General features: G+C 43.9%; 3 protein-coding genes and 1 pseudogene across 3 annotated transcripts; all 4 read left to right on the forward strand.

The window, feature by feature from the left end:
• The first annotated feature begins 8,075 nt into the window (after positions 1 to 8,075).
• Positions 8,076 to 11,132, forward strand: CBR1 (carbonyl reductase 1). The gene is made up of 3 exons (XM_065942446.1): positions 8,076 to 8,458; positions 8,977 to 9,084; positions 10,473 to 11,132. The coding sequence occupies exons 1-3, from the start codon at positions 8,170 to 8,172 to the stop codon at positions 10,907 to 10,909; spliced, it is 834 nt and encodes a 277-aa protein (XP_065798518.1). The 5' UTR covers positions 8,076 to 8,169; the 3' UTR covers positions 10,910 to 11,132.
• Positions 11,133 to 11,835: 703 nt separating this feature from the next.
• Positions 11,836 to 25,824, forward strand: LOC136173307 (carbonyl reductase [NADPH] 1-like). The gene is made up of 3 exons (XM_065942836.1): positions 11,836 to 12,271; positions 12,771 to 12,878; positions 23,975 to 25,824. The coding sequence occupies exons 1-3, from the start codon at positions 11,986 to 11,988 to the stop codon at positions 24,436 to 24,438; spliced, it is 858 nt and encodes a 285-aa protein (XP_065798908.1). The 5' UTR covers positions 11,836 to 11,985; the 3' UTR covers positions 24,439 to 25,824.
• A 1,274-nt stretch (positions 25,825 to 27,098) lies between these two features.
• Positions 27,099 to 44,856, forward strand: LOC136172935 (carbonyl reductase [NADPH] 1-like; annotated as a pseudogene).
• Positions 44,857 to 45,277: 421 nt separating this feature from the next.
• LOC136173275 (carbonyl reductase [NADPH] 1-like) lies at positions 45,278 to 47,375 on the forward strand. Its single transcript, XM_065942780.1, has 3 exons — positions 45,278 to 45,723; positions 46,394 to 46,501; positions 46,699 to 47,375. Exons 1-3 carry the CDS (start codon positions 45,438 to 45,440, stop codon positions 47,166 to 47,168), a joined length of 864 nt encoding a protein of 287 aa, XP_065798852.1. The 5' UTR covers positions 45,278 to 45,437; the 3' UTR covers positions 47,169 to 47,375.
• Positions 47,376 to 71,324: the final 23,949 nt, after the last annotated feature.

The raw sequence follows: 71,324 nt of genomic DNA on the forward strand, positions 1-71,324 counted from the left end.
CCAAAGTATTGGAGTTTCAGCTTCAGCATCGGTCCTTAAAATGAATATTCAGGACTGATTTCCTTTAGGATGCACTGGTTGGATCTCCCTGCAGTCCAAGTGACTCTCAAGAGCCTTCTCCAACACCACAGTTAAGGCGCATCAATTCTTTGGTGCTCAGCTTTCCTTGTGGTCTGTCACATCCATACATGACTACTGGAAAAACCCTAGCTATTGGTTTATATGGACTAGACAGACTTTTGTCCAAAGTAATGTCTTTGCTTTTTATTATGCTGTCTAGGTTGGTCATAACTTTTCTTCCAAGGAGCAAGCGTCTTTTAACTTCATGACTGCAGTCACCATCTGCAGTGATTTTTGGAGCCCAAGAAAAGAAAGTATGTCACTGTTTCTGTTGTTTCCCCATCTATTTGCCATGAAGTTATGGGACTGGATGCCATGATCTTAGTTTTTTTAATGTTGAGTTTTAAGCCAGCTTTTTCACTCCTCTTTCTCTTTCATCAAGAGGCTCTTCAGTTCTTCTTCACTTTCTGCCACAAGGGTGGTGTCATCTGCATATCTGAGATTATTGGTATTTCTCCTGGCAATCTTGAGTCCAACTTGTGCTTCATCCAGCCTGGCATTTCCATGATGTACTCTGCATATAAGTTAAATATGCAGGGTGACAGTATACAACCTTGACTACTCCTTTCCCAATTTGGAACCAGTCTGAGGTTCCATGTCCAGTTTTAACTGTTGCTTCTTGACCTGCATACATATTTCTTAGGAGGCAGGTAAGGTCGTCTGGTATTCCCATCTCTTTAAGAATTTTCCAGTTTGTTGTGAGCCACACAGTCAAAGGCTTTGACAGTCAATAAAGCAGAAGTAGATGTTTTTCTGGAATTCTCTTGCTTTTTCTATGATCCAATAGATGTTGGCAATTTGATCTCTGGTTCCTTTGCCTTTTCTAAATTCACCTTAAACATCTGGAAGTTCTTGGTTCACATACTGTTGAAACCTAGCTTGAAGAATTTTGAGCATTACTTTGCTAGCATGTGAGATAGGTGCAGTTGTGCGGTAGTTTGAACATTCTTTGGCATTGCCCTTCTTTGAGACTGAAATGAAACTGAACTTTTCTAGTCCTGTGGCCACTGCCAAGTTTTCCAAATTTGCTGGCATATTGAGTGCAGCGCTTCCACAGCATCATCTTTTAGAATTTGAAATAGCTCAACTGGAATTCCATTACCTCACTAACTTTGTTCATAGTGATGCCTCCTAAGACCCACTTGACTTCACATTCCAGGATGTCTGGCTTGAGGTGAGTGATCACATTGTCATGGTTATCTGGGTCATGAAGATCTTTTTTATATAGTTCTGTGTGTTCTTGCCACCTCTTCTTAATATCTTCTGCTTCTGTTAGGTCCATACCATTTCGGTCCTTTATTGTGCCCATCTTTGCGTGAAATGTTCCCTTGGTATCTCTCATTTTCTTGAAGAGATCTCTAGTCTTCCCCATTCTACTGTTTTCCTCTATTTCTTTGCATTGATCACTGAGAAGGCTTTCTTATCTCTCCTCTACTCTTTATTATTTGGAACCCTGCATTCAATGGGTATATCTTTCCTTTTCTCATTTGCCTTCAGTTTCTCCTCTTTTCTCAGCTATTTATAAGGCTTCCTCAGACAACCATTTTGCCTTTTTGCATTTCTTTTTCTTGGGGATGGTTTTGATCACTGCCTCCTGTACAATGTCATGAACCTCTGTCCATAGTTCTTCAGGCACTCTGTCCATCAGATCTAATCCTTTGAATCTATTTGTCACTTTCACTGTATAATCATTAAGGGATTTGATTTAGGTCATACCTGAATGGTCTAGTGGTTTTCCCTACTTTCTTCAATTTAAGTCTGAATTTTGCAATGCGTTCATGATCTGAGCCCCACCCACCCCACCCTCTTTATCATCTAGCCTCCAAAAGAGCCCAGTATGGAAAAGAGAGGAAGAAACTTTATAGTGGAGAAACTTGGCCAATGTTTCATTGGCTGAGTAATAAGGAATAATAGCAGTGATAAGTCATGTTGATTGCAGGTTTCCCATCTATAGGAAGGGTACTTGACCTCTGTGATATTACCCTCCAAAACCTTAGTTCACTAACAGAAGAACAAACTGGTTCTATGTTGGGTGTGTTCCTTTAAGGCTGTTTGTATTGTTGCCTGTGCTTAGTCATGCTGGCTCTGCACTTCTGTGTTGTTGAACAGAGAAAGAACTTTGTCCATAGCCTGAAATACACATAATAGCCCTTTCCCAAGGCCCTGTCTCCCAGGCTTGACTTTTAAAGGCGTAACACGTTTCCTTTATGTAGAGATAAAATTGCTGAATTTGTTAAAGGTTATGCACAACTGCAAAAACAAAGGATTATCTCCCCCCTCCAAGTCCGGGCAAGTACCAAGAGATCTGCAACAATCAGATACATCCCCTCCCCTTTTAGTATAAAAGAAGCCTGAATTCTAACTCGAGTAAGATGGTTCCCTAGGACTCTAGGCCTCCATCTTCTCCGCCTGCTGACTTTCCAAATAGTCACTATTCATTGCACCAAAACCTCACTTCTCAATTTATTGATTTGTAGTGTCCCCAGCAGTATGAACTTGGACTCAGTTCTTCCTTAATAATAACATCAGAAAACCCCCTCCCCCCAAAAAAAACTGTCTGGCCAATACAGCCAGTGCTCCATATCCATGAGTTCCCTATCTGTGGATTCAACCACCTGTGGATCCAAAATATTAGAGAAAAATAAAGCAGAAAGTTTCAAAAAGCAAAACTTGAATTTGTTATACACTTGTAACACTTACATAGCATTTACATTGTATTAAATATTATAAGTAATCTAGAGATAATTTAAAGTATATGGGAGAATGTGCCTAGGCAAATACTAGACCACTTTATATGACAGACTTGAACATCCTAGGATGTCAGCCTCCAAAGCGGTGTCTTGGATACCAATGGGTGACTATACTCCTAAAAGCTGTAAAAGGTCATGAAAAACAAGTAAGCTCTCTAAGAATCAGTCACAAACCAGAGGAAGCTAAGGAGACATGACAGTTAAATGTAATGTGGCATTCTGAAGAGAATCTTGGAATAGAAAGGGATTATCAGAGGAAAAAACTAGTGAAATCCACAAAAACACAGAACTTAGTTAATACTGCTGTTACGGTGTTATTTCTTGTTGTTGTTCTTCAGTCACTAAATCGTGTCCTGCTGTGACCTCTTGGACTTCCCTATCCTTCACTATCTCCCAGAGTTTGCTCAAACTCATGTCCATTGCATCTGTGATGCCATCCAACCATCTCATCCTCTTGCCCTCTTCTCCTTCTGCCCTCAATCTTTCCCAGCATCAGGGTCTTTTCCAGTGAGTCAACTTTTCACATCCAGTGGCCAAAGTATTGGAGTTTAGCCTCAGCATCAGTCCTTCCAATGAATATTCGTGGTTGATTTCCTTTAGGATTGACTGGTTTGATCTACTTGCTATACAAGGGACTCTCCAGAGTCTTCTCCAGCACCACAATTTGAAAGCCTCAATTCTTCAGCACTAAGCCTTCTTTAGGTACAACTCTCACATCCATACATGACTACTGGAAAAACCATAGCTTTGACTATGTGAAATGAAAATATCTCTTGCCATATTAATAAATAAGAAATGTCACAGCCATCAGTGACTTCTGGCCTCCAAATGTGAATGAGGGCTCCCAAAACGGATTCAGCAGTTGCTGCCACCGCGAACGGTGATTGCTGAGGAGCTGGGGCAATGCAAGAAACAAGGTGAAGTAGGAAACAAGATTGGCCTCAGAGAGCTGAGGTGCATATGAAAGGAATAAATTTAGTGAGCCCAGAGGCTTGCATCTTCCCACACGTAGAACGCTAAATTCCCTGACACCTGATCTTGATGTTTCGACTGCCTGCTCCCTTTGTTGCAAACTTGTATATAGCCTAACTTCCCCTCCTGCCCCCTTGGAGCATTTTTCTCAGAGCTATTGAGATGCTGTCTCCCAGGCTCAGAGTCTTAAATATTCCCACCAAATAACTCTTCCTTCAGGTTGTGACTATATTTTTCAGTCAACAACTATACGGACCTTTGTCAGCAAAGTGATTGTCTCTGCTTAGTTACAATAAATGTACAGTCACAGCATTACCAAACTGATCCTGGTTGCACACACACGCAGCAAAGCCAATTTGCTGACACTTTGTTGTGGTGAAGGAAAGTACAGCATGTATTATTGCAAGATCCAGCAAGTAGCAGGGGTGGCTCAGGCACAAAAGACTTGAACTCCTGTGTGGTTTTCAGGGGAGGGTTTTTAAAGGCAACATTTGAGAGTGAGAGCTCCAGCGTTCATGACTTGCTTCTGACTGGTGGGTGGTGAGGTAACACGGTGGTGTTTCAGGAATCTCAATCATCTGCTTTGTGGTTCCAACCAGTCTAGGTTCTTGTGCTTGCGCTCAGCATGTAGTCGCAGTCCTCCACCCAAGGGGGTAGGTTTGGGGTCTTTGTTCTCAAAGAGGAACTCAAAGATACCTGTCAAGTTGTGTGTATATCCCTTGGGGAGAACTGGGACTCTTTTATCACTGAACTATTGGTATGGGTATGTAACTACTTTCCCTTTGCTTCTGCATCCCCTCACTTCCCTAATTAGTAACTGCTTGTGCCTGCTCTTTGGTTAAAGCGTCTGCCTCCAATGCGGGAGACACGGGTTCGATCCCTGGGTTGGGAAGATCCCCTGGAGAAGGAAATGGCAACCCACTCCAGTATTCTTGCCTGGAGAATCCCATGGATGGAGGAGCCTGGTAGGCTACAATCCATGGGGTCGCACAGAGTCGGACACGACTGAGTGACTTCACTTCACTTCACTTCTTTGTGCCTGCTCTTTGGAATTCAGGGAAGACCTAGGAGACTAAAACTTTTTTCTACAAACAAGAAACTGAGGACATGGAGCAGGTTTTTTACCTGGGAGTGCCTCACAGGGTCCTGCTCAGTTCAGTAGTAAGATCTTAATAATAGGAAATTTGATGTGACATATATGGGAATTCTCTACTATATTTGCAACTTTTCAGTAAATGTATTCTAAAATTTAAAGTTTATTGAAAAGAAAAGTGGGGAACTGGAAATAGATGGTTCTAGATTTGGACCCATGAGTCAATGATGTCATTAAAAATCAAAGTTCTTCCTAATTTTCCACAGTACCATCCTAAGGGAGTTAGCTGTTTACCTCTTAGTTTGTTTCCTCATAATCTCAAGATAGTTGCTGAAGCTCCAGGCATCACATTCTCTCACATAAATGCATTCAAGACAGAAGAAAAGGGGCAGATGAAACTGGTATTTTCCTTTTATGAGGGAGAAAAATAATGTGTACTCCCATCTTCTAGATGGGAATTGGTAGATTCTCGTCTTGACCAAACTCTAGGTAGACTACACTCAGCCCTCTTCTCAGTTATGCCTCACCTGGGCCTATAAAATTTACTGGCTAGGCACTAATGATTCCATCCACTCCCCTCTCCCTGCATGAAAAGACTTAAACACTAACATAGTTTCTAATAGCTCAAGGCTGCATGCCTAGGATGACCTTAGTGCCTCACCCCACTTAAGGAGCTCCAGGCTGCCAAAAGGATTTACTATTTGTTCTAGCCAACACCTGACAAATAGGTCCCTTACTACCCTTTCTTACAGCATTTACTAAAAGAGGACTTAAAATTTGTGAGTTCTTTCTCTGTCCACTTGAGATATAGAGGTATCTCCTGTAACTCAGGACTGAGTCTTTGTCAGGGACCTAAACCATTCCTTTGAAATGTAATCAGCAGAAAGGATAGGACCTGTGTCTCCCAGTCTCTTTGTAGCCCTGATGGGCATTTACACTTACCAGGCCTTTGTAATTTTCCCCTAACTCTACACAGGGCCTTCCATTGCCCCTGCCTACTCCCTCAACTTCTCTTTAAAACATCCAGTCACCTCTGTACAAATCCAAGTTGAGTTCAGTTCAAGTCCATAGGGTCACAAAGAGTCGCACTCAACTGAAGCAACTTAGCATGCATGCATGTATGCAATAATACAACACTGATTAAAATCTGTCCTTACCACTTTAGGGAATGCAAGTTGGTGCAGCCGCTATGGAAACATGGGGGAAATACCGTATTTCACAAATTTATGCACAGTTAAAGTTAATTTAACTATCAGGTTTATGGTCAATGACCTATATCCAGTACTTCTGGGTTACCTTGGTGGATTTCTTCACTCCAAGGCTCTAATTGGAAGGCCCTTAGGAAATTGAAAGAGGTTATGAAGAAGGAATTCACAGCACCTGGGCTCAATCTTAAGCCTGTTCATGCTAATCATGCTTGGCCACCTCTCCAATGGACTCTGAACTCTGTGCTTAGTCCCTATGGAAACTACAACAGAAGGATAAGACCCCCTCTGGACAGGGGAATCTTGAAGATCATATCCAGGTTACTCATCGCCTAAGAGAAAACATAATCTAATCACTCCTGCCTCCAGACAGGTCATAAATTTTTTCTGTATCTATCGGAATGTAACCTCGGGCTTATCGATTATTAACTGGTTGGAATGTAACCTCAGGCTTATTGATTATTAACTGGTTGGAATGTAACCACGGGCTTATTGATTATTAAATGTTTGAACACATAACACAAGAATGATGGGGTTATTGTGGTTGTATTTACCCTTCCTCTGTTTATGTAAGTCTCAAGGAATTTGGGGTGGTGGGTTCAGACACGTACACATGGGGTATAAAAGATTTTCACAAATGCTGGTCAGGGTCCTTGGCTAAGGGGAGACTCTGCCTTGGGCCCACCGGTGTAATAAACTGCACTCCGCTATCCACGTTGTCCTTCTGAGTGAATTTGTTTCCTGGAACGCGTGGCTACAATAGTTAGACTTCTCTTTGGGCAACAACTGAGATTGCTAGAGGGGACGCCATCACTTGGTCAGTTAATAATACCTGCTCTGATCCTGGCCATAAATATAATTTTTTCTTTCAGAGTCATGCAGGCTCAATCAGAACAACTAACTGAATCTCACTCAAAAATCATAACCTTCCTCAGTTATGGGATGGACTCATGTGGTTAACCCCAAGCTATGGTCACTGAAGTTTAAAGGCTCCTTTATGTTGTGATTGTGACATTGTACTATAACTTTGTGAAAACACTACCATTGAGGAAACTGGGTAAAGTATAAGGAATTTCTGTTATTATCTCTTACTACTGTTCGTGAATCTACAATCATCTCAATAAAGTTTTGTCAAAAAGCAGAGGTCTTTCCCTGATTATTAGTTTTGCTTTTTGCAACTGATTGGAAAAATTCCTTGAAGTTGTAATATAATTGGAAACTATCTAAAGCATAGATGTTCAAAGGAAGTTTCTGCTGTGATGGAAAGTGATATCTGCACTTCCTGGTACAGCAGTCACTAACGCATGTGACTACTCAGCACTTGCAATGTTGTTAGTGGAACTAACAGACTGAATTTTAATTGTATTATTTTGATTAAAATTACATTTAAGTGGTCACTAGCTTCTGGCTATCATAAGAGTGTGGACAAAGAATGTTACCTACCATTTCAGTAAACAGAGGATACTGAGGCCATCAAGTCATTAGCCACTGCAACCCACCCCAACAGTGCACCCAGAAAAGAATTCACAGCAGAGGAAAACAGGATACTGGCCCTAGATAGAGTTCAGTTCAGTCGCTCAGTCGAATCCGACTCTTTGCGACCTCATGGACGGCAGCACGCCAGGCCTCCCAGTCCATCACAAACTCCCATCACAAACTCATGCCCATTGAGTCGGTGATGCCATCCAAACATGAGGATGGGGCTCAGTTTTAAAGTAAGTGAGCGTTTAACATAGAGAACACGACCAATCAGAATGATCTCTGCTTCCAGGCCGCAAGTCGCCAGCAGCAACTTTTCAGCAGGACTGTTCTGAAAACTCCGCAGAGGGTCCCTCTACAGGCCCTTCACCGCTGGGAACGCCGGGTGGAGGCCAGCCCCTTGGGGCGGAGCCTGCGTCTGCGCCTGCGCGCTCAGCCCAGGCGCTCCGGGGTGGGTCCTGCCTGTGATCGCTCCGCGCAGTGCATCTCGCGCAGACGCCGAGACGCGCAGCTCCCTACTGAAGGCATTTCAACACCCTGCACACCGGCCATGTCGTCCTCCACCCGCGTGGCGCTGGTCACCGGGGCCAACAAGGGCATCGGCCTCGCCATCGTGCGTGACCTGTGCCGGGAGTTCCCGGGGGACGTGGTGCTCACGGCGCGGGACGAGGCGCGGGGTCGGGCGGCCATGCAGCAGCTGCAGGCGGAGGGCCTGAGCCCCCGTTTCCACCAGCTGGACATCGACGACCTGCAGAGCATCCGCGCCGTGCGCGACTTCCTGCGCAAGGAGTACGGGGGGCTCGACGTGCTGGTCAACAACGCGGGCATCGCCTTCAAGAGTAAGAAGTGGCTGGGTGCTCCAGGAGAGGCGGTCACCCCCTCTGAGCAACTCTGTCCAGGAGGGACCAAATCTGTCGGGGAATCGCTGTAGAGGGGCTTCTCCCGCCTGTGGGGTCCAGAATCACTCGCCAGAGAAGGAGAAGGGAAGGGGGACGGAGTGCGGCTAGAGGAATTGGGAGGAATTGGATGCTCTCTAGACGGAGAGAACTTTCTGTTTCTTTGGCTCAGAATCCTGGGCACCTTTTCCAGGCTGTTGCACAGCCCCTTTCTGATACACAGAGGTCCCATGTGTGCACCCTTTGTAAAGCGCCCTGCCAGTGGTGCGTTCTTACAAAATCACACTTCATTATCAAACCGGGAAGTTCACCCTGGTACAATACTGAATATACTGTGCACAAAATTCAACAGATTTTTACCTTCACTAGTTTTACACAAAGTTCAAGAGATTTATCTTCTTATGGAATGTTATACCGCACGAGAACCGTTTACTAACTCCACTTTCCTTTTCTCCTGAAAGCTGCTGATACCACACCATTTCACATTCAAGCAGAGGTGACTATGAAAACAAACTTCTTTGGCACCAGAGATGTGTGCACAGAGCTCCTGCCTCTAATAAAGCCCCACGGTGAGTCCGATTGGAGCCCAGACTGCAGTGCTTCTGGCAAGATCCGGGCCCACCTGGCTCTAGTCTCATCTACAGGCCCCCTACCACTCCTGCTCAGCTTCGCTGGCCTGCACCGTGTCTCCACCCAGCCGGGTGTCCTGCACCTGAGGTTCCTCCACACACTGCCCAGGTCCTTGGTGCTGTCTGTCCACCTGCTTTTTGCACAGCTGGCTCTTTCTTCTCTTTCCCCTCTTAGCTCAGAGGTTTCCTCCTCCAAGAGGCCCTTGACTTGCTCTGTGCCCATCACAGGGGGAGTTCCCTCAGGAGTCCTTCCCAGACCTTCTCTCCCCTATCCCCCTCTTACGCAGGCTAGTGGAGCCTGCACCACCACCAGTTCAATAATCCCATCCCCCCCACCTCACACCAAAGACTCGTGCTTTCCCCAAAACATCTTGGTCACCAATCCTGTCATCCACCCACCAGAAGCCTGGAGGTCACCCTGCCCGCTTATTGTCATTATCAGGTCCTAAATTCATCCAGCTGAGTTTCTCCCCAGCCGTCTGCCCCATCCCAGCTCTACAAACAGGCCCTCAGCTGTTGTGTCTAAACACTTGTAAACCCTCCGAAGGAACCCCCTGCCCTTATTGAATCCTTTTCTTTCTCGGCAAGGTCACTGCCCCTCCCAAAACTCCTGCAAGTGTGAAGTTCAAGTCCTTAGTGTGGCTAATAGAGATCTCTAATCTGATAACTGAGCTATCAGGGAAGGAAGTCCTAACCTCCTAGGTACACTTGCCAGGAACTGAACCTCTGCAGCAGGTAGCTGAGGAAGATGATGAGAACGCTGATGTCGTCCCCATCTTGGGAAGATACCATAGCCCCTTGGCAGGGAGGGAGCCCTGTGTCTCGAATGCACCATCGCAGAGTGAAGTTTCCATTGTTATGGTCAGAAAGGAGGAAAGGAAGGAGCAGTCATGGTTGAAATAGATTATCTCTGTTCTCACCTGAGTTGTTGGAGATAGTCTGGGAAAAAAGTTTCATTTGCTCTCTGCCCTCGGGACCATTTCCAGAGTCTTTAAACAGTTGAGTTTTGAAAATAATTTTCACAAGTCATTCTGGGTAGTAGATTCACAGACTTTTTCCTTTGGTCATGACTTATTTATTGAGTTTGAGTGAAATATTTCATTCCTGTAATTTTAAAAATAATAGATGTAGTGTAATTTTTTAAAACATCAGAATAATACTTATATTACTTATATATCTGTTACTTATAATAATAAAACAAAGATAACCCAATGATACATTCTCTTCTTTCCCTAATGTCCTCTTTCATGAGGTCAGTCCTGTCCCCAATTGGGTATTCATCCTTCTCGTGCTTACCTTCTGATGTACTGATTTGTGTTGTATTTTAGGCAGAGTGGTGAATGTATCCAGCTTTGTCAGTGTCAACTCACTAAAGAAATGCAGCCCTGAACTGCAGCAGAAGTTTCGAAGTGAGACCATCACAGAGGAGGAGCTGGTGGGGCTCATGAACAAGTTTGTGGAAGACACAAAGAGCGGGGTGCACAGGAAGGGGGGCTGGCCTGATACCGCATATGGAGTGACGAAAATCGGCGTCACGGTCCTGTCCAGAATCCATGCCAGGAAACTGAGTGAGCAGAGAGGAGGGGACAAGATCCTCCTGAACGCCTGCTGCCCAGGGTGGGTGAGAACAGACATGGCAGGACCCAAAGCCCCCAAAAGCCCAGAAGAAGGAGCAGAGACCCCCGTGTACTTGGCCCTTTTGCCCTCGGATGCAGAGGGGCCTCATGGAGAGTTTGTTTCCGAGAAAAAAGTGGTGCAATGGTGAGCTCCACCCATGGGTCCATTTATATTGCTATCCCTGACTCTCCAGACACTGACAAAATTATCCCTATGCAGACAAAAAGAAAAAAGAATCAAAGTATCCAGATCAATTTCTCACTGGGAGAGGGCTGCTAATATTGAAAAGAGTTTTGTGATTTCTTCTGTGATCCCAGGGGAGGAAAATTGGGATGGATGACAAATAATAAAAATAATTCTTTATAAATGTTCATTTGTGTCAACTCTTCAATGGTGAGTCTGCTCCATTATTCGTAATAGTTGGACCTAGTTTGGTGGACATGTGGGTGTCTAGTATTAGTTCTACTTTTCTATTTAAAATTTTTCAGGATAAAGATCTAGAACCAGAGAGTCCCAGCTCTGCCCCCTTCCTGCATGATTTTGAGCAAAAATCCAACAAGATACTACTACCTAACACAGGGATACCAACTCAGTGTTAGCGGCAGCCTGGGAGGGAGGGGAGACGGGAGAACCGATAGATGTATATGTGTGGCTGAGTGCCTCTGCTGTCCACCTGAGACAGTTGTGACAATTCACAACATTCTCAATCAGCTATGAAAGTGTCTTCACCCAGTCTTGTCTAGCTCTTTGCCATTCCATGGACTGTGACCCACCGGGCTCCTCTGTCCATGGGGTTTCCCAGGCAAGAATACTGAAGTCAGGTGCCATTTATTTCACTAGGGAATCCTCCTAGACGCAGGGATCAAACCCGGGTCTGCAGCACTGCAGGCAGATTCTATGCTGTCTCAGCCACCAGGGAAACCCTGTTCTCCAATATAAAATAAAAAGTTTAAAGAAAGAGGGCTGTGTCCTCTTTTTTGGCTCAAGGTACAGTCCCAGGAAGGAGGTGGAGCCAGGAGTGGTGTTTATTAACCTTATGGAACATTTGATCCCTCCTTAAGCGGGGAGAATAATGCTGGGCCTCCTCAACTAGTCACTGCACTGGAGCCTAGGACACAGATCTTTGCCTTCCAGGACTGTGACAGGTCTCCACGTGCCACGCTGCGCCACCCCGTCGGTCTCCAGCCTTGTCAGCTCTACTCCAAGGGGCCCTGCCCACCGGCCATGTCCTCCATCCGCGTGGCGCTGGTCACTGGGGCCAACAAGGGCCTCGGTTTTGCCATCACGCGTGACCTGTGTCGGCGGTTCCCGGGGGACGTGGTGCTCACGGCGCGGGACGAGGCGCGGGGTCGGGCGGCCGTGCAGCAGCTGCAGGCGGAGGGCCTGAGCCCCCGTTTCCACCAGCTGGACATCGACGACCTGCAGAGCATCCGCGCCGTGCGCGACTTCTTGTGCGAGGAGTACGGGGGGCTCGACGTGCTGGTCAACAACGCGGGCATCGCCTTCCCGTGTAAGTGGGTGGGAGCTGGGAGGGCGGGGCGGGCTCCTGCCTGAACCTCCGCTGTGGGATCTAGAACCCCCTCCCTAGGGATGGAGCACAGGCCAGAGGTCACAGGGAGAGCAGGTCCTCCGAGATTAAAAGCTTTGCCAGCAAGAAGGCCTTGCAATAACTTTGATCAGGCTAAAGGACAATGCCCAGATTTTCGTAGTATTGATTTCACTGAACTTTGGATGAGTTGGGTGAATTTTTAACTTCTGAAACCAATTTAAAATTGCAGAGTGGTACACAGGAGGTCATATGGGCTTTTTTCACTCAGCCTCCCCTGATGACGCCATCTTACATAAGTTTATAGCATTATCAAACCGCAAAACACTCATTGGTGCAATACCGTTCACTAACACCAGACAATCCTGGACGAACAGATTTCATGGAAAAAATACTGTATCAAGTAAGCATTTTTACCATATGGCTTGTGTTTCTTAGCCCTATTCTTTTTCTATCCTAAAAGTTGGTGATCCCACACTGATTGCAATTCAGGCAGAAGTGACCATGAAAACAAACTTCCTTGGTACCCGAGATGTGTGCACAGAGCTCCTGCCTCTGGTAAAAAGCCGAGGTGAGTATGATGAGCCCAAACTGCAGGGTTTCTGGCAAGATCTGAGCCTACCTGCATCCAGTCTAATCTCCAGACTTCCTACCTCTCCTTCTCAGCTGCACAGACTTCCACCTGTGTGTTCACTCGGCAGGATGCCCTGTGGCCTCTGGTCCCTCTGCACACAGCCCGAGTGGTTGGTGCTCTCTGTCCATCTGCACTTTGCACATTTGGCTCTTTCTTCTCTTTCCCATCTTAGTTCAAAGGTCTCCTCCAAGAGGCCCTTCACGTGCTCCATGCCCATCACAGGGGGTGTCCTCTCAGGACTCTTTCCCAGACCTTCTCTCCCCCGTGCCCCTCTCAGAGTGACCTGATTTGGGTTTGTGGTGCTCATACTACCACATTCATTAGACCCCTGAAGACTTTTCCGCTTCCAGTCACCAGGGTGTTTCTTCCTATGGTACTGACATGGTAGATTACCAATACTGGTTTCTAGATGCTAAATCAAGTATACATACTTTGGTCTTTAAAGTTCAGGAAGTCCCCAGACCATCCTCAAGTTCAATAATTAACTGTAAGGACCAAGAACTCGGCAAAAAGCTATTATATTCAAAGGGACATGATTTTAGAAAAGTGGACAGTTACTCAGTTAAGCAGTGGTAAAGGTCTCATGGCCCAGGGTCAAGGAAAGCCCAGTATGGAGCTGTGGCTTGACATCTCCCCGCAGATCCTGGAGGCAGCACATATTTCTCCCCCAAATAGCCTGTGTCAGACACAAGGGGTGTTACCAACCAGTGGGCTCATGCCAACCTTGATGTCCAGGGTTCTTGGTGAGGGGTGGTCAGGCAGGCATGGCCCACTGCCCTCGTGGCTGGCCCTGCTCTCCAGCCCCTCCAGAGGTCCAGCTGATACCAAGTAGGCCACGGCCCCCACCATACTCACACATGAACATGGATTAGGTAACCTGACTCTCAAACAAGTCATTGAGGACAGTCTTCTCAGACAAGGACTTTCAGGCTTCAGTATTATGTCCCAGATGTCCTGGAATAGGGCTGAAGCTTCCTCTGGCCAACTTAGCCCTTTACTTATAGAGAACACCCTCTGGATCTTCACTAAGGCCCTTACCTCAAAAGGATCATTGAGCATCTAAATTTAGCGTAGAATTTTTTTAACAGATATAGAAAGAGTACAGAAATACATCTCTCATTGGGAGCAGCCAGAGTGGGGTTGGAGTAGTTTAGAGGAACAGATATTCCAGCTTCTAGAGCCACTACTTCCATTTTCATGTGTTTCTATTTATACTAATTTGTTTTTAATTTTTATCGGAAGATAGTTGCTTTGCAATATTGTGGTGGTTTCTGCCATACAAGAATATGAATCAGCCACAGGTATACATATGTCCCCTCTCTCCAGAACCTTCTCCCACCTCCCACCCCATCCACCCCTCTAGGTTGTCACAGAGCACTGGGGTGATCTCCCTGAGTCACACAGCACATTCCGCCTGGCTCCCTATTTTACATATGGCAGTGGGTATGTTTCTGTGATACTCTCTCAATTCCCCCCACCCTCTTCCCTCACTGTATTCACAAGTCTGTTCTCTCCATCTGTGTCTCCACTGCTACCCTGCAAATACATTCATCAGTACCATCTTTCTACTTCCCATACACCTGCATTAATATGCAATATTTATCTTTTTCTTTCTGACTTACTTCACTCTGTATAGTAGGCTCTAGGTTCCTCCACCTTGTTGATACTTACTCGATTCTCATCTTGATCAACTGCTGCTTGTACCTTCAGTTCAGTTCAGTCATTCAGTCGTGTCTGATTCTTTGTGATCCCATGGACTACAGCATGCCAGGCCTCCCTGTCCATCACCAACTCCCAGAGTCTACCCAAACCCGTGTCCATTGAGTCGGTGATGCCATGCAACCATCTCATCCTCTGTCATCCCCTTCTTCTCCTGCCCTCAATCTTTCCCAGCATCAGGGTCTTTTCAGATGAATCAGCTCTTTGCATCAGGAGGCCAAAGCATTGGAGTTTCAGCTTCAGCATCAGTCCTTCCAATGAACACTCGGGACTTAACTCCTTTAGGATCTCCTTGCCGTACAAGGGACTCTCAAGGGTCTTCTCCAACAACACAGTTCAAAAGCATCAATTCTTCGGTGCTCAGCTCTTTATTTAGCATAAAACTGCAGTCTACTTAGTATTGTTACAAGAGAAAAAGAGGCAAAAAAAAAATTCTTTTAGTTTGAAACGGGAAACCACCAAACAGGACATAGTGAGGATGGTTCCACTGACAGGCACTCAGGAAGAGACTATTGTGGAGAAAAGGCTGGTGCAAAGTAAGGAAATTGTGGACTGACTTCAGCTTCTGGCCCAGGTGACTCTTTGTGACTATTGGTCCTTAGGTTCCCATTTTGTCACCTTGAGGCATTTTCAGGCTTCTGGTTTGGTTTGCTTACAGAGGCCACCAAGGAATTAGAGCCAGCTCAGCCTAATGACCTTCGTGTTTAACTCATTTACATTATGGAAACTGGCTCATGGTTAGCTATGCCGAGTTCTTCATCAACTAGCTATTTTCCATTAGTATTACACCCTGCAGAGATTTTTACCTCCATCTCCCGTCACACTTGATCATCAGTATAAGTATCTTCCTATGGCTCCTTTACATGTGAGAGTTGAATATTACCAGCAAGGTCAGTGATAACCCATATCACAGGACAGTAAGTAGAACATGTGACCTGAAAACTAAGACTCAAGAGATGCTGGCACCTGGTTACAGAAACACTCAGTGATTAACGATTGGTTCAATCCATCACCATGTCTTATAAAAATATCCTACAGAGATCCCAGGGCTTCTGCTTGACTTTCAGTTCAGTCCATTTGTTCAGCAGTGTCCAACTGTTTGTAAACCCTTGGACTGCAGCATGCCAGGCCTCCCTGTCCATCACCAACTCCCAGAGTTTACTCAAACTCATGTCCATTGAGTCGGTGAAACCATCCAATCATCTCATCATCTGTTATCCCCTTCTCCTCCCACCTTCAATCTTTCCCAGCATCAGGGTCTTTTCAGATGAGTCAGTTCTTCACATCAAAGTATTGGAGCTTCAGCATCAGTCGTTCCAATGAATATTCAGAACTGATTTCCTTTGGCTGGACTGGTTGGATCTTCTTGCAGTCCAAGGGACTCTCAAGAGTCTTCTCCAACACCAGTTTATTTTTTTTTTTTCAAGATAAACGTATATTGTTCTTCTGTTCCCAATTATAGTCTGTTTCATTAACTTGCAAGGGAGTGACACAGATCCATTGATAATCAGTGTGGTAAGACAGAGCTAATTTTACTGCTAATGCTTGTAATTCAGTTTCTATGTGCATTACAGCTTCTTCCAAAGCATCTACTTCCATCTCTAGTTTTCTATCTATGATTTTTTGAATAGCTAAAGTCAGTGACACATTTCTTGAGATGTTATTAACAAATTGAGCTGTATGCACTTTTTGGGTAAGAGCTACTGCTGCCACTGTAATGGAGGCAATCGCGGCTATCAAGGCAGAGATTGCCAAAATAAGTAAACCTGCAAAACACTTAGCTCTCATAAGATCTTGTAATTGTTGAGATCACAGCTAAACCATAATTGTCATACCAATGAATAGTAACATTAACAGGAACCATAAGATATGGGGGTGTTGCAAAACCACAAACAAGCAAACATTAAATCAGGGGCTGAGGCAAGAGGATAGCATACATTGTTTACAAGTAACTATGGTTGGACCTCGAGTATAATCAGCAAATATCTGTGCATCATTAGAATTATTAGTGAAAAGGAAAACACAGGTTGAGGGCAAGCAGCTAATGTAGAGAAGGTACTAGCATTTTTATGTCTAATTAATGTGATCTCGGAGGTGGCGGCAAGCGCTTTCCATATTTCAGGCTGCCAATATGTCTGGTTGTTTAAAGGAAAAGATAACATGGCAGGGACAAACTGATTGTGATGCCATCTGTTGGCAGCCAGTGGCCAGGGGACAGTCTTTTTTGACCAATTAGTGTATTTTGTAGTATATTTATTAGATTCTTTAGGGTGATACCTTGGGTTTGAGTTGCTCTCGTCTTGTATAAACTAATTACTGTTTCCTGGTATTTGGTAGCTGATTTGAGAATCATAAGTACATGATTTCTATATAGGATAGCCTAATTTTTCATCTATGGCTTTCCATATCATCTGACGGGGCAGTATCATTACATTTGGGATATTTCTTTGGAACTTGGAGAAAAGTTGAATAGTATGGATCAAGAATTCCAGGCAATCAAGCTTGAAGGACCCAAACTAGTCGTTTTGAATTTTGTTTGGTAACTTTTAGTGGCAACTCAGTCTTAATTGCCTTTTTAGAAGCCCCAATGTATTCTTCCTTTAGGGGCATGATTAGATTTCTATTATATGGGAAATTAAAAGATAAAGAGAGACCATCAGTGAGTCCCCAGAAAGTGTAATTGAGATTGATAGGATAATTATCATAAAAATATGAAGTGTACCATCCCCCCAAAGGATGGGGTCGAGGTGTGTGGATCTGCATGGGGCTATTGATCCAAGTAACGACCTGGAATGGAGGGGGGTTAGGGAAGTAGGCCCAATATACTCCAGGTGTGGCTGAGGAGGTATTTACCTGACAAGCAAGCAGAGCAAGGATAGCTATGAAAACCTTTTCAGGAGTAGAAGCATGTCCTGTCGACGCAGCTGTATCTTGAGCTGGGTGACAGATGGTCATGACTTGTCCCCAGGTTGGGAGAGCAGCCTGTCGAGTGGCTTGTGTTGTGTGTTTTCTACAGGATACGGGGATGGATCGTGCCTGGTCTCTCAAGGATAGCCCTGAATCTGCTGAGTGGTAGGTTCATGTGGATATTCATCCAGAGTCTCTGGTGTTGTCTGTGCTTGATTTCTTTGGAGTTTCCATGCTGGAGGAGGGGGAGGCCTCCTTTTTCCTTTTTGGCTGAGAAAACAGAGGCATCGGGTTCTCGGGGATCTGAGACATGCTGGATCAGTCTGTCAGAAATCTAAATGGTTGACTCTGCATCCAGAATCCAGAGTTCTCTGCCAAGAGGAGGTGATCAAGTCTCCAATCCTCAGCTCAAGCCGAAGCCCTTCGACCAGATTCCTGCGTCCAGGATCAGGGAACGGGATCCAGCCCCAGCGGAGTCCAGGTGTTCCCTTCAGATGAGCAGCATCGGCGAAGAAAAGAAAGTGAGTCGAGTCTTGGTTGAGTGCAGAATGAAGACTACTTTATTCTTTGACACCAGTGCTTCCAACACCAGTTTAAAACCATCAATTCTTTGGCACTCAGCTTTCTTTATAGTTCAACTCTCATATCCATGCTTGACTTTGGCAGGTCCGAAAGCAGGAGTGACCTTGACTGCAGGTAACTTCACTCTATCAGGCATCTGGGATAAGTGAGCTAAGAGAGGATATCACCTCCTGCTCTCAGCATAATATTGATTTCTCTTATTGCATAACCTATTTAAACATCCTCATTTCCATTCCCCCTACTCCCCATTTTTCATCAACTTTTACCCATACTTTCTCATCTTTTAAAGGGATGTTAAGTTCAGTCACTGCTCATGCTGACTGCCCTCAGCAATACTAGCCTAACAAGCACCTCCCCTTAGTCCACTCCCATCACACAGGTAGGGTTACACAGGCCCAGACTGGTGGACTCTCAGCCTCTGACTAGACAATACAGCTGCAGTTGCTGTTCCTCCAAATTGGTCAGATAGGTGAAGACACAGTCCATTTCATCAGGCCCTTTGGAATTCTGACAAAAAAGCTAAATTTATAGTTAACTTTCTTGCTTGCCAATTATCCCCTGACTTCTATATCATAAATTGCAGCCTGGTCCCAGAACTACAGTATGGCCAGAAAAACGAAAGTTGAAATGAAGTAGGGAAAAGACTGTAGAGTCACCCTGGCATCCTCCACACCTCTTCTTCCCCAGAGGAGAAAGGAGTCTATCTGGGGGCTTCTTCCAAGGCTTCCATCGTGCTGACTGTGGGCATAAACCCACGAATGTCTGTGAGCCAACATTTGAGACAACCAGAGTTTCATATCTGGTCCCAATTCTGTATCAAACCTCTATTCTGAGGGTGAAAGTGTGCTCCCTAGCCTCAGGAATATGCCTCATCAGTCCAAATCATGCAGTGTCTTCTGCTCCAATACCATAATACAACTTGGGCACAAGGATCTACTGCCGGATGCACGGAGCCGTGCCCACAGACAGCATCTCACCTCATCAGGACATTTTCTACCTTCCCAGGGCTACTACCAGCAACTCGCCTGCTCTGTGCTGACCCTTTGGCTCAAAGAATATGACTCATGCCATGCAAAGACTTTTTCTCTCATGCTGTCAGATACAGCAGGAATGGGAGAGGCATGGATGAACAAGGATCCCATCTCTGCATTCCTGCAGCACCCTATTTGCACTCATCTCATGGGGCCAGGCCCCAGTTCGATTCCTGGGTTGGGAAGATCCACTTGAGAAGGGATAGGCTACCCACTCCAGTATTCTTGGGCTTCCCTTGTGAATCAGCTGTTAAAGAATCCACCTGCAATGCAGGAGACCTGGGTTCGATCCCTAGGTTGGAAAGATACCCTGGAGAAGGGGAAGGTTACCCACTCCAGTATTCTGGCCTGGAGAATTCCATGGACAGTATAGAGTCCATGCAGTTGCAAACAGTCAGACACGACTGAGCAACTTTCACTTTCACGGGGCCAGTTAGCACTTCAAATAAGCACACCTGAAAATGCTCAGTGGTTCCAATTGCCTTCCAATTTTGGAAGTGGTTCTTCTGATGAGCCTTAAGTAGTTGTACTTTAATTCCTCCTAACTTCTCATTTGACTCCCAGAGTGTCATGCTCATGTGACCATCCATTAAATAGTCCAGTTTCTGCTGCCCGCCTCTGTCATCGTACAGCCAGGACTTGAGTCACCACTCCCAAGCTGACATAAACCTGAACCCAAAGAAACGAGCATCAGTTCAGCCCTCTGAACTGAGTTGATTTCACCGTCCTTCAACCTGATGCTCTCTGGTCAACTTGGAACCGACATCCACAAACCCATCAGCACTTTGCTGGTCAACAGAGCCCTGGCCTAGAGCCCTGCCCAAGTGACCTAAGGTCCTCAGCTGGTTCCAGAGGAGACCTTTGAGAAAAAGCTGCTGTCTGCTCCTGAGTGCAATAAGGACTCCAACGTTTGGAGCTATTTCCTCGATGTACCGTTTTCATTTTCTTATGGAAATCTGGCACTGCCCTCCCCATTATAGCATGTCTTTCTCTTTAGTTACCCTAGGATCATGGTTAGGGCAGGTTACAAGACTGTATAATATCCTTCACTCATAGTGAGGTGAAGTGGAAGTCGCTCAATTGTGTCCAACTCTTTGCAACCCCATGGACTATACAGTCCATGTAATTCTCCAGACCAGAATACTGGAGTAAGTGGCCATTCTCTATTCCAGGGGATCTTCCCAACCCAGGGATTGAACTCAGGTCTCCCACATTGCAGACAGATACTTCACTCACAGATGCAGTCTTAATTCATCTCATAGGAAACTGGTAACTGGCTCTTCAGGGGGAACTGAGTCCAACATCTCAGCAAATTGTGTATTCATTATTCTCATACATCAGTTCAGTTCAGTTCAGTCACTCAGTCATGTCCGACTCTGTGACCCCATGAATTGCAGCACGCCAGGCCTCCCTATACATCACCAACTCCCGGAGTTGACTCAAACTCATGCCCATCGAGTCGGTGATGCCATCCAGCCACCTCATCCTCCGTTGCTCCCTTCTCCTCCTGCCCCCAATCCCTCCCAGCATCAGGGTCTTTTCCAATGAGTCAACTCTTCACATGAGGTGACCAAAGTACTGGAGTTTCAGCTTCAGCATCAGTCCTTCCAATGAACACCCAGGACTGATCTCCTTTAGGATGGACTGCTTGGATCTCCTTGCAGTCCAAGGGACTCTCAAGAGTCTTCTCCAACACCACAACTCAAAAGCATCAATTTTTTGATGCTCAGCTTTCTTCACAGTCCAACTCTCACATCCATACATGACCACTGGAAAAACCATAGCCTTGACCAGATGGACCTTTGCTGGCAAAGTAATGTCTCTGCTTTTTAATATGCTGTCTATGTTGGTTATAATTTTCCTTCCAAGGAGTAAGCATCTTTTAATTTCATGGCTGCAATCACCATCCACAGTGATTTTGGAGCCCAAAAAATAAAGTTTGACACTCTTTCCACTGTCTCCCCATCTATTTCCCATGAGGTGATGGGACCAGATGCCATGATCTTAGTTTTCTGAATGTTGAGCTTTACGCCAATTTTTTCCCTCTCCTCTTTCACTTTCATCAAGAGGTTTTTAGTTCCTCTTCACTCTCTGCCATAAGAGTGGTGTCATCTGCATATCTGAGGTTATCGATATTTCTCCCAGCAATCTTGATTCCAGCTTGTGCTTCATCCAGCCCAGCATCTCTCGTGATGTACTCTGCATACAAGTTAAATAAGCAGGGTGACAATATACAGCTTTGATGTACTCCTTTTCCTATTTGGGACAAGTCTGTTGTTCCATGTCCAGTTCTAACTGTTCCTTCTTGACCTGCATAGAGGTTTCTCAAGAGGCAGGTCAGGTGGTCTGGTATTCCCATCTCTTTCAGAATTTTTCACAGTTTGTTGTGATCCACACAGTCAAAGGCTTTGGCATAGTCAATAAAGCAGAAGTAGATGTTTTTCTGGAACTCTCTTGCTTTTTCGATGATCCAGAGGATATTGGCAATTTGATCTCTGGTTCCTCTGCCTTTTCTAAAACCAGCTTGAACATCAGGAAGTTCTCGGTTCATGTATTGCAGAAGCCTGGCTTGGAGAATTTTGAGCATTACTTTAGTAGTGTGAGAGATGAGTGCAATTGTGTGGCAGTTTGAGCATTCTTTGGGATTGCCTTTCTTTGGGATTGTAATGAAAACTGACCTTTTCCAGTCCTGTGGCCACTGCTGAGTTTTCCAAATTTGCTGGCTTATTGAGTGAAGCACTTTTACAGCATCATCTTTCAGGATTTGAAATAGCTCAACTGGAATTCCATCACATCCACTAGCTTTGTTCATAGTGATGCTTTCTAAGGCCCATTTGACTTCACATTCCAGGATGTCTGGCTTTAGGTCAGTGATTACACCACTGTGATTATCTGGGTCGTGAAGATCTTTTTTGTACAGTTCTTCTGTGTATTCTTGCCACCTCTTCTTAATATCTTCTGCTTCTGTTAGGTCCATACCATTTCTGTCCTTTATCGAACCCATCTTTGCCTGAAATGTTCCCTTGATATCTCTAATTTTCTTGAAGAGATCTCTAGTCTTTCCCATTCTGTTGTTTTCCTCTATTTCTTTGCATTGATTGCTGAGGAAGGCTTTCTTATCTCTCCTGGCTATTCTTTGGAACTCTGCATTCAAATGGGAATATCTTTCCTTTTCTCCTTTGCTTTTCACTTCACTTCTTTTTACAGCTATTTGTAAGGCCTCCTCAGACAACCATTTTGCCTTTCTTTTCCATGGGGATGGTCTTGATCCCTGTCTCCTGTACAATGTCATGAACCTCCGTCCACAGTTCATCAGGCTGTCTGTCTATCAGATCTAGTCCCTTAAATCTGTTTGTCACTTCCACTGTATAGTCATAGGGATTTGATTTAGGTCATACCTGAATGGTCTAGTGGTTTTCCCCACTTTCTTCAATTTAAGTCTGAATTTGGTAATAAGGAGTTCATGATCTGAGCCACAGTCAGCCCCCGGTCTTGTTTTTGCTGACTGTATAGAGCTTCTCCATCTTTGGCTGCAAAGAATGTAATCAATCTGATTTCGGTGTTGACCATCTGGTGATGTCCATGTGTAGAGTCTTCTCTTGTGTTGTTGGAAGAGGGTGTTTACTATGACCAGTGCATTCCCTTGGCAAAACTCTATTAGCCTTTGCTCTGCTTCATTCCATACTCCAAGGCCAAATGTGCCTGTTTCTCCAGGGGTTTCTTGACTTCTTACTTTTGCATTCCAGTCACCTATAATGAAAAGGACATCTTTTTTGGGTGTTAGTTCTAAAAGGTCTTGTAAATCTTCATAGAAACATTCAACTTCAGCTTCTTCAGCATTACTGGTCGGGACATAGGCTTGGATTACCATGCTATTGAATGGTTTTCCTTGGAAACGAACAGAGATCATTCTGTCGTTTTTGAGATTGCAGCCAAGTACTGCATTTCCGACTCTCTTGTTGACCATGATGGCTACTCCATTTCTTCTAAGGGATTCCTGCCCACAGTAGTAGATATAATGGTCATCTGAGTTAAATTCACCCATTCCAGTCCATTTTAGTTCGCTGATTCCTAGAATGTCGACACTCACTCTTGCCATCTCCTGTTTGACCACTTCCAATTTCCCTTGATTCATGGACCTAACATCCCAGGTTCCTATGCAACATTGCTCTTTACAGCATCAAACCTTGCTTCTATCACCAGTCACATCCACAACTGGGTGTTGTTTTTGCTTTGGCTCCATCCCTTCATTCTTTCTGGAGTTATTTCTCCACTGATCTCCATTAGCATATTGGGCACCTACCGACCTGGGGAGTTCCTCTTTCAGTATCCTATCAGTTTGTCTTCTCATACTGTTCATGGGGTTCTCAAGGTAAGAATACTGAAGTGGTTTGCCATTCCCTTCCCCAGTGGACCACATTCTGTCAGACCTCTCCACCATGACCCATCGTCTTGGGTGGCCCCACATGGCATGGCTTAGTTTCATTGAGTTAGACAAGGCTGTGGTCCTGTGATCAGACTGGCTAGTTTTCTGTGATTATGGTTTTAGTGTGTCTGCCCTCTGATGCTCTCTCGCAGCACCTACCGTCTAACTTGGGTTTCTCTTACCTCGGACGTGGGGTATCTCTTCACGGCTGCTCCAGTAAAGTGCAGCCGCTGCTCCTTACCTTGGATGAGGGGTTATCTTCTCACAGCCACCTCGGTGTACTGGGAAAGCAGCGGACCGCATACACCCGCCTCCAGGCCCCTCCCAGAGCCATACCTTCCCAAGTAATGGTTTGTGTTGCATTTTAGGCAGAGTGGTGAATATGTCTAGTGGATGGGGCTTCAAAGCTCTTGAAAGCTGCAGCCCTGAACTGCAACAGAAATTGAGAAGTGAGACCATCACGGAGGAGGAGCTGGTGGGGCTCATGAACAAGTTTGTGGAAGACACAAAGAACGGGGTGCACAGGAAGGAGGGCTGGCCGGATGATAACATATATGGAGTGACGAAAATCGGTGTCACGGCCCTGTCCAGAATCCAAGCCAGGAAGCTGAGTGAGCAAAGAGGAGGAGACAAGATCCTCCTGAATGCCTGCTGCCCAGGGTGGGTGAGAACCGACATGGGGGGACCCAAAGCCTACAAAAGCCTAGAAGAAGGAATAGAGACCCCTGTGTACTTGGCCCTTCTGCCCTCGGATGCCGAGGGGCCTCATGGACAGTTTGTCCATGAGAAAAAAGTTGCAAAATGGCAATTCATGCCGCAGTTCTTCCCATAGGCCCCACTTTGTTACCTGTCCTGTTTAGACTAAGAAAACAGTGTTCAAAATATCTCCCCATGAAAAAATCAAACATGCCTACCTCTATGTAAATTTCAAAGCCACTTTGAAATGGCTACTATTCTGTGAGATCTTTTGTGATTTCTTATGTGATCCCAAGGAATAAAAGAAGAATGGATGACAAATAATGAACAAACATCAACAGATGAATACATGATTCTTTATAAATATCCGTTTGTTCCAACTGATTATATGTCAAACCAGCTCAGAAGTCTAGTAGACCAAAATGTAGGTCAAGGAAAGGGAGAGTACGACTTGGGGAAAGAATTATCACCAATAGGGCCAGATGGGAAATACTTTTAGTTTTCAGGTTCAAGTGGTCTCTGTGAGAACTGTTCACCTCCTCTCTTTCACCATGAAAGTACCCAGAGACAATATAGAAGCCGACGAGCATGGCCATACTGGGTCTGCCAGATTTAGCTGACCAGCCTCTGGTATAACATGGACCACATCATGAGGGGAAAACATCTGCTCTGGTGTCTGTAAATGCCAAACTCATTGGGGAAAAAAGAAAATTTTACATGTGAAATGTGAGGGGGCGCTGGTATGAAAGATAACATGCTATAAGAATCTGAGACAATGAGGGAAATGGAGAATGTATGGGTACGATGGGAATGAGAGATCATAGTCAAATCTCTTCAAGGTGAATGTGTCATTTTTGTGGGATGAGGTGTCAGGAGGTCTGCAACATTAGCATGCTTCTGCAAACTATACACAGCAGTGGAACACATAACTAAAGTGACATAGTCATCACAGTTGAACCTAGCTGGGAGGATGCCTGGCGCCCACTTTACTGTGCTTTCAACTTTCTGTTTAAAATCTTTGAACCAGAACAGTTGCCTCCGCCCTTTCCTGTGTGAACCTGAGCAAAATCCCGCGTCTACTGTATCCCCTAAATCGTAAAATGAAGAGAACTGTTATGGGATTGCTGTAAATTATCCAGATATCGGTGATAGTGCTGAAAACACACTGGAGGGGTCAAGTGTCTCATGTCATGAGTCCCTGTAAGAGGGGCCCAGCTGCACCCAGGGCATTGACGAGAAGCTTCCTGCTGCCCAGAACCACGTCTGGCTCCCCAAGGCCCCAAGGGCTGTCCACCACATCCCCAATGCACAGAAGCTCCATGTTGCACAGACGCCCCTACTGTCATGGTTACCTGTCACTTTCCACCTCTGATTGTCAACCCTGGGGAAGCAACATCCCCTGAAGGCAAAGACAGGGCCTTCCTGAAGAGTCAGGTTGACTTCACAACTGTAGGACTTGAACTAGTCTGTTATTTTCCTCCTCCCCCTGCACCCCACACCATATGACAGCAGAGGATTATCAATGTCTAGATCAACAGTCAGCATCACACCTGCTAGTTTGGAAATGGACAGTGGAATCGCAACGATCATGCACCCTTAGTTTCAGAAAAATAAAGCCCATGTGATTAACCAGTTGTTAACTGTGACCTAAAACAAATCAAAAGGTATGCACTTTCAACAAACCTAAAGATATGTAACTTTTAAATACAACATTCCAATTATGACCCTGCACACAGTAAGAGGTTCATAAACAACCCTTCAATATGGGATACACTGAATTCCAGAGTCAGATAGTCTGCCCATACAGAAAGTCTAATCACAGGACCTATTGTCAAAAGTTGAGTTTCTATCAAGAGAGCAGGCAGAGCTATGTCCTTAGAGGTGGTTGTATTGTTGTTCAGTCACTCAGTCATGTCCAACTCTTTGCAACCCCATGGACTGCAGCACGCCAGGCTTCCCTGTCCTTCACCATCTCCCGGAGCTTGCTCAAACTCATATCCACTAAGTTGGTGATGCCATCCAACTATCTCATCCTCTGTTGCCCCCTTCTCCTCGTGCCTTCAGTCTTTCCCAGCATCAGGGTCTTTTCCAATGAGTTGGCTCTTTGCATCAGGTGACCAAAGTATTGGAGCTACAGCTTCAGCATCAGTCCTTCCAATGAATATTCAGGGTTGATTTCCTTTAGGATGGACTGGTTTGGTCTCCTTGTTGTCCAAGGGACTCTCAAGCACTACAGTTCGAAACAATTACCCTATGTGATTTCATTGCATCTTAGGAAGAAGTAACCATACCGATTCTGTGGGTTTGATGGACCCAGCACAAGACAATAACCGCACTCCTTCCTCTTTTTGGAGACCTACACATGCACGCATGCAGCACCTCTAATGACTTGTATTTCTCTGCCAGGATTTCCTAGTCCCCTAATGTCCCTTCACCAAGCAGTTTTGTTTGGAGGAAGCTCACCACTCCACCCTGCAAACCACAGTGTATCTCAGAGGTGGGATCAAGAGAGGGCTGTGTCCTGGTTTGGCTCAGGATGCTGCAGTAGGGAGGGGTGCAGTCAGGAGTGGTTATTAGGAACCTTCTGGAACATCTGGCCCCTCCTAGGAGGGAGGGAAAGGGGCAGGGCCTCCTTCTCAACTAGTCACAGCACTGGACCCGGAACCCCTGGCTTTTCTGCCTGTGATGGGCCTCCATGTCCCACTCTGCCCGACTAGGGGAGGCCTCCAGCCTGGTGAGCTCTACTAACTGGAAAGGGCCCCCGTGCACCCTGCCATGTCCATGGCCAATACCCCCATGGCGCTGGTCGCCGAAGCCAACAAGGGCATCGGCCTTGCCATCATGCGTGACCTGTGTTGGCAGTTCCTGACATGCTACCTGACATGCTGTCTCCTGGGCTGCAGTCCTCGTTTTGCCCCAATTAAAACTTAACTCGCAGCTCTCACATTGTGCATCTTTTTTAGTTGACAGTTTCAAACACATCTTTATTCATCAAAATAGGAACCAATATGATGAATACATTTTTGCCAATGAGAAATAAGTTTGTTTATTCCTGTAGCATAATTCCATGCTTCAGGATTCAGTGAACTCTCGGAAAGCATTTTCTGCCTCTTCTGGTTGTAGAAGCATTTCCTCTGTGATATTTTAGCCATGTACCTGAAGTACATTAAAGTGAAAAGAAATTGGTGAAGTTAGTGTTCACATATTTTATTTAACCCACCACAACCAGAACATCATCTCTGTAATATGCAATGAGGATGGAAATTAGTGAGATAATTTGTAATTTGTTGTAGTGAGTCTTCACTTTTTTTTAATTTCTTTTTGGTTGTGCTGTGTGTTCCTTGCTGCGCAGGCTTCCTCCAGCTGCAGCACTCGGGTTTCTCGCTGCGGCGACTTCCCTTGCTACAGAACACAGGCTCCTGAGCACAGGCTCAGTAGTGGTAGTCCGCGGACTTAGTTGCCCCTCAGCATGTGGGATCTTCCCGGAGCAGGGATCAAACCCATGACCCCTTCATTGGCAGGCAGATTCTCAACCACTGGACCACAAAGGAAGTCCAGTCTTGAAATTTTAAGAGTTACAGCACATCACAGTTTAGACTGCTTACATGTCAAGTGCTTGGTGACCACCAAACTAGGCAGCATGGTTTTTTGGTTTTTGTTTTCAAAATGATGATGCAGTCTTTCCTCAAGCATGTGAAGATGTTACTGTACTAATTGTAATTCTCCTTCAGGATTCAATTTATAAGACTGACTAGTGATTGCTAGTATACAATTTCTCATTTTTTTTTCAAAAGTTGAATTTTTGCCTTAAATGCGCAAACTTTTAAAACATAACTCAGTTGGTAAAGAATCCGCCTGCAATGCAGGAGACTCCAGTTCCCCTGGAGAAGCAAAATGCTACCCACTCCAGTACTCTGGCCTGGAGAATTCCATCGACTATATAGTCCATGGGGTGGCAAAGAGTCGGACACGACTGAGTAACTTTCACTTTCATACACACACATACACACATTGTAAACCAAAATCTCAGAAACAAAGACCTGAAATAAGGAAAGATTCATTAATATTTGGGGTTTGTTAGGACTGCATCCAGGAGATATAGATTCAAGAAGTACTTGAATTGTGTGTCACTAGACTACAAAATAGAAGGAAGCTTATAAAGGCAAAAAAAAAAAAAGTAAGGTCACAGTTACATAAGTTGTTTGCCAAGAATTACGATTGGAGCTGGCAAAAATCTAAGGGTTCCCTCCCCTCATTAAACAAGGATTGGTTGAGTTCTGCAATGGTTACAAAGATGCAAGTGGGAACCTGAGAAAACTAGGTTGAAGGCAACAGGTGTTCCCTTGGATTTGACACAGTTCAGAAAGATTCAGTTCAGTTCTTACTGATACAGGGACATGTCTGAGTCCAGATCCTCAATGGCTGCCCAACCCCATTATGTTTGTGTGAACTATGATGATTCCATGAGGACTCAAATCTGTCATCTACACACAGATATAAAATGTATTTTCAAGACTTCCCTGGTGGCCCAGTGGTTAAGACTTCAAGCTGCCAATGAAGGGAACATGAGTTCCATCCTTGGTTGGTGAAGTTCCACATGGCACGCACCCAAAAAATGTATTTTCATATGGTCTGTGCCATATTGTTTAAGTTCATGCACGAAAATATTAAAAATATATATAAGACCAGAGTTGACCTAATCTTTACCTGATGATTGACATCGTATTATGTTGGGACTGTCAGTCTGGGGAGTCAGACGACTTTCCAACTCATAGTAGCCAGCCAGTCAAGCCAAGACGGTCCCTTGACCCCTGCCGCCTATTCAAACCTTTTGCAGTCTCCTCCCACATTAGACCAGAACTGGCCTGTGTGACCAATAGCCATGGCAGAGTAGTGGTATGTGATTTATGAAACTAGGTCATAAAAAACTCTATTTGCCTTCTGTCTTTCTCACTGTCCCCTGGATCACCCACTCTGGAGGAAGCCAACACTTACATCTTGAGGATGCCCTAAGAGCCTACAGAAAGGTCCACTTGGCTAAGAACTGAAGCCTCCAACCAAGAGCCACACGAGCCAATAACCTTGGAAGGGATCTTCCAGCTGCCGTCAAGCCTTTAGAAGATGCACCCCAACTGACATCTTCACTACAACCTCACGAGCCTTGAGCCAGAACTGCCCAGCTAAGCCATTACCAAATTCCTCATCTATGGAAACTGAGAAAGCAAATGTTTCTTGATTTAATCACTAAGTTTGACTAATTTGTAATGGAACAAAAAGTTGCCAATATACAGCTTTAATTTTAAAATTAAAATTGGCAATGGGGAATCTATATCTGTAAAATTTTCTTTAGATATAAATTACTTAAGGTATTGAAGACTTCTATAGCTTCACAAATTTGGTATTACAGAATATATATTTTCAGTTCAGTTCAGTTCAGTTCAGTCGCTCAATTGTGTCTGACTCTTTGCGACCCCATGAATCGCAGCATGCCAGGCCTCCCTGTCCATCACCAACTCCCAGAGTCCACCCAAACCCATGTCCATTGAGTCGGTGATGCCATCCAACCATCTCATCCTCTGTCATCCCCTTCTCCTCCTGCCCTCAATCTTTCCAGCAACAGGGTCTTTTCAAATGAATCAACTCTTCACATCAGGTGGTCAAAGTATTGGAGTTTCAGCTTCAACATCAGTCCTTCCAATGAACACCAAGGACTGATCTCCTTTAGGGTGGACTGGCTGGATCTCCTTGCAGTCCAAGGGACTCTCAAAAGTATATGTTTTACACTAACCATTTCTTAGCACTTTAAAACAAAAATTTTATATTAAGTATTGATGAACAAAATAGAATACTGAAATGTTTTACTTAGTAAAACTTCTGAACACTGAAATGTTTTACCTAGTTAAAATTCTGAAATTTTGACAATAGTTCTAATTAGTTATAATTTTTTAAAGTGACTTCTAAAGCCATATTCTGTCAATTTCATTATGTTCAATTAATACCTATAGAAATAAATATTTCTGCAAACTAAAAGTTCAATATAAAATACCATCAAAAATCAGACTTGCTAAATGTGAAGTTCAAAAGCCAGTGAGATACTACAGAACAAATAAACCTTAAAACACAATGTGGAAGAAATCAGTAAGTCACAAAGAGCACATATCTTATCACTCCATCCATATGAAGTGTTCCTTATAGGCATAACAACAAACAGAAATTAGATTAGTGGTTGCCTAGGGCTGGGGGGAAAGGATGCAACTACTAATAGGTATGGGATATCTGCAGGGGGTTGGGGGGGTGGCAGGCAGGGTCATGAAACTGTTCTAAAACTGTGGTGATGGTTGCACAATTACGTGAACATATTAAAACCATTGAAATGTATGCTTTAAATGGGTGCATTATTTAGTATTATCTCATAATAAAGGGAAGGTTCAAAGAATAAGAGTTGCTAAATAGCAGGGGATAAATACATCTTTTGACAGCAGCATAAAGATTCTTCCCAAGGAATATAATGTCTCTGGAAACTGCTTAAAAAAGTCTTCTCTTTGACAGACCACTGATAACTGGGAGTACCCATCACCAGCTGAATAGAGAGGAGCAGAAAACAGTGAGAAAGCTGTAAAAGAACATTGGTGTGGCTACCAAGACGCTTTCAAGTCTGCTTTCAAAAGGGATACCTCAAGTTTACTCCACTATAGAAAGCCTCCTGTAATAATAAATTGAGTTGCAGTATTAACTGCTGGTCAAGAATCCACCTACAATGCAGGAGACACAAGAGACATGGGTTCAGTCTCTGGGTCAGGAAGATCCCCTGGAGGAGGGCATGGCAGCCTACTTCAGTGTTCCTACCTGGAGAATCCCATGGACAGAGGAGCATGGCTGGCTACAGTCCAAACTGTCTCAAAGAGTTGGACACAACTAGGCATCTCAGCATACATACATTAAATGCTGAGAGCAGGAACTCAATAAAGATTATCTACCATTTTTTTAAAAGCCAGGAAGGGAGGGAAGGGAAAGAAAGCTAACAATCCAATCAAGTTTCTTTAGAGACACTTAATAATACCAGATAACAAAAAACATAATAGTTATCATATATAATTTCTATGATGATAGAAAACATGTAAGATCAAATTATAGAAAAAGAAAACCAAACGTTATATATGTAGGCAAGAATCCTTATTTGTGAATCAAAATCACAACTAGGTGTTGAACAAGCAACAACAGGAGGATGCTAAAGTGAAGTGAAGTGAAATTTACTCAGTCGTGTCTGACTCTTTGCCACCCCATGGACTATACAGTCTATGGAATTCTCCAGGCCAGAATACTGGAGTGGGTAGCCTTTCCCTTCTCCAGGGGATCTTCCCAACCCAGGGATCAAACCCAGGTCTCCCGCACTGCAGGTGGATTCTTTACCAGCTGAGCCAGCAGGGAAGCCTAGGAGGATGCTGGAACCTACCAAAAAAAAAAGGGCGGGGGGATGCCCCATATCCAAAGACAAAGAAGAAGCCGCAGCAAGATGGAAGGAGGGGAACAATTACGATAAAATCAAGTCCCATACCCGCTAGGTAGGCAATCCACAAACTGAAGAACAATAATACCAAAGAGATTCTCCCACTGTTGTGAAGGTTCTGAACCCATATCAGGTTTCCCAGCCTGGGGATCCAATAAAGGGACTGGAAATCCCCTGAGAATCTGGTCTTGAAGACCACAGGATTTGATTACAAGACTTTCACAGGACTGGGGGAAACAGAGATTCCAGTCTTGGAGGGCACAACAAAATATTGCCTGAACCAAGACTCAGAGGAAAAGAGCAGTGACCCCACAGGAGAGTGAACCAAAACTACCTGTGGAGTTTTGTCTCCTGTGGAGGCATGGTGCAGCAGTGGTTCACCACAGGGATGGGGGTGCCAGTCTGGGATGATCCCCTTTGGCATAAACCCTCTTGGCAGTCACCATTGACGATACAGCCTGTAAACCTGAGGTCTGGGTCACCTCAGGCCAAAAAAACTACCAGGAAGGGACCACAATCCCACCTCAGTTCAGTTGCTCAGTCGTGTCCGACTCTTTGTGACCCCATGGACTGCAGCAAGCCAGGCTTCCCTGCCCATCACCAAACTCGGAGCATGCTCAAACTCATATCCATTGAGTCGGTGATGCCATCCAGCCATCTCATCCTCTGTCATCCCCTTCTCCTCCTGCCTTCAATCTTTCCCAGCATCAGGGTCTTTTTCAGTGAGTCAGTTCTTCGCATGAGGTGGCCAAAGTATTGGAGCTTCAGCTTCAGCATCAGTCCTACCAATGAATATTCAAGACTGGTTTCCTTTAGGATGGACTGGTTGGATTTCCTTGCAGTCCAAGGGACTCTCAAGAGTCTTCTCCAACACCACAGTTCAAAAGCATCAATTCTTCGGTGCTCAGTTTTCTCTATAGTCCAACTCTCACATCCATACATGACTACTGGAAAAACCATAGCCTTGACTAGATGGACCTTTGTTGGCAAAGTAATGTCTCTGTTTTTTAATATGCTGTCTAGGTTGCTCATCTTTTCTTCCAAGGAGCAAGTGTCCTTTAATTTCATGGCTGCAGTCACCATCTGCAGTGATTTTGGAGCCCAAAAAAATAGTCTCTCACTGTTTACATTGTTTGCCTATCTATTTGCCATGAAGTGATGGGACCCGATGCCATGATCTTTGTTTTCTGAATGTTGAGCTTTAAGCCAATTTTTTCCCTCTCCTCTTTCACTTTCAATAAGAGGCTCTTTAGTTCCTCTTTGCTTTTTGCAATATGGGTGGTGTCATCTGTGTATATGAGATTATTGGTTTCTCCCAGCAACCTTGATTACAGCTTGTGCTTCAACCAGCCCAGCATTTCACTTGATGTACTCTGCATATAAGTTAAATAAGCAAGATGACAATATACGACCTTGATGTACTCCTTTCCCCATTTGGAACCAGTCTGTTATTCCATGTCTAGTTCTAACTGTTGCTTCTTGACCTGAATACAGATTTCTCAGGAGGCAGGTCAGGTGGTCTGGAATTCTCATCTCTTTAAGAATTTTCCACAGTTTGTTGTGATCCACATAAAGGCTTTGGCATAGTCAATAAAGCAGAAGTAGATGTTTTTCTGGAATTCTCTTGCTTTTTTGATGATCCAGTGGATGTTGGCAATTTAATCTCTGGTTCCTCTGCCTTTTCTACATCCAGCTTGAACATCTGGAAGTTTATGATTCACACACTGTTGAAGCCTGGCTTGGAGAACTTTGAGCATTACTTTACTAGCATGTGAGATGAGTGCAATTGTGTGGTAGTTTGAACATTCTTTGGCATTGCCTTTCTCTGGGATTGGAATGAAAACTGACCTCTTTCAGTCCTGTGTCCACTGGTGAGTTTTCCAAATTTGCTGACATATTGAGTGCAGCACTTTCACAGCATCATCTTTTAGGATTTGAAATAGCTCAACTGAAATTCCATCACCTCCACTAACTTTGTTCATAGGGATGCTTCCAAGGGCCAATTGACTTCACATTCCAAGATGTCTGGCTCTAGGTGAGTGATCACACCATTGCGGCTATCTGCATCATAAAGATCTTTTTTGTATAGTTCTTCTGTGGATCTTGCCACCTCTTCTTAATATCTTCTGCTTCTGTTAGGTCCATACCATTTCTGTTCTTTATTGAGCCCATCTTTGCATGAAATGTTCCCTTAGTATCTCTAATTTTCTTGAAGAGATCGCTAGTCTTCCCCATTCTATTGCTTTCCTCTTTTTGTTTGCATTGATCACTGAGAAGGCTTTCTTATCTCTCCTTGCTATTCTTTGGAACTCTGCATTCAGATGGGTATATCTTTCCTTTTCTCCTTTGCCTTTCGATTCTCTTCTTTTCTCAGCTATTCGTAAGACCTCCTTAGACAACCATTTTGCATTTCTTTTTCTTGGGAATGGTTTTGATCACTGCCTCCTGTATAATGTCATGAACCTCCATCTATAGTTCTTCAGGCACTCTATCAGATCTAATCCCTTGAATCTATTTGTCACTTTCACTTTATAATTGTTAAGGGATTTGATTTAGGTCATACCTGAATGGTCTCAGTGGTTTTCCCTACTTTCTTCAATTTAAGTCTTAATTTGGCAATAAGGAGTTCATGATCTGAGCCACAGTCAGTTCCCAGTCTTGTTTTTGCTGACTGTATAGAACTTCTCCATCTTTGGCTGCAAAAAATATAATCAATCTGATTTTGGTATTGACCATCTGGTGATGTCAATGTATAGAGTCTTCTCTGTTGTTAGAAGAGGATGTTTGCTATAACCAGTGCATTCTCTTGGCAAAACTCTTTTAGCCTTTGACCTGCTTTGTTTTAAACTCCAAAGGCAAATTTGCCTGTTAATTCAGGTATCTCTTGACTTCCTACTTTTGCATTCCAGTCTCCTATAATGAAAAGGACATGTTTTTTGGGTGTTCCTATTACTATTTTCTTAATTGCTTTGGGTTTATTTTTGGTAGGTAGGTCTTATCCTTCTCTTGTTTCCTGGCTAGAGAAGTTCCTTTAGCATTTGTTGTAAAGCTGGTTTGGTGGTGCTGAATTCTCTTAACTTTTGCTTGTCTGGAAACTTTTGATTTCTCCTTCAAATGCGAAGGAGAGTCTTGCTGAGTATTCTTGGTTGTAAGTTCTTCCCTTTCATCACTTTAAATGTATCATGCCATTCCCTTCTGGCTTTTGCAGAGTTTCTATTGAGAAATCAGTTGATAGCCTGGTGAGAGTTCCCTTGTATGTTATTTGTCATTTTTCTCTTGCTGCTTTTAATATTTAATCTCTGTCTTTAATTTTTGTCAGTTTGATTACTATTGTCTCAGGGTGTTCCTCGTTCCGGGACACTACTTCCTAGACTTGGTTGACCATTTGCTTTCTTGTGTTCAGTAAGTTTTCAGCTGTTAGCTCTTCAAATATTTTCTCAGGTCCTTTCTCTCTCTCTTCTCCTTCTGGGACCCCTATGATGTGAATGTTGATGTGTTTAATGTTGTTTCAGAGGTCTCTTAGGCTGTCTTCATTTCTTTTCATTCTTGCCTCTATCTTTTGTTCTGAGGCAGTGGGATTTCCACCATTCCGTCCTCTAGGTCATTTATCCATTCTTCTGCCTCTGTTATTCTGCCTTTGATTCCTTCCAGTGTATTAATTCATTTCTGTTTGTTAGTTCTGTAATTCTTCTAAGTCTTTAGTAAACATTCCTTGCATATTCTCAATCTTTGCCTCCATTCTTGGCAGCTCAGCCAAGTTGTGCTTGGGAAAAGTTGAGTCATGATGAGATCGCAGCTCTGCATAAATCTGAATGAAACTCACTAAGTAAACATACTTGGATTAAAGGCACTGAAATTATACTAAAGAAGGTGGGTGGGAGAGCTCTGTTTGTCCACCCCATACACACTTTGAAGATTGATTCATTTTCAGTTGACCTTTGTGAGCACAGATTTCACTGAGAACAAAGAAGACATATATGTATCCTCCTTTGTTGCAGGAAGGGGGACCCCTTCCAGGGCCTGAAACTGGGCTCTTGTCTAACACTCAGAAATGAATTGTCCGAGACACATGTGCTGACAAAACAAGAGATTTTATTGGGAAAGGGCCCCGGGTGGACAGCAGTAGGGTCAGGGAACCCAGGAGAACTGCTCTGCCACGTGGCCCACAGTCTCGGGTTTTATGGTGATGGGATTGGTTTCCGGGTGGTCTTTGGCCAATCATTCTAATTCACAGTCTTTCCTGGCGCGCACTCATCACTCAGTCAAGATGGATGCTAGCGGGAGGGATTCTGGAAAGTGGACGGACACGCAGTCTTCTTTCGACCTTTCCCGAACTCTTCCAGTTGGTGGTGGCTTATTAGTTCCCTATTCCTTATCAGGATCTCCTGTCATAAAACAACTCATGCAAATAGTTACTATGGTTCCTGGCCAGGGTGAGCAGTTTCAATCAGCGTACTTCCCCTAACACTTGGACAAACCTAAAATTACCCACTTAGCACCCAAAGGAGTTATGCAAGATAAATTAAACACATGAGGCAAGAGGCTTGGCACACAAGGAGAGTTTCATAAACACTCTCGCCCACGTGGGGGCGCACTGGGATCCCACGGAGCTGAGTACCCTCCCACACTTGCAAACCTGCTCTTGGGACCTTTTGTCTCTCATTCCCTCTCTTGAGTTTCTCTGAAGAAAGGAAGTGAATCTAGGTCCTGAGAAGCAGGTACCAGATCGAAATCATTTCACTGTATTCAAGAAAAAAGCAAGCATCCTCATTTTGCAGTGGATGACCGGCGCATGCCCAAGAAAATTGTCAGCACTTGTTTTTCTCCTTTGGGGTTTCTCCTACACTAGTTTCTTCATTCAAACTGCAGTAAATCTTCAGACCCTTTCGACTCACCACCGTCTGGTTTTGCTCTGGGGAACCCCCTCTCCACCCCCGCAGACCACTACTCGGCTCAGTTGTGGCTCAGAGGTGGGATCAACAGTGGGCGCAACGCGGGGAGGAGTACGCTCGCGGTGCGGTGTTTCAAAACCTTCAGAAACAGACTGCCCCTCTTAAGAAGGGAAAACTGGGAACTGGAACCTGTTTCTCTACAAGTCACAGCGCTGGAGCCTGGAACCCAGTTCTTGCTGGCTTCTTTGACTGCGGACCGGTCTCCGTAGGTCGCGCCGCCGGTGACTTTGGGACAGTTGCGCTCTCCACTCAAGCACCTGGAGCGCCCCTGCCATCGGCTTTGTCATCCAACACCTGCATGACGCTGCGCTGCGCGTAATGCTGGTCACCGGGGCCCAGTAGGGCATCGCCTTCAAAGCTTTAAGAATCTGAGAATATGCGCTCTAGCCAGAGGGAACTTCGTGTTTCTCTGGCTCAGAATCCTGGGCCCCTTTTCCAGGTAGTCCCACAGCCTCTTTCTGATTGAACTTTGGGCAACCCGATTATTTTGTAATACAATCTTACATAAACCACAAATGGCAAAAGGATCCAGAGGTCCCAAATCTTCACCCTTGGTGCAGCCTCCCCAGTGTTGCTGTCTTATTACAAAACTATAAGGCATTATCAAAGTGGGAAATTCACACTGGCATAATACTACCAATTTTACTATTGTTTACATCTTCTCATGGAATACCACCACATGAGTACTATTTATTCACACCACTTTCCTTTTCTCCTGAAAGCTAGCTGATACCACACCATTTCATATTCAAGCAGAGGTGACTATGAAAACAAACTTCTTTGGCACCAGAGATGTGTGCACAGAGCTCCTGCCTCTAATAAAGCCACAAGGTGAGTCCGATTGGAGCCCAGACTGCAGTGCTTCTGGCAAGATCCGGGCCCACCTGGCTCTGGTCTCATCTACAGGCCCCCTACCACTCCTGCTCAGCTTCGCTGGCCTGCACCGTGTCTCCACCCAGCCGGGTGTCCTGCACCTGAGGTTCCTCCACACACTGCCCAGGTCCTTGGTGCTGTCTGTCCACCTGTTTTTTGCACAGCTGGCTCTTTCTTCTCTTTCCCCTCTTAGCTCAGAGGTTTCCTCCTCCAAGAGGCCCTTGATTTGCTCTGTGCCCATCACAGGGGGAGTTCCCTCAGGAGTCCTTCCCAGACCTTCTCTCCCCTGTCCCCCTCTTACGCAGGCTAGTGGAGCCTGCACCACCACCAGTTCATTAGCACACCACCCCACCACCCCCTACCACAATCTGTCAACTGCCAAGAAAATTCCCAGAGTTCCAGGCACACATTCTGTCTGCTTACCTTTCCGTCCTCTCCAGATCCGCCCCCCTTCCTCCCCTGAATCCCCCCATCTAAAACAAATATTTCCAAAGACTCACACTTTCCCGAGTCATCTTGGTCACTGATCCCCTCATCCACCCACCAGGCACCTGGAGGTCACCTTGCCTGCCCACATATTGTCATTTAGCAGGTCCTAAGAGTTGTGTGATTGTTTCTTCCCAACCTTCTCCCCCATCCCAGCTCTACAAACAGGCCTTCAGCTGTGATTTCTAGACAACTGTAAACCCTTCTAAGGGAACCCCTGCCCTTCCCGAGTCTCTTCTTTTCTGAGCAAGCTCACTGCCCCTCCCAAAAATCCTGAAGTGAAGTTCAAGCCCTTAGCATGGCTAGTAGAGATCTCTGTAATCCGATAACTGCCTTCCAGGGTGCTCAATGTTCTGGACAAAGCAAACTCATACTCCTTTGGGTTAAACTACTGTAATATTTACACTGAAGTAAGGGGCCACACCCATTAAACAGACCCTTTTGGAAAGATTAAGAGTGTGCCTAGAGATTAGTAGACATGTTTACAATTTACACTCTGCTTCTGCCCTGTTTCCCTGTCTGGTCCTCCTGGAAAGTTCTACCACTTCTAAGACTCGGCTCACTAGGAGCTCAGAAGCCCACTCCTTAGGGTGCCATGTGACTCTCCAGCCGTCCCAACACTTGAGGGCAGCTGTGGAGTTCCCAGTCAGCTGTACGTGCTCTCTGCCTGCCTCTTGGACCTGTGCTGATGACTTCTGTGTGGCTACTCTTCTTATTAACTGGGCAGTTCCTTGCTGTGTTTGGGCTTTTTCCAGAAGGAGTAATGAATAATCTCCGGGTTTGCTAAGGCAGCCTCTGTTTAACACTTTATCTTGCCTCACGAAAGCTTAGAGTACACGGGAAATTTAAGTACAGTATATTCTCAGATGAATGCAAGGTTTACATGCCTTTTGACATGGGAGAAGTCTTCCGTATCAAGTTTTGTTGGGAAAAGCTATAGTGGATCATCTTATCATGACTTAATCCAGGGTGTGATTCTGCTTGAAGGGTGTGTGGTCCAGGGAGAGGGCTCCAGGTGACTGGCTCCAACCCCTGGGGACTGGGTCAGTGGATGGGGCTGGCATGGAACACATTGGGAAGAGGAAGCAGGCACTTTCAGGAATTTATTACCTGGAGAGAACTTTGAATCTCCTGGTCAAGCTTCCTAGGTTGGTATTGTCACCATTGAGGTAGACTAGTAAATACTGAATAAAAAAGAGGCTGTCATTTGATTATCGATTATAACCAACCTAGAAGTTAATAGCTTTTCTTGCTACTGTGCAGATGGAAGACATGTGAAAAAGTAAGAAGGCACAGCATAAATTGGGCTTCCCAGGTGGCACTTGTGTTAAAGAACCAGCAGGACACATAAAAGTCATGGATTTGATCCCTGGGACAGGAAGAGCCCCTGGAGAAGGGCATGGCAACTCACTCCAGTATTCTTGCCTGGAGAATCCCATGGACAACGGAGCCTGGCAGGCTACAGAACATAGGGTCACACAGAGTTGGACATTACTGAAGCAACTTAACACACACACGCACAGCATAAATTGCTCCACAGATTGATTTCGATTCAAGTTAATTCAGGGTCTTTTGAAGGGTACTTTTTGTGGTCTGTTCTGAACTAAAAAGGGCTCTTATCCTTAACCTTCTCCAGCAAACTTGCTGACGCAAATGATTTAGTCAAAGCTACCAGTCTCTTCCTAATTGCTTTTTAGCACAGCTTTCACTTTTTTTTTTTTACTCAAAGAAGGAAGAAAATGAGCATTGGACAAAAAGTACAGTAGTACAGTATAAGAGTATGAAGCCATTTATGTACATTTTAAGTGAATATAAAAATAATACCATTAAGTGTTCAGAAATAAAAGTAATGGTTTAGGTTTCATCACCCTCCCACCCCTCTTCCTAATCTTCTCCCTTTCCTCATGAATAGACCCAGTATTTGATATCATAGTTGTTGTTCAGTCACTCAGTCCTGTCCGACTCTTTGTGACTCCACGAACTGCAGCACATCAGGCTTCTCTATCCTTCACCATCTCCCGGAGTCTGCTCAAACTCATGTCCATTGAGTCCGTGATGCCATCCAACCATCTCATCCTCTGTCATACCCTTCTGATATCATAGTGGTCCCTGCTTTTTTTCATTCTGAGCTCTCAGCCATTAGCCAGGCTGTAATAGGACTATGTTCAACATCTGAGTTATTTCTAGTTTTTGGAAGTTATTAACAGAGCTGCAATAAACATCTGTGCATGGGTTTTCATGTAACAATAAAACATCATTCACCTAAGATAGATATCCTAAATGTCCATTTTTTTCAACTCCATTTGTTAAAAAGACTTTTTAAAATAGAATTGGCCATAAAATTATGGGCAATTGATATTTTACAGAGGTTTGCCTCTCTCTTGATTGTGTACCACGTCAAGATTATTCTAGCATCATAATAATTCTTGAATGTTTCTCTTTTCCAAAAATATTTTGGCTATTCTAGTTCTTTTGCAATTGCACATAAATTTTAGAATGTTCACCTGTATGTACAAAAAAAACTTACTGAGATTTTGATTTAAATTGCATTAAATCATACAGCAATATGAGACCAATTGACATTTTACCTGAGTCTATCAACTCATGAATGCAATGTGTCCCTCCGTTTAGGTCTTTTTTTTTACCACCATCCACAGGATGCTCCAGGCGAGAATACTGAAGTAGGTTGCCATGCCCTCCTCCAGGGGATCTTCCCCACTCATGGATCAAACCCAAGACTCTAATGTCCCCTGCTTTGGCAGGCAGGTTCTTTACCACTAGGGCTACCTGGGAAGCCCCCACACTCTGATTCAAATGAAATCACATCCTTTTGGAGGAACTTCAGACCTCTTGGTTTTTATGTCCTATTTTTCCCCTTTCTTGTGCTAAACCACTAAATCACAGGTCTGAAGGTGGGGGCAGGGATGGTGACACTTCTGAAAGGTTGCTGCTGTGAGCCATGTGTTATGTCTGGATTCATGACCTTCCCAGGAAAGGGTTTCAATTCAGGGTCAGAGACGAGGCTTGACACCCGGAGCTTCTTAGGTAGCAAAGTCTTATTAAAGCATAATAGAGATAGTGAAAGCTTCTGGCATAAACTCAGAAGGGGAAGGAAAGCGTGCTCTCTTGCTAGTTTTTCACAAGTTGTTTTGTCTCTTAGCAAGCTATTAATCAGATAAGAGATGCCTCAAGGCTGTGGGAGTTTCACCAGGCCCCTAACCCACAGTATGCAGTTTAGAGATAGGATGGCACGAGGTGTGTTATCCCCACCCACATAGACGGCACCATTTGAAGAAAGGCAAATTCCAAAGCAAATACATAGTTTGATTAACACAGCTTAAGAAACATGTCCATAAGAAAAACACATTGGTTACCTCAAGGCAGAACCAGGTGTCCTCAACAAAGATGCCTCTTTTAATTCTGTGTAGAGAAGGAAAAAAAAAACATCTGTCACTTGCAGTTTGTTTCCTCTTGCCACTTGGGGACTTCTGGCATTTCTACCTGCTCAGTTCAGTTCAGTTGCTCAGTCCTGTCCCACTCTCTGCGACCCCATGGGCTGCAGCACGCCAGGCCTCCCTGTCCATCACCATCTCCCAGAGTTTACTCAAACTCACATCCATTAAGTCGGTGATGCCATCCAACCATCTCATCCTCTGTCGTCCCCTTCTCCTCCTGCCTTCAATCTTTTCCAGCATCAGGGTCTTTTCAAATGAGTCAGTTTGTCGCATCAGGTGGCCAAAGTATTGAAGTTTCAGTTTCAACATCAGTCCTTCCAATGAATACTCAGGACTGATTTCTTTTGAATGGACTGGTTGGATCTCCTTGCAGCCCAAGGGACTCTCAAGAGTCTTCTCCAACACCACAGTTCAAAAGCATCAATTCTTCTGAGCTCAGCTTTCTTTATAGTCCAACTCTCACATCCATACATGACTACCGGAAACACCATAGCCTTGACTAGACTTTTGTTGACAAAATAATGTCTCTGCTTTTTAATATTCTGTCTAGGTTGCTCATAACTTTTCTTCCAAGGAGTAACCATCTTTTAATTTCATGACTACAATCACCATCTGCAGTGATTTTGGAGCCCAAGAAAATAAAGTCTGACAGTTTCCTCAGTGGGGCTTCCCTCATAGCTCAGTTGGTAAATCATCTGCCTGAAATGCAGGAGACCTGGGTTCGATTCCTGGGTCAGGAAAATCCCCTGGAGAAGGAAATGGCAACCCACTCCAGTATTCTTGCCTGGAGAATCCCATGGACAGAGGAGCCTGACAGGCTACAGTCCATGGGATCGAAAGAGTCGGACACGACTTAGCGACTAAACCACCACTGTTTCCCCATCTATTTGCCATGAAGTGATGGGACTGGATGCCATGATCTTAGTTTTCTGAATGTTGAGCTTTAAGCCAACTTTTTCACTCTCCTCTTTCACTTTCACCAAGAGGCTCTTTATTTCTTCTTCACTTTCTGCCATAAGGGTGGTGTCATCTGCATATTTGAGGTTATTGATATTTCTCCTGGCAATCTTGATTCCAGCTTGTGCTTCATCCAGCCCAGCATTTCTCATGATGTATTTGCATAGAAATTAAATACGAAGGGTGACAATATACAGCCTTGATGTACTCCTTTCCCAATTGGAACCAGTCTGATGTTCCATGTCCAGGTCTAACTGTTGCTTCCTGACCTGCATACAGATTTCTCAAGAGGCAGGTCAGGTGGTCTGGTATTCTCATCTCTTGAAGAATTTCCCAAAGTTTGTTGTGATCCATACAGTCAAAGGCTTTGGCATAGTCAATAAAGCAGAAATAGATGTTTTTCTGGAACTCTCTTGCTTTTTTGATGATCCAGCAGATGTTGGCAATTTGATCTCTGGTTCCTCTGCCTTTTCTAAATCCAGCTTGAACATCTGAGGTTCACTGTTCATGTATTGCTAAAGTCTGGCTTGGAGAATTTTGAGCATTACTTTACTAGCATGTGAGATGAGTGCAATTGTGTGGTAGTTTGAACATTCTTTGGCATTGCCTTTCTTTGGAATTGGAATGAAAACTGACCTTTTCCAGTCCTGTGGCCACTGCTGAGTTTTCCAAATTTGCTGGCATATTGAGTGCAGCACTTTCACAGCATCATCTATTAGGATTTGAAATAGCTCAACTGGAATTCCATCACATCCACTAGCTTTGCTCATAGTGATGCTTTCTAAGGCCCACTTGACTTCACATTCCAGAATGTTTGACTCTAGGTGAGTGATCATATCATCATGATTATCTGGATTGTGAAGATCTCTTTTGTACAGTTCTTCTGTGTATTCTTGCCACTTCTTCTTAATATCTTCTGCTTCTGTTAGGTCCATACTGTTTCTTTCCTTTAGCATTACCCTCCTACCTGTTACCCTCTCACTTCTCTTTCAATGACACTCCTGTGTTAGGAGCTGGGAGGGGGGCTCTGTAGCCCCTGGTCTTCCCAGTATGTTACTTCCCTTTGCATGCTACTTCTGCCTCACAAACAAGAGCAGTCTAGGTTCCAGCATCCTCAGGATGTGCAGCCCAAGGTAGAGCCTTGGTCCCACAAGTGAGGGCTGGGTTGGAAAAGGAAGTCCTAACCTCCTAGGTACACTTGCCAGGAACTGAACCTCTGCAACAGGTAGCTGAGGAACAAGATGAGAAATGCTGATGTCATCCCCATTTTGGGAAGATACCACAGCCCCTTGGCAGGGAGGGAGCCCTGTGTCTCAGATGCACTATTGCAGAGTGAAGTTTCCATTGTTATGGTCAGAAAGGAGGAAAGGAAGGAGCGGTCATGGTTGAAATAGATTCTCTCTGTTCTCACCTTGAGTAACTGTAGATAGTCTGGGGAAAAAAAAAATGTTTCTTCATTTGCTATACACCCTCAGCACCATTTCCAGAGACTTTAACTAGTTCAGTTCTGAAAATAATTTTCACAAGTCGTGCTGGGTAATAGGTTCACAGACTTCTTCCTCTGGTCATTACTTATTTATTGACTTTGAGTGATATAGTTCATTCCTGTAAATTCTAAAATAATTAGATGTAGCTTAATTTTTAAAAACATTAGAAATAGCATGTTGTTATTATAATAATAAAACAGATAAAACTCATTGAGGAACCCCCTCCCAAAATACATTCTCTTCCTTCCCTAATGTCCTCTTTCAAGGGGTCAGTCCTGTCCCCAATTAGGTATTCATCCTTCTCGTGCTCGCCTTTCTGTGTACTGATTTGTGTTGTATTTTAGGCAGAGTGGTGAACGTATCCAGCTTTGTCAGTGTCAACTCTCTAAAGAAATGCAGCCCTGAACTGCAGCAGAAGTTTCAAAGTGAGACCATCACGGAGGAGGAGCTGGTGGGGCTCATGAACAAGTGTGTGGAAGACATAAAGAGCAGGGTGCACAGGAAGAAGGGCGGTCCGGATAATATAAATGAAGTGACACATCAGCGTCATGGTCCTGTCTGGAATTCAAGCCAGGAAACTGAGTAGGCAGAAAGGAGGAGATAAGATCCTCCTGAACGCCTGCTGCCCAGGGTGGGTGAGAACTGACAAGGGTGGGGGCAAACACAAAGCCTTAAGAACCCCAAAAGAAGGAGCAGAGACCCCTTGACTCTTTTGCCCTCGGATGCCAAGGGGCTTCACAGTCAGTTTGTTTTCGAGAGAAAAGTTGTGTGTGCGCTCACTCACAGCTGTACCCATAGGTCTGATTATGTTCCTATCCCAGGTTCACCAGACACTGAACACTGTCACAAATATCCCTACACAGACAAAAGAAAGAAAAAAGAATCAAAGTATCCCTATCAAAGTATCTGGGAGGTGGCTGCTAATTTTGTAAAGAGTTTTTGCCACCTTGTGGAAGGTAGCACAGGAGGCTTCTCTGTCCACAGGATTCCCCAGGCAAGAACACTGGATGGGTAGCCACTTCCCTCTCCAGGGGATCTTCCGAAGCCCGGGATCAACCCGGGTTTCCAGCACTGCAGGCAGATTCTTTACCATTTGAGCCACCAGGGAAGCCCTATGCTCCAACATAAAATAAAAAGTTTAAAGAAAAAAACTGGGTTGTGCCCTGGCGTGACTGAGAAGACAGTACGAGGAAGGAGGTGGAGCCAGGAGTGGTGTTTATTAACTTTATGGAGCGTCTGATCCCTCCTTAAGCGGGGAGAAGAAGGCTGGGCCTCCTTCTCAACTAGTCACTGCACTGGAGCCTAGGACACAGATCTTTGCCTTCCAGGACTGTGACAGGTCTCCACGTCCCAAGCCGCGCCACCCCGTCGGTCTCCAACCTTGTCAGCTCTACTCCGAGGGGCCCTGCCCACCGGCCATGTCCTCCATCCGCGTGGCGCTGGTCACTGGGGCCAACAAGGGCCTCGGTTTTGCCATCACGCGTGACCTGTGTCGGCGGTTCCCGGGGGACGTGGTGCTCACGGCGCGGGACGAGGCGCGGGGTCGGGCGGCCGTGCAGCAGCTGCAGGCGGAGGGCCTGAGCCCCCGTTTCCACCAGCTGGACATCGACGACCTGCAGAGCATCCGCGCCGTGCGCGACTTCCTGCGCGAGGAGTACGGGGGGCTCGACGTGCTGGTCAACAACGCGGGCATCGCCTTCCCGTGTAAGTGGGTGGGAGCTGGGAGGGGCGGGGCGGGGCTCCTGCCTGAACCTCCGCTGTGGGATCTAGAACCCCCTCCCTAGGGATGGAGCACAGGCCAGAGGTCACAGGGAGAGCAGGTCCTCCGAGATTAAAAGCTTTTCCAGCAAGAAGGCCTTGCAATAGCTTTGATATCAGTGTTAAGGATAACGCCCAGGATTTTTGCAGTATTGATTTCATTGAACTTAGGACCAGTTGGGTATATCATTAACTTGCTTTGAAACCAGTGAAAAATTGTGGTACAGTGAGAGATTGCGTGAGCTGTCTTCATTCAGCCTCCCCTGATGATGCCATCTTACATAAATACACGGCTTTATCAAACTGTAACCAACTTCCTTCCTGGAGAAGGAAACGGCAATCCACTCCAGTATTCTTGCCTGGAAAATTCCATGGGCAGAGGAGCCTGGAGGGCTGCAGTTCATGGGGTCGCAAAGAGTCAGACAGGACTAAGTGACTGAGCACACATCAAACCGCAAAATTCCCACTGTTACAATACTGCTCACTAACTCCACCCACCTCTTAGACTAAAACAGATTTCACAGGAAAAAATACTGTATCAAGTAAGCATTTTTACCGTATGGCTTATATTTATTAATCCTGGTTCATTTGTGTGTTTGTTTTTCTACCCTAAAAGTTAGTGACTCCATGCCAGTTCTAATTAAAGCAGAAATGATCATGAAAACAAATTTTTTTGGGACCCGTGATATATGCACAGAACTCCTGCCTCTAATGAAACCCCAAGGTGAGTCTGCCTGAGCCCATACTGCAGTGTTTCTGACAAGATCTAGGCCCACCTGCCTCTGATCCCCAGACCCCCTGCATCTCATTGGAAACCGGTAACTGGCTCTCCAGTGGGAATCGAGACCAACATCTCAGCGAATTGGGTATTCATTATTATCATATATACCTTCCCAGATAATGGTTTGTGTTGCATTTTAGGTAGAGTGGTGAATATGTCTAGTGGATGGGGCTTCAAAGCTCTTGAAAGCTGCAGCCCTGAACTGCAGCAGAAATTGAGAAGTGAAACCATCACGGAGGAGGAGCTGGTGGGGCTCATGAACAAGTTTGTGGAAGACACAAAGAACGGGGTGCACAGGAAGGAGGGCTGGCCGGATGATAACATATATGGAGTGACGAAAATCGGCGTCACGGCCCTGTCCAGAATCCAAGCCAGGAAGCTGAGTGAGCAAAGAGGAGGAGACAAGATCCTCCTGAATGCCTGCTGCCCAGGGTGGGTGAGAACCGACATGGGGGGACCCAAAGCCTACAAAAGCCTAGAAGAAGGAATAGAGACCCCTGTGTACTTGGCCCTTCTGCCCTCGGATGCCGAGGGGCCTCATGGACAGTTTGTCCATGAGAAAAAAGTTGTAAAATGGCAATTCATGCCGCAGTTCTACCCAAAGATCTAAGCCCCACTTTGTTACCTGTCCTGATTAGACTAAGAAAACAGTGTTCGAAATATCTCCCCATGAAAAAAATCAAAACATGCCTACTTCTATGTAAATTTCAAAACCACTTTGAAATGGCTACTATTCTGTGAGATCTTTTGTGATTTCTTATGTGATCCCAAGGAATAAAAGAAGAATGGATGACAAATAATGAATAAACATCAGTAGATAAATGCATGGTTCTTTATAAATGTCTGTTTGTTCTAACTGTTTATATGTCAAACCAGCTCAGAAGTCTAATAGACCAAGATGTAGGTCAAGGAAAGTGAGAGTACAACTTGGGGAAAGAATTATCATCAATAGGGCCAGATAGGAAATACTTTTAGTTTTCAGGTTCAAGTGGTCTCTGTGAGAACTGTTCACCTCCTCTCTTTCACCATGAAAATAGCCAGAGACAATATAGAAGCTGACAAGCATAGCCATATTGGGTCTACCAGCTTTAGCTGACCAGCCTCCAGTGTAACATGGACCACATCATGAGGGGAAAACATCTTCTCTGGTGCCTGTAAATCCCAAACTCATTGGGAAAAAAAAAACAATTGTACATGTGAAATGTGAGAGGGCGCTGGTATGAAAGATAACATCCTACAAGAATCTGAGACAATGGGGAAAATTGACAATGGATGGGTATGATGGATATGAGAGATCACTGTGAAATCTCTTCAGGGTAAATGTGTCATTTTTGTGGGAAGAGGTGTCAGGAGATCTGCAACATTAGCGTGCTTCTGCAAACTATACACAGAAGTGGAACACATAACTAGAGTAACATATTCATCACAGTTGAACCTAGTTGGGAGGACACCTGGGTATCCACTTTATTATGCTTTCAATTTTCTACTTAAAATGTTTCAAGATAATCTTGAACCAAAAAAGCCTGGCTCTGCACCTTTCCTGTGTGATCTTGAGCAAAATCCCACATGAGCTGTATCCCCTCAAATTGTAAAATGAGGAGAACTGTCATAGGATTGCGATACTGTAAAGGTTAATTATCTGGATATAGGTGACAGTGCTGAAAATACATTGGAAGTGCCAAGTATCCTATATCGTGAGTCCCTGAAAGAGGGGCCCAGCTGCACCCAGGGCAACTTCCTGTTTGCCAGCACCATATCTGGCTCCCCAAGGCTCCGAAGACTGTCCACCATATCCCCTCTTCACAGAAGCTCCATGTCGTACAGATGCCCCTACTGTCATGGTTACCTGTCACTTTCCACCTCTGATTGTCTGCCCTGGGGACGCAACAGCCCCTGAAGGCAAAGACAGGGCCCTTTCTGAAGAGTCAGGTTGACTTCACAACTGTAGGCCTTCAACTAGTCTGTTATTTTCCTCCTTCCCCTGCATCCCACACTATATGACAACAGAGGATTATCAATGTCTAGATCAACAGTCAGCATCACACCTGCTAGTTTGGAAATGGACAGGGGAATCACAATCATCATGCATCCTTAGTTCCAGAAAAATAAAGCCCATGTGATTAACCAGTTGTTAACTGTGACCTAAGACAAATCAAAACATAGGACAAAAAACCTAAGGATATGTAACTTTCCAACAAACCTAAGGATATGTAACTTTTAAGTACAACATTCCTGTCAATGGCTCTGAACACAGTAAAAGTTTCATAAACAACCCTTCCATATGGGACACATTTAATTCCACAGTCAGGTAGCCTGCCCACACTGAAAGTCTAATCACAGGACCAAAGTCTTTAACAAGCTGAGTTTCTATCAAGAGAGCAGGCAGAGCTATGTCCTCAGAAGTAGTTGTTGTTCTTTTTCAGTTGCTCGGTCGTGTCCAACTCTTTGCGACCCCATGGGCTGCAGCACGCCAGGCTTCCCTGTCCTTCACCATCTCCTGGAGCTTGCTCAGACTCATGTCCACTGAGTCAATGATGCCATCCAACCATCTCATCCTCTGTTGCCCACTTCTCCTCTTGCCTTCAGTCTTTCCTAGCATCAGGGTCTTTTCCAATGAGTCAGTTCTTCACATCAGGTGGCCAAAGTATTGGAGCTACAGCTTCAGCATCAGTCCTTCCAAAGAATATTCAGGGTTGATTTCCTTAAGATGGACTGGTTGGATCTCCTTGTTGTCCAAAGAACTCTCAAGAGTCTTCTCCAACACCACAGTTCAAAGCAGTTACCCTAAGTAATTTCACTGCATCTTAGGAAGAAGCAACCATTTCAATTCTGCAGGTTTGATGGACCCAGCACAAGACAATAACTGCACTCCTTCCTCTTTTTGGAGACCTACACATGCACGCATGAAGCACCTCTAATGATTTTTATTCCTCTGCCAGGAATCCCTAGTCCCCTGTCCCTTCACCAAGCAGTTTTGTTTGGAGGAAGCTCACCACTCCACCCTGCAAACCACAGTGTATCTCAGAGGTGGGATCAAGAGACGGCTGTGTCCTGATTTGGCTCAGGATGCTGCAGCAGGGAGGGGTGCAGTCAGGAGTGGTCATTAGGAACCTTCTGGAACATCTGGCCCCTCCTAGGAGGGAGGGAAAGGGGCAGGGCCTCCTTCTCAACTAGTCAGAGCACTGGACCCTGGAACACAGTCTTGACTTTTCGGGCTGTAACAGACCACCCCCCCATCCCATACTGTCCCACCACTGCTGGCCCCCAGCCTGGTCAGCTCTACTTGAAAAGGCCCTGCACACCCCGTGCCTGGCCATGTCCAATAGCTTCAGTTCATCACCACATCCTATGACCATATCCCATAGATATTCCCAGGACTTCTGCTTGACCTTGTCAAATTTCAAGCAGGAGTGGTCTTGACAGCATGTAGCTTCACCTTACAGGCATCTGGGACAAGTGAGCTAAGAGAGGATGTCACCGCCTGCCCTCAGACCCTCCAGGCACCAGTAAATCTGGACGCTGACATCCCCATTGGAGCATTTCTTTCTCTGCTATCATCCTAGACATCATGGCTATGACAAGCTACCAGGCTGTTTCGTGTATTTCTATTGTATAAGCAGTCTTAACTAATCTCACAGCAACTGGTAATTGGCCATCAAATGGAAGTTTGAGGTCCAACACCCCAGCAAATTGGGTATTCATGTTTGTGCTCACCCTTCTAGGCAATGATTTGTGTTGTGTTTTAGCAGAGTGGTGCATGTGTCAAGCAGAATGCGCTTTGCAGCTTTTAAAACCTGCACACCAAAAACTGCAGCAGAAACTGAGGAGTGAGACCATCTCGGAGGAAGAGCTAGTGGGGCTCATGAACAAGTTTGTGGAAGACACAAAGAATGGGGTGCACAGGAAGGAGGGCTGGCCCAATACCGCATATGGAGTGACAAAAATCGGAGTCATAGTCCTGTCCAGAATCCAGACCAGGAAACTGAGTGAGCAGAGAGGAGGGAACAAGATCCTCCTGAATGCCTGCTGCCCAGGGTGGATGAGAACCAACACAGCAGGCCCCAAGGCCCCCAAAAGCCCAGAAGAAGAAGCAGAGACCCTCGTGTACTTGGTCCTTTTGCCCTTGGATGCACAGGGGCCTCATGGAGAGTTTGTTTCTGAGAAAAAAGTTGTGCAATGGTGAGCTCACTCACAGCTCCACCCATGTGTCCATTTATATTGCTATCCCAGATTCACCAGACACTTACACTATCACAAATATCCCTATGCAAACAAAAGAAAGAAAAAAGAATCAAAGTATCCCTTTCAAGTTCTCACTGGGAAATGGCTGCTAATTTTGTGAAGCCTTTTGCGATGTCTTCTGTGATCTCAGGGGAGGAAAAGTGGGATGGATGATAAATAATAAAGAGAAATCAATAAATGAATAAACAGTTCTTTATAAATGTCCATTTGTGCAGATTGTTTATATGCTGAACCAGTTCAGAAGTTTTTTGGGTTTTTTTTAATATTTATTCATTTGGTGGCACCCGGTCTTCGTTACAACATGTGGGATCTTCTTTGCCACGTGCAAGATCTTTAGCTGTGGCACATGTACTCTTTGGTCGGGGCATGTGGGATCTAGTTTCCTAACCAAGGATCGAACCTGGGCCCCCCTGCATTGGGAGTGTGGAGTCTTAGCCACTGGACTACCAGGGAGACCCCCACCTTCCCTGGTGTAATATATTACATGTAATATATCAAACGGTAGGTCAAGAGAAAAGAGAGTAAAACTCAGATGTACAACCTTTATAGACAGGGTCGGTAGGAAATATTTTCAGCTTTTCAGGTTGAAATGGCCTCTGTGGGAACTGCTCAGAGCCACCCTTATACTATGAAGGTAGCCAGAGACAATATATAAGTCAACGGCCGTGGCCACATTGGGCCTGCCAGCCATTCTCTCAATTTTTCTGTTAGAAATTTTACAAGACAAACACCTGAAAACAGAGAGTTCAGGCTCTACCACCTTCCTGCATGACTTTGAGCCAAATGTGTCCTTCAACTGTAAAATGGGGGTAATGGGATAGGAGTGCTGCACAGATTAATTTTCTGGATATAGGTGACAGTGCTGAAAAGAAGTTAGAAGCACCAGGTGTCCTATATCATGAGTCCCTGTAAGAGGGGCCCGGCTGCACCCGGGGTGATGACGAGAAGCTTCGTGCTGCCCAGAACCACACCCGGCTCCCCCAAGGCCCCAGGGATTGCCCACCACACTCCTTCCCCTCACAAAGCACTCCATGTTGTATAGATGCCTCTACAGTCACGTTTACTTGTCACTTCCCATGTATGATTTTCAACCCCGGGAAAGTGGAAAGTGACAGCCCCTGAAAGCAAGTGTGGAACCCTTATCTGAAGAGTAAGGTCTGCTTTACAATTGTTACCCCTCAACTAAGCTGTTACTTTGCTCCCTGTGATTATGTTTTTCTAAACATACACCAGAGGACCATCAATGCCTAAATCAACATCACAGCATCTTCTCAGCTAGTTTTGAAGTATACACTGGAATCACAAAGATCTTTTCTTTCTTAATTATGTAAAATAATACTATATACACCACTTAATAACTATGATACAGGACAATACCAGAACAAAGGCACTTTTAGCAATCCTAAGGATGAGGGAACCATTAAATCATAAGTTCTGGTGAAGTTAATGACTTTGCACTCAATAGAAGCTTCATAAACAACTGTCCCGCCTGAAAGCATACCGGGAATGGCACACAGTTAGGAACCCTCCCTACTCTGAAAGTCTAATCATAGGGTCATTTTTTTCTAACTCTGTCACGAGTCTTTTAAATGAGCAACAAGAGCTATGTCTTCAGAAGCAATTACACTAAGTAATTTCATTCCATCTTAGGAAATAGCAACCATTGCCATTCTGCCATGGATAATGGTCCCAGCAGATAATAATTACTACTTCCTTTTTAATCTGTTCAGGGCTCTTTTTTTTTTTTTCTTCCATGCAAGAAAATGGTTTTTGCTTATCTACCAGGAATCCCTAATCACCACCCCACCCTCCACCCCGACCCTTCAATAGCAGTTTTCCTTGGAGGAAGCAAACTTCTTTGCCTTTGTAAACCACTGTGTTTCTCAGAGATGGTATTAAAGGAGGGCTATGTCTGGACTTGGCTCACAGAGCAGCATCAGGAATGGGGTGGACCCAGTAACTGATCATTAGAAGCCTTCTGGTACATTTGGCCTTTCCTTGCAGGGAAAGAAGGAGGTAGCAGATGGGGTCTGGAGTAATCATAACCAGGGAAAAGAACCTACTGTAGGACACAGGTGACCCAATTCCAGGGTAGAGCCCGGGTGAGGTGCCAATAGCCATTGTTGGCACTTATTCAAGCAGCAAACCAATGCATCCCAGAACTCTGATGGCAGTCACTCACAATACAAGAATCTCTGTGGGTCCCAACTGCCCTGCTCTGTGGCTCCATAAAAGTGCAGGGGGTCAGGCGGAAGGTCTAGTGTCAGGGATGACATGTGAGGGACAAAGTGAACTTGCAGCCCAGGCTGAGTCTGAGCAGAGTGAAGTTAACACTCACAGGCACCTGCACGGGCAGCACCATGGAGATAGCCAGGGGCCTCTGTCTGCAGTCCACATGACACAAGAACCCATAGGCCCCGTGGGCTTCAGCACCTCGGCTCTCTGAGCAAGGATTCCGGTGTGGGGAGAAGGGAATACACACACTTAAAGGGATGAGAACCAGCTAGGGCCAGACCCTCAAGGCTTCTGTCGCAGGAACTTGGGATCAGCCCCTGCTCCCAGTAGTGCAGTGATGGTCATGGAGCAGAGTGGAAGGCCCACCTCACTCCAGCTGTACCTCTAGAATGTTCATCTCCAGCCACACTCAATACCAAAGTGAGAGACGCCAGCATACGCTGAAGAAAAATGTGACTTATGTCCACCTAATTCCAGCCCTCCCATTTAAGGCATTGGGCGCACATAGCCTACACAGGGATACTCCCACATAAGAACATTACTTCAAGACTATAGTACATAACTGTATACCTGATTGACAGAGGCAGAGAACATTAACCAAAGTGAAAAAGGCAGAAGAAATACTCTCAACTAAAACAGCAAGAAAAACCCCAGAAAAAAATAATGAAGCATAAATAAACAATTTTCCAGATAGAGAGTTCAAGGCATTGGTTATAAAAATGTTAACTGAATTAGGGAAAGAAAAGATCTACTGAAAAAAATGTCACATGCAGATAGAAAATATAAGGGCTTCCCTAGTGGCTCAGATGGTAAAGAATCTGCCTGCAATGCAGGAGACCCAAGTTTGGTATATAAAAAGACCCAATCAGAAATGAATTATTCAATAGCTGAAATAAAAATACAGTAAAGGAATGATTAGAAGACTATGTGATACAGAAGAAAATATAACTTATCTGGAAGACAGAATAATGGAAATCACCCAATCAGAACAGTAACAAGAGACACAAATTTTAGGGAATTCCCTAGCAGTCCAATGGTTAGGATTCCACACATCCACTGCAGAGGGCATGGGTTTGATTCTGCATGCCTCAAAGTACAGTCAAAAGAGAAAGAAGAAGAAAGAAACACAAATTTTTAAAAATGAAAACAGTTTAAGAGGTTTTTGAGGTAACATTAAGCATACAAACATTTACATTATAAGGATCCCAGAAGGAAAAGAGACAAAGAAGGGGATGGCAACTGTTTTTGATGAAGTTATTGTTGAAAATATCTTGAATTTGAGGAAGGAAACAGACATCCACTTACAGGAAGTACAGAGGGCTCCATGTAAGATAAACGACACCATACCAAAACATATCAGAATTAAGAGAGCACTAGTAAAGATAAGAAAATTCTAAAGTCAGCAAGAGAATAAAAAGAGTTTTATACAAGAGAACCTCCATAGGGCTATCAGCTGATTTCTCAGTAGAAATATTGCAGGTCATAAGGGAGTAGCATGACATATTCAAAGTGCTAAAAGTGGAAAAATCCGCAACCTAGGATACCCAGAAAGGTTATCACTTAGAGTAGGAGAGATAAAGAACTTCTCAGATAAGCAAAAACTAAGGAAGTTCATCAAGAGTAAACCCACTCTTTAAGAAATGTTGAAGGGACTTCCCTACATGGAATGGAAGTATGAATATTTAGGAAAGAAAAAATCCCACTAGAAAAGGCAAATACATAGTAAACACTGGGGATCAACCACTGAAATAAGCTAGTATGAAGATGAGAAAACAAAAAATTGTAAAACAAATTATAAATACTACACATATTAAGGGATAAGCATGAAGATGTAAAATATGACATCAAAAAAGTGGGGAAGGGAAGTAAAAATATAGATCTTTTATAATGTATTTGAACTTAAATGACTGCCAGCTTTATTATAGGTAAACATATATGAACCCCATGATTATCACAAATGAAAAACCTACAACAGACAGTTTTCATTCCAATCCCAAAGAAACACAATACCATAGAATGTTATAAATACCACACAGTTGCACTCATTTCACACAATAGTAAAGTAATGCTCAAAATTCTCCAAGCCAGGCTTCAATGGTACATGGACCAAAAACTTCCAGATGTTCAAGCTGGTTTTAGAAAAGGCAGAGGAACCAGAGATCAAATTGCCAACATCTGCTGGATCATAGAAACTGCAAGAGAATTGCAGAAAAACATTTGCTTCTGCTTCACTGATGCCTTTGACTGTGTGGATCAAACTTTGGAAAATTCTGAAAGAGATGGGAATACCAGACCACCTGACCTGCCTCCTGAGAAACCTGTATGCAGGTCAAGAAGCAACAGTTAGAACTGGACATGGAACAACAGACTGGTTCCAAATTGGGAAAGGAGTACGTCAAAGCTGTATATTATCACCCTACTTATTTAACTTCTAGAAGAGTACATCATGTGAAATGCTAGACTGGATAAAGAACAAACTAGAATCAAGACTCCTGGGAGAAATATCAACAACCTCAGATATGCAGATGACACCACACTTATGACAGAAAGCGAAGAGGAACTGAAGAGCCTCTTGATGAAAGCGAAAGAGAGAGTGAAAAACTTCAACATTCAGAAAAAGTGAGAAATAGATTTAAGGGGCTAGATCTGATAGACAGAGAGCCTCATGAATTATGGACGGAGGTTCGTGACATTGTACAGGAGATAGGGATCAAGACTATCCCCATGGAAAAGAAATGCAAAAAGGCAAAATGGTTGTCTGAGGCAGCCTTACAAATAGCTGTGAGAAGAAGAGAAGCGAAAAGCAAAGGAGAAGAGGAAAGATATTCCCATTTGAATGCAGAGTTCCAAAGAATAGCCAGGAGAGATAAGAAAGCCTTCCTCAGCGATCAATGCAAAGAAATAGAGGAATACAACAGAATGGGAAAGACTAGAGATCTCTTCAAGAAAATTAGAGATATCAAGGGAACATTTCAGGCAAAGATGGGTTTGATAAAGGACAGAAATGGTACGGACCTAACAGAAGCATAAGATATTAAGAAGAGGTGGCAAGAATACACAGAAGAACTGTACAAAAAAGATCTTCACGACCCATATAATCACAATGGTGTAATCACTCACCTAGAGCCAGACATCCTGGAATGTGAAGTCAAGTGGGCCTTCACTACGAGCAAAGCTAGTGGATGTGATGGAATTCCAGTTGAGCTATTTCAAATCCTAATAGATGATGCTGTGAAAGTGCTGCACTCAATATGCCAGCAAATTTGGAGAACTCAGCAGTGGCCACAGGACTGGAAAAGGTCCGTTTTCATTCCAATCCCTAAGAAAGGCAATCCCAAAGAATGCTCAAACAACTGCACAATTGCACTCATCTCTCACGCTAGTAAAGTAATGCTCAAAATTCTCCAAGCCAGGCTTCAGCAAAACGTGAACCAAGAACTTCCAGATGTTCAAGCTGATTTAAGAAAAGGCAGAGGAACCAGAGAACAAATTGTCAATATCCACTGGATCATCGAAAAAGCAAGAGAGTTCCAGAAAAACATCCATTTCTGCTTTATTGACTACGCCAAAGCCTTTGACTGTGTGGATCACAACAAACTGTGAAAAATTCTGAAAGAGATGGGAATACCAGACCACCTGACCTGCCTCTTGAGAAACCTGTATGCAGGTCAGGGAGCAACAGTTAGAACTGGACATGGAACAACAGACTAGTTCCAAATAGGAAAAGGAGTACGTCAAGGCTGTATATTGTCACCCTGATTATTTAACTTATATGCAGAGTACATCATGAGAAACGCTGGGCTGGAAGTAGCACAAGCTGGAATCAAGATTGCCAGGAGAAATATCAATAAGCTCAGATATGCAGATGACACCACCCTTATGGCAGAGAGTGAAGAGGAACTAAAAAGCCTCTTGATGAAAGTGAAAGAGGAGAGTGAAAAAGCTGGCTTAAAGCTTAACATTCAGAAAACTAAGATCATGGCATCTGGTCCCATCACCTCATGGGAAATAGATGGGGAGACAGTGGAAACAGTGTCAGACTTTATTTTAGGGGGGCTCCAAAATCACTGCAGATGGTGATTGCAGCCATGAAATTAAAAGATGCTTACTCCTTGTAGGAAAATTTATGACCAACCTAGACAGCATATTAAAAAGCAGAGACATTACTTTGCCAACAAAGGTCCGTCTAGTCAAGGCTATGGTTTTTTCAGTGGTCATGTATGGATGTGAGAGTTGGACTGTAAAGAAAGCTGAGCACCAAAAAATTGATGCTTTTGAACTGTGGTGTTGGAGAAGACTCTTGAGAGTCCCTTGGACTGCAAGGAAATCCAACCAGTCCATCCTAAAGAGATCAGTCCTGGGTGTTCATTGGAAGGACTGATGCTGAAGCTGAAACTCCAGTACTTTGGCCACCTCATGCGAAGAGTTGACTCATTGGAAAAGACCCTGAAGCTGGGCGGGATTGGGGGCAGGAGGAGGAGGGGACGACAGAAGATGAGATGGATGGATGGCATCACTGACTCGATGGGCATGAGTTTGAGTCAACTCCGGGAGTTGGTGATGGACAGGGAGGCCTGGCGTGCTGCAATTCATGGGGTCGCAAAGAGTCAGACACGACTGAGTGACTGAACTGAACTAAACTGAGCTGAAGGTCATGGCATCTGGCCCCATCACTTCATGGCAAATAGATGGGGAAACAATGGAAACACTGACAGACTTTATTTTCTTGGGCTCCAAAATCACTGCAGATGGTGACTGCAGCCATGAAATTAAAAGACACCTGCTCCTTGGAAGAAAAGCTATGACCAACCTGTGCTTAGTTGCTCAGTTGTGTCCAATTCTTTGCAACCGCATGGGCCCATCAGGCCTCTCTGTCCACGGGGATTCTCCAGGCAAGAATACTGGAGTGGGTTGCCATGCCATCCTCCAGGATGACAAACCTAGACAGCTTATTAAAAAACAGAGACCTTACTTTGCTGACAAATGTCCGTCTAGTCAAAGCTATGGTTTTTCCAGTAGTCATGTATGGATGTTAGATTTGGACTATAAAAAAAGCTGAACACAAAAGAATTGATGCTTTTGAACTGCGGTGTTGGAGAAGACTCTTGAGAGTTCTTTGGACTGCAAGGAGATCCAACCAGTCCATCCTAAAGGAGACCAGTCCTGAATATTCATTGGAAGGACTGATGCTGAGGCTGAAACTCCAATACTTTGGCTACTTGATGAGAAGAGTTGACTCATTGAAAAAGACCCTGATGCTGGGAAAGACTGAAGGCAGGAGGAGGAGGGGACAACAGAGGGGATAAGACAGTTGGATGACACCATTGATTCAATGGACATGAGTTTGAGCAAGCTTCAGAAGTTGATGATGGACAGGGAGGCCTAGCGTCCTGCCGTCCATGGGGTTGCAAAGAGTCGGACACAATTGAGTGACTGAGCTGAACTGCAGGGTATTGTGGTAATGCTTTAACAAGGGTTATCTTTTCCACATGGAAATGCACATATCTCCCACTAATAGGCTCAACAGACATTTCACCATGAGTATGCAGAGAGAAAGTAGTGATTTACCAAAGAAAGAAGAAATTAGAAAATGTTTTCAGGTAGAAAATTTTGTATTTAGCTGGAAATGATGCTGAGTAAGTTGGATGATCAAAAGAGTGACAGAATGTCATTGAATAAGGGTCATGGGAACTAAGTCCTCAAATCGACAAAAGTTCCAGAGCACTGAGTAGGGCAGCATTTTTTGAGCATGTACTAAGTGTTATATATTTCCTTCTGCTTTAAGTTCAGGTCCTGATACCTGAAATTTGGGGCTTTTTAAAAACTGTTTTCTAATTGATGGCTGATTTTCTGGTATGCCTTAACTTTATCTTGCACACAACTTGGTTTTGTGGAGTTGGCCCTGATTTGGAGAAATCAGAGTGTAAATCTAGAATGAAGTATTGCCTGTAGAGCTAAATACACAAGGTACAGTTCTTTTGTGCCCAAAACTAATATTTGAGACATCCAAAAACTAGAAGATCTTCCAGATGCCAACCAACTCCAAAGACTAAAGACTGCAAGTAGATCCAACCAGTCCATCCTAAAGGAAATCAGTCCTGAATATTCATTGGAAGGACTGTTGCTGAAGATGAAACTCCAATACCTTGGCTATCTGATGCAAAGAACTGACTCATTGGAAAGGACCCTGATGCTGGAAAAGATTGAAGGCAGGAGGAGAAGGGGATGACAGAGGATGAGATGGTTGGATGGCATCACTGACTCAATGGACACAAGTTTGAGTAAGTTCCAGGAGTTGGTGACAGACAGGGAGGCCTGGTATGCTGCACTCCACAGACTCGCAAAGTCACAAAGACACAACTGAGTGAATGAATTGAACTGAAAGGCTAGAAAACTAGGACACAATTAGGAGAGTTAGTGGGGAAACTGCCTAACCAGGGAAGTGGATGTTAATATCAATATCTAACTTTTACCCAACGCTTACTAGATGTGTCTTTTTAGACATATTTACACAGATTCTTGTTTAGTCTTCCTCATATCACTTCCATGAGCTGGCACTATTATAACCCCTATTTTACAGAAGAGGAAACAGGCTTCAACTGTAATAGAATGGTAAATAAATTTATGAAACTGAATGCAAGAGGTCTGTGGGCTGATGCCTACCATCATTCATGTTTTAGTGATCCACAGTTTAAGACTTGTGGTCCATTGCAGGGGCCTGGGGGTTCCATCCCTCTTGGAGGAACTAAGCTCCCACAAGAGTAAACAGCAGGCAAGGTCAAAACCATGTGACTAGGATTTATCAGAAAGAGTGAAAGGGCACCATCTAGTGACCCTCTTGGTGGCTGAAAGTATGTTTGTTTTTAATAAGAGAACTGAACTGAACTGCTGCTGCTGCTGATGCTAAGTCGCTTCAGTTGTGTCCGAACCCTCTGTGACCCCATAGACAGCAGTCCACCAGGCTCCCCCATCCCTGGCATTCTCCAGGCAAGAACACTGGAGTGGGTTGCCATTTCCTTCTCCAAAGCATGAAAGTGAAAATTGAAAGTGAAGTCGCTCAGTCGTGTCCGACTCTTAGCCACCCCATGGACTGCAGACCACCAGGCTCCTCCGTCCATGGAACTCTCAAGGCAAGAGTACTGGAGTGGGGTGCCATTGCCTTCTCTGATTCATTGTAAAAGTCCCTGATGCTGGGAAAGATTGAGGGCAGAAAGGGAAGGGCGTCAGATGATGAGATGGCTGGATGGCATCACCAATGCAATGAACATGAACTTGGGAAAACTCCAGGAGATGGTGAGAGACAGGGAGACCTGGTGTGCTGCAGTCCATGGGGTCTCAAAGAGTCAGACACGACTGGGCAACTGACCAACAACAAATTCAAGACACACAGACAAACAATACAACACTGATGAACCACTGCACAGCTTAAGGGCCTTAAATTTTTCACTTATTTTAAATAAATACAACCACATTGATTAAAAATCAAAATGATCAGAAAAGTATATATACAGTGAAATGTCAGTCTTCCTATCCCCCAGCTACTCACTTCTTCCAAACACACCAGTCTGTTATGTGCCCCTTTAGACATACTATATTTAAATATTTTTTACACAAAATGGTAGAGTAATACAGTAGTATAACACCTCCTCCCCAAGAGATCCACTCCCTAATGCCTAGAACCTAAGAATAGGTTATGTTACATGACAAAAAAGGATTTTGCAGATGTCATTAATGTTAATAAGCATTTTAAGATGGGGACATTATCCTGAATTATTCAGGTAGGGCAGTGTCATCATATTAATCCTTAAAGATGAAAACCTTCTCAGCCTGTAGTCAGAAGAAAAGGTGACTATGGAAGGATAGTCAGAGATGTAATGTTGCTTGCATTGAAGATATAGGAAGCCAAGGAATGCAGTCAGCCCCTAGAAACTGGAAAAAAGCAAAAAATAAAAATAAAAAATTTCTTCTTAAAACCTCCAAAATGGAATGTAGCCTGGGTGACACCTGGAATTTAGCCCAATCAAGACTTGCATCTTGACTTGGATCAAGACCATCCCCAAGAAAAATGCAAAAAGGCAAAATGGCTATCTGAGGAGGCCTTACAAATAACTGTGAAAAGAAGAGAAGTGAAAAGCAAAGGAGAAAAGGAAAGATATTCCCATCTGAATGCAGAGTTCCAAAGAATAGCCAGGAGAGATAAGAAAGCCTTCCTCAGCGATCAATGTAAAGAAATAGAGGAATACAATAGAACGGGAAAGACTAGAGATCTCTTCAAGAAAATGAGAGATACCAAGGGAACATTTCATGCAAAGATGGGTTTGATAAAGGACAGAAATCATACAGACCTAACAGAAGCAGAAGATATTAAGAAGAGGAGGCAAGAATACACAGAAGAACTGTACAAAAAAGATCTTCATGACCCAGATAATCACAATGGTGTGATCACTCACCTAGAGCCAGACATCCTGGAATGTGAAGTCAAGTGGGCCTTAGTAAGCATCACTATGAACAAAGCTAGTGGATGTGATGGAATTCCAGTTGAGCTATTTCAGATCCTGAAAGATGATGCTGTGGAAGTGCTGCACTCAATATGCCAGCAAATTTGGAGAACTCAGCAGTGGCCACAGGACTGGAAAAGGTCCGTTTTCATTCCAATCCCTAAGAAAGGCAATGCCAAAGAATGTTCAAACTACCTCACAATTGCACTCATCTCACATGCTAGTAAAGTAATGCTCAAAATTCTCCAAGCCAGGCTTCAGCAATACGTGAACAGTGAACTTCCAGATGGTCAAGCTGGATTTAGAAAAGGCAGAGGAACCAGAGAACAAATTGCTAACATCTGCTGAATCATCAAAAAAGCAAGAGAGTTCCAGAAAAACATCCATTTCTGCTTTATTGACTATGCCAAAGCCTTCGACTGTGTGGATCACAACAAACTGTGGAAAATTCTGAAAGAGATGGGAATACCAGACCACCTGACCTGCCTCTTGAGAAACCTGTATGCAGGTCAGGAAGCAAGTTAGAACTGGACATGGAAAAACAGACTGGTTCCAAATGGGGAAAGGAGTACAGCAAGGCTGTATATTGTCACCCTGATCATTTAACTTATATGCAGAGTACATCATGAGAAATGCTGGGCTGGATGAAGCACAAGCTGGAATCAAGATTGCCAGGAGAAATATCAATAATCTCGGATATCCAGATGACATCAACCTTATGGCAGAAAGTGAAGAAGAACTAAAGAGTCTCTTGATGAAAGTGAAAGAGGAGAGTGAAAAAGTTGGCTTAAAGCTTAACATTCAGAAAACTAAGATCATGGCACCCAGTCCCATCACTTCATTGCAAATACATGGGGAAACAGTGGAAACAGTGGCTGACTTTATTTTGGGGGGCTCCAAAATCACTGCAGATGTTGACTGCAGCCATGAAATTAAGACACTTACCTCTTGGAAGGAAAGTTATGACCAACCTAGACAGCACATTTAAAAGCAGGGACATTACTTTGTCAACAAAAGTCTGTCTAGTCAAGGCTATGGTTTTTCCAGTAGTCATGTATAGATGGATGAGAGTTGGACTATAAAGAAAACTGAGTGCCAAAGAATTGATGCTTTTGAACTGTGGGGTTGGAGAAGACTCCTGAGAATCCCTTGTACTGCAAGGAGATCCAACCAGTCCATCCTAAAGCAGACCAGTCCTGGGTGTTCATTGGAAGGACTGATGCTGAAGCTGAAACTCTAATACTTTGGCCACCTGATGTGAAGAGCTGATTCATTTAAAAAGACCCTGATGCTGGGAAAGATTGAGGGCAGGAGGAGAAGGGGATGACAGAGGATGAGATGGTTGGATGGCATCACCGACTCAATGGACATGAGCTTGGGTAAACTCTGGGAGTTGATGATGGGCAGGGAGGCCTGGTGTGCTGCAGTCCATGGGGTCGCAAAGAGTTGGACACAACTGAGTGACTGAACTGAACTGAGACTTGCATCAGAACTGTAAGATAATAAATTTACATTGTATTAAGCCACTAAGTTTGCAACAAACTACTGCAGCAGCAACAGAAACTAATATACACTCTATTTGGTACCACACTTTTGAGGTAAGAGATTTACAGACCCTGGACTGAGCAGCTGCAGTTGGTCTCCTGCTGATGCTGTGAGATGCATGCCAACAGAAGCACTGGACCCTGACTGGGTGCTTTCTTGTGGATTTTCTGGTCAGATACATGCTCAGAGAAGGCCCTCAGTCTAGGGGAAGGGCAAAAGGAGGAAACAACACCAGCTGGAATCCATCTTGGCTGAGAGATGTGCACCCACATCAGGACAAAATAGGGGATGACTGACCGGAAAAAAATCTGGAAAACTGCCCTGAAGTAAGCAACTTAAGCCACCCCTATGGGACACAACTCATTCGAAGTTTGCCTGTGTGCTCTTTCACATGGATTTTGTTTTTTCTACAAGTATTTTTCTTGTAACAAATACTTTTATCTTTTTCACATCTTGGTCTCTTTGCTAAATTCTTTCTTCAGAGGAGACAAGAACTGAGTCCTTCTTCCAGCTTTTCACTGCAGGAATTACTTTTCTCATTTAATATATATTGAAGTCTCTTCTCTTTTACTACCTTTAGAGCTGCCATATTCTTTTTGAGACATTCCCTGGTGACTCAGATGGTAAGGAATCTGCCTGTAACACAGGAGACCCAGGTTCTATCCCTGGGTCAAGAAGATCCCCTGGAGAAAGAAATGACAAGACACTCCAGTATTCTTGCCTGGAGAATTCCACATATTCTTTTTCAGTTCAGTTCAGTTCAGTTGCTCAGTTGTGTCCAACTCTTTGTGACCCCATGGACTGCAGCACACCAGGTCTCCCTGTCTATCACTAACTCCCAGAGCTTGCTCAAACTCAAGTCCATAGAGTCAGCGATACCATCCAATCATCTTATCCCCTCTACCATCCCCTTCTCCTCCTGCCTTCAATCTTTTCCAGCATCAGGGTCTTTTCCAATGAGTCAGTTCTTCCCATCAGGTGACCAAAGTATTGGAGCTTCAGCTTCAACATCAATCCTTCCAATGAAAACCCAGGACTGATCTCCTTTAGGATGGACTGGTTGGATCTCCTTGCAGTCCAAGGACTCTCAAGAGTCTTTTCCAACCCCACAGTTCAAGGCATCAATTCTTCAGCGCTCAGCTTTCTTTATAGTCCAACTCTCACATCCGTACATGACCACTGGAAAAACCACAGTTTTGACTAGATGGACATTTGTCAGCAAAGTAATGTCTCTGCTTTTTAATATGCTATCTAGGTTGGTCATAGCTTTTCTTCCAAGGAGTAAGCATCTTTTAATTTCATGGCTGCAGTCAACATCTGCAGTGATTTTGGAGCCCCAAAAATAAAGTCTGCCACAGTTTCCATTGTTTTCCTAAGGCCCACTTGACTTCCCATTCTAGGATGTCTGGTTCTAGGTGAGTGATCACACCATCACGGCTATCTGCGTCTAAAGATCTTTTTTGTATAGTTCTTCTGTGTATTCTTGTCACCTCTTCTTAATATCTTCTACTTCTGTTAGGTCCATACCATTTCTGTCCTTTATTGAGCCCATCTTTGCATGAAATGTTCCCTTGGTATCTCTCATTTTCTTGAAGAGATCTCTAGTCTTCCCCATCCTGTTGTTTTCCTCTATTTCTTTGCATTAATCACTGAGGAAGGCTTTCTTATCTCTCCTTGCTATTCTTTGGAACTCTGCATTCAGATGGGTATATCTTTCCTTTTCTCCTTTGCTTTTTGATTCTCTTCTTTTCTCAGCTATTTGTAAGGCCTCCTCAGACAACCATTTTGCCTTTTTGCATTTCTTTTTCTTGGGGATGGTTTTGATCACTGCCTCCTGTACAATGTCACGAATCTCCATCCATAGTTGTTCAGGCACTCTGTCTATCAGATCTAAACCCTTGAATCTATTTGTCACTTCCACTGTATAATCATTAAGGGATTTGATTTAGGTCATACCTGAACGGTCTTAGTGGTTTTCCCTACTTTCTTCAATTTAAGTCTGAATTTGGCAATAAGGAGTTCATGATCAGAGCCACAGTCAGCTCCTGGTCTTGTTTTTGCTGACTGTATAGAACTTCTATACAGTTTCTTCTATACTAATCAGCATAGTTTTATTTCAAAATAATGATGTAATCATTCTTGAAGCATGTGTAGATATTACCCTGTAACTGTATAATTCTTCAGGATTCAAGTTATAAGACTGACTAGTGATTGCTAGTATACAATTGCTAAACTCTTTTTCAAAAGTTGAGTTTTTGCCTTAAATGCACAAACTTTTAAAATATATGTATACATGCAAAGTAAACCAAAATCTCAGAAACAAAGACCTGATTGAAAGGAAGAGGCATTAATTTGGGATTTGTTAGGACTGCAGCCAGGAGACACAGATTCAAGAAGTACTTGAATTGTGTGCTTATAAAGGCAAAAATAGTAAGGCTGCAGTTACATAAGCCATTCGTTAAGAATTATGGTTGGAGCTGGGAAAAAAAAATAAAGGTGTTTGTTAATCAAGGATTGGTTTGGGTCTGAAATGGTTACAAATATGCAAGGGGAAACCTTGAGACAAAACTGTAGCTAGCAGATGTATCCTTTATTTGATGCCATTCAGAAAGTTTCATTTCTCAATGTTGTGGTGATATATTTGAGCCCAGATGCTCAATGCCTGCCCAACCCCATTTTGGTTGTGTTAACTGTGATTACTCCACTATGACTCACATCTGTCATCAACAAACAGATATAAAATGTATTTTCAGTACTTCCCTGATGGTCCAGCAGTGAAGACTCCAAGCTTCCCATGTGGAGGGCATGAGTTCAATCCCTTGTTAAGGAAGTTCCACATGCCACACAGGAGGAAAAAAAATTCTTCAGGTTTAGTGTTCAAATGTTTTAAAGGTGTGGGGGGAGCAGAGTTCACCTAATTTTTAACTAATGATTGACTCAAATTATTTTGGGACTAACTGTCAGTCTGGGGAGTCAGACAACTTTCCCCCTGGTAGTAGTGAGCCAAGCCTGTTCCATGATCCCTGACCCCTATTCATACTCTTTGTAGTCTCCTCCCACACAGGACCAGAAGTGGCCTGTGTGACCAATATCCATGGCAAAGTAAGAGCATGTAATTTATGAAACTAGGTAATAAAAGACCTCACTTCATAGCAAATAGATGAGGGGGGGGAATGGAAACAGTGATAGACTTTATTTTCTTGGGCTCGAAAATCCCTACAGACAGTGACTGCAGCCACAAAATTAAAAGATGATTGCTCCTTGGAAGAAAAGCTATGACAACTCTAGGCAATGTATTAAAAAGCAGAGACATAACTTTGCTGACAAAGGTTTGTATAGTCAAAGCTACGGTTTTTCCAGTAGTCATGTACGGATGTGAGATTCGGACCATAAAGAAGGTTGGGCACCAAAGAACTGATGCTTTTGAATAGTGGTGCTGGAGAAGACTCTTGAGAGTTCCTTGGACAGCAAGGAGATCAAACCAGTCAATCCTAAAGGAAATTAAACTTGAATATTCATTGGAAGGACTAATACTGAAGCTGAAGCTCCAAAACTCTGGCCACCTAATGTGAAGAACTGACTCACTGGAAAAGACCCTGAAACTGGGAAAGATTGAAGGCAGGAGGTGGGGGCAGCAGAGGATGAGATGGGTGGATGGCATGACCAATCAAATGGACAAAAGTGTGAGCAAGCTCTGGGAGATGGTGAAGGACAAGGAAGTCTGGTGAGCTGCAGTCCATGGGGTTGCAAAGAGTTGGACACAACTGATCAGCTGAACAACAACAACAAAAGGTAGTTTAGCTTCTGTCTTTCTCACTGTCCCTGGATCACCCACTCTGGAGGAAGCCAGCAGCTACATCTTGAGGATGCCCAAGGAGCCTACAGAAAGGTCCACTTGGATAAGAAGTGAAGCCTCCAACTAAGAGCCATAGGAGCCAATAACCTTGGAAGGGATCCTCCAGCTGAGGTCAGGCCTTTAGAAGACTGTACCCCAGCTGGCATCTTGACTGCAACCTCATGAGCCTTGAGCCAGAACTACACAGCTAAGCCATTACCAAATTCCTCAACTATGGAAACTATGGGAAAACAAATGTTTCTTGATTTAATCACTAGGTTTGAGTAATTTGTTACAGAGCAAAAAGTTACTAACACACAGGTTTAATTTTAAAAACGAAATTGGCTATATCTGAAAACATCTGTTTAGATAAGCTTCACAGGTGCCTCAGTATTAAAGAACCCACCTGCCAAGCAGGAGACCTGGGTTCGATCCCCAAGTTGGGAAGATCCCCTGGAGATCTTGGCAACCCACTCCAGCATTCTTGCCTGGGAAATCTTATGAACAGAGGACACTGGTGGTTGCAAAAGAGCTGGACACGACTTAGTGACTAAATAACAACAATAACAACAAAAATAAATTACTTGAGGTATTGAAGACTTTCACAGCTTCACAGATTAGATATTTCAAAACATAGTTTACATCAGCCATTTCTTAGTACTGTAAAACAAAATTTTTAAATTAAACATATGAAAAAATAGAATGTTGAAATGTTTTACTTGGTGAAATTCTGAAAGTTTGACAATTTTTATAACTGCTTATAATTTTTAAAAACTGACTTCTAAAGTCATAGTCTACAATGCCTACTGCATCAATTTTATTATGTTCAATTAATACCTTTAGGAATAAACATTTCTATGAACAAAAATTCATTATAAAATTCCATCAAAAATCACACTTGCTAAATGTAAAGTTCAAAACCCGATAAGATACTACAAGACAAATAAACCTTGAAACATAATGTTAAGTGGAAGAAGTTACTCACAAAAGAGCACATATCTTATGATTCCATTCATATGAAATGTTCTACAGAAACACAACTACAAACAGAAAATAGGTCAGTGGTTGCCTAGGGCTGGGGGGGAAGGATGTAACTCCTAATGGGTATGGGGCATTGGGGGGTCATGAAGCTATTACAAAACTGTGGTGATGGTTGCACAATTCTGTGAACATATTAAAACCATTGAATTGTATGCTTTATATGGGTGCATTGTTCAGTATGTGAATTACCACTTAATAAAGCTGGAGGTTTTTTTAAAGGGAATGTTCAAAGGATGAAATGCTAAATAGCAGAAGATAAATATATCTTTTGACAGCAGCACAAAGATTCCTTCTCAAGGAATATAAAGTCTCTGGAAAATGATTGCTAAAGAATCTTCTCTTCTGTAGACCTCTGATAACTGGGAATACCCATCATCAGTTAAAACAGAGAGGAGCAGAAAGCAGTGAGACAGCTGTGAGAACACATCAGTGTGGCTCCCAAGATAATTTCAAGTCATCTTTCAAAAGGGGTCCCCAAGCTTAGCTCTACAGTATAGCAAACCTCCTGTTATAATAAAATCAGTTGCATTGTTAAATGCTGAGAGCAGGAACTCCATTAAAGATTAGCTATCACTTTTTTTAAAAGCCAAGAAGGGAGGGAAGGAAAAAAGTTTTAACAAACCAATAAAGCTTTAGTTTGAGACATTTAACATAAGGTAACAAATAACAGAAAAGATATTACATATACTTTCTATGATAGAATAAAGTATGACTATAAAAGCAAATTACAGCAAAAGAAAACTAAATGTTTAAATTGTAGGCAAGAATCCTTATTTGTGATAAGGGTTGATCAGAACCAAGTCATTGATTAGACTAATTGAAATGAATCCACAGAAAGGTTAAAGTTACTGTAGTAGGTTGGATAGTGGCCACACAAAACTCATGTCTACCCTCCACTTCAGAATGTGACTCTGGAACTAGTGTCTTTGCAGATGTAATTAGTTTCAGTGAGGTCAGGCTGGGTTAGGGCGTGTCCTAAATCCAAAGAGTGGAGTTCTCAGAAGAAGGGGAGAGGACACACAGAGATACATGGGAAAGAAGGCCATATGAGGATGGGGACAGGGATAAAAGAGATCCAGGCCACAAGCCAAGGAATTTTAAGGAGTGCTGCCAACTACCAGAAGCTGGAAGAGACCAGGAAGGATTCTTTACTAGAGCTTTGAGAGGGACTAGGGCCCTAACAACACCTTGAGACAGGTCTTCTGGCCTCCATAAACGTGATAAAATTAGTTCCTGTTGTTTAAGCCAAGGAGTTGGTGGTGCTTCAGTATGAGACAAGGAACAGCTACAGTTGCCATGAAGTGTAGCCACCAGACCACCAGAGGGCACTGTCTACCACCAAAAAGAGTGAAGTCGCTCAGTTGCATCCAACTGATTTTTCAAGCAAGAGTACTGGAGTGGTTGCCACACCAAATGTGGACCCAATATACTTCGCCAGGTTGATAGAGAAACACATATAGTGTTCTGTTCAAGTATAACTTGTACCTTTCCAATGATGGTAAGCAAGTTAAAATGTATCCTTTAAATAATTTACAACTTTAATCAACTTTCTGGATAGCTTATGACCTTTCCAAGAACTTGACTGGGAGCTGCTTTTCAAGAACATCCTTGTTTGGCAGTCATTACACGTCCCCAGAAGGTTATCTGTAGGACAAATTTCACCAACAATTTCCCTTCCAGGAAGAGATGTGTATTTTAAATTTCCATAGACAGGGTCTAATTCCTCTCCAAGAAAGTAATACTAAATTACATACTCACCAGAAATGCACAAAATTGGCTGGTTTTCCCCAGCCTTGGCAATACTGATCTAGAACCAGCAGCGACATGCACCCCAAGAACAGGACTAAGGGCCTGAGACCCACATTTCTCAGCTCTGGTGCTTCACCAGCCTGATGGTACTAAAGATCCCCAGCCTCCCCTAAATGTTTCTCCAGTCAGGCATTGGCGCAACTGATTCCCCTTGCTGAAAGGCCTAGAGCTCAGCCTTTCCGACACCACACAGCACTGGCTCACACACCTCTGCAGGGAGATGGTCTTGCTCCAAATGAATGATGTTTACAATAAACGTCACCCTTCTCCCTGGTCACTGTGCCAGGGCACCAAAGGGACAGGCACCATGGTGGTGACTCAAGAACAGCCCCCTCACCGTGCGCATGCATTTGACTAATATTTGACAGGAATCCTCACCAGAGAAAACAGTCTCTTCAATATATGGTGCTGGGAAAATTGATGTCACATGTTTAAAGAACTGAAACTACACTCCTATCTTCTACCACTCACAAAAATTAACTCAAATGAATTAAAGACGTAAATGTCAGACTAGTAACCATAAAACTGCTAGGACAAAACACAGGAAAAAAAAACTCCTTAAAATGGGTCTTAACAATGATTTTGTTGGATTGGAAACCTAAAGCACAAAGCAACAACAACCAAAAAAAGAAAAAAAAAAGTGGACTTGTTTCAAACTGAAAAGCTTTTGCACAGCAAAAGAAACCATCAACAAAATAAAAGGAAAACCTACCAAATAGAAAAAACGATTCGGAAATCATAGTAGCTTATAAGGGATTAATAACCAAAAATATATAAAGAATTCACACAACTCAGTAGCAAAAAACAATTCAATTTTTAAATGGTCAAGGACCTGAATAGATTTTTTTTTTTAAAGACATACAAATAACCAACAGGTTCATGGGAGGTGCTCAACAACACAAATTACCAGGAAATTGCAACTCAAAATCATGAAATATTGCCTCTCATCTGTTAGGATGGCTATCATCAAAAAGACAAGAGATAACAAAAGCTAGAAAGGCTGTGGAGAAGAGGGAACTCATACCCTATTGGTACATCTATGGAAAAAAGTATAAAGTTTCCTTTAAATTAAAAATAGCTCTACCATATGATTTAGCAATTCTACTTCTTGGTATTCATCCAAAGGAAATGAAAACACAATCTCAAATAGATATGTGCACTCCATGTTCATAGCAGCATTATTTATAATAGCAAAGGCATGGAAACAACTTAAGTGTCCACTAATAGATGAATGGATAAAGATGTGGGGCATATATTGTGGAAGACATTCAGCCACAAAAAAAGAAGGAAAGCCTGTGACAACATGGATGAACTTGAGGGAGTTAGGCTAAGTGAAATAAATCACAACAAGAAAGAAAAATACTACAGGATCTCACATGTGGGATCTAAAAATACAGACTCAGAGAATAGAGACTGGAGGTTGCCAGATGGTTGGGTGGAAAGGTGAAGAGGGTCAAAAAGGTACAAAGTTCCAGTTAGACGATAACTAAGTCATGGAATGCATAGCATTGATGACCATAGTCAACATTGTGCTATACATCTGAAAGTTGCTAGGAGAGTA

This window comes from Muntiacus reevesi, chromosome 8 (genome assembly GCF_963930625.1).
Source record: "Muntiacus reevesi chromosome 8, mMunRee1.1, whole genome shotgun sequence".
Lineage (NCBI taxonomy): Eukaryota > Metazoa > Chordata > Mammalia > Artiodactyla > Cervidae > Muntiacus > Muntiacus reevesi.

What these genes read in the sequence shown, in the direction of transcription:
- CBR1 (XM_065942446.1), top strand. Translation starts at nt 8,170, where the DNA reads ATGTCGTCCTCCACCCGCGTGGCGCTGGTCACCGGGGCCAACAAGGGC. An exon ending in CGCGGGCATCGCCTTCAAGA is followed by an intron (nt 8,459 to 8,976) that starts GTAAGAAGTGGC and finishes TTCTCCTGAAAG; the next exon opens with CTGCTGATACCACACCATTT. An exon ending in GCCTCTAATAAAGCCCCACG is followed by an intron (nt 9,085 to 10,472) that starts GTGAGTCCGATT and finishes GTTGTATTTTAG; the next exon opens with GCAGAGTGGTGAATGTATCC.
- LOC136173307 (XM_065942836.1), top strand. Translation starts at nt 11,986, where the DNA reads ATGTCCTCCATCCGCGTGGCGCTGGTCACTGGGGCCAACAAGGGCCTC. An exon ending in CGCGGGCATCGCCTTCCCGT is followed by an intron (nt 12,272 to 12,770) that starts GTAAGTGGGTGG and finishes CTATCCTAAAAG; the next exon opens with TTGGTGATCCCACACTGATT. An exon ending in GCCTCTGGTAAAAAGCCGAG is followed by an intron (nt 12,879 to 23,974) that starts GTGAGTATGATG and finishes GTTGCATTTTAG; the next exon opens with GCAGAGTGGTGAATATGTCT.
- LOC136173275 (XM_065942780.1), top strand. Translation starts at nt 45,438, where the DNA reads ATGTCCTCCATCCGCGTGGCGCTGGTCACTGGGGCCAACAAGGGCCTC. An exon ending in CGCGGGCATCGCCTTCCCGT is followed by an intron (nt 45,724 to 46,393) that starts GTAAGTGGGTGG and finishes CTACCCTAAAAG; the next exon opens with TTAGTGACTCCATGCCAGTT. An exon ending in GCCTCTAATGAAACCCCAAG is followed by an intron (nt 46,502 to 46,698) that starts GTGAGTCTGCCT and finishes GTTGCATTTTAG; the next exon opens with GTAGAGTGGTGAATATGTCT.